Source organism: Spermophilus citellus (genome assembly GCF_964194105.1).
Source record: "Spermophilus citellus genome assembly, chromosome: 3".
Taxonomy (NCBI): Eukaryota; Metazoa; Chordata; class Mammalia; order Rodentia; family Sciuridae; genus Spermophilus; species Spermophilus citellus.
The window spans coordinates 68,668,007-68,740,095 of record NC_138184.1 but is presented as its reverse complement, the minus strand read 5'-3'; positions in this window follow the sequence as shown (position 1 = coordinate 68,740,095).

Sequence of the window (72,089 nt, the reverse complement as noted above, 5' to 3'; positions counted from 1 at the left end):
TATACTGATAGATGTATTTGGAACTCTAAATCAAACACGGTTTGTGCTAGCTTCTTGAAACTTGACACAATAAAGCAGTTTCACGTTCTATCTCTATGTTCTGTTTCCTCTTGATGTAGCCCTAAGCAGTGACTGGGGAGAAACACTTTCATTGAAAGGGGTTGCCAAGCTTCCAAAAATTACGAGTCTCCAGAAATCTCAGCAACTATTTTTTCACCCAAACTGGATGATACTTTCAGGTAATGATCAGTACACTAAGCCCACTTGGTTCCCCAAATTTCGTTCTTCTATGTTGAAGCGTTCGTTTCCAATAACAGTTTGAATTTTGGCGTTTCACTCTGTTTTCTCCTATACTGATAGATGTATTTGGAACTCTAAATCAAACACGGTTTGTGCTAGCTTTTTGAAACTTGACACAATAAAGCAGTTTCACGTTCTATCTCTATGTTCTGTTTCTTCTTGATGTATCCCTAAGCAGTGACTGGGGAGAAACACTTTCATTGAAAGGGGTTGCCAAGCTTCCAAAAATTACGAGTCTCCAGAAATCTCAGCAACTATTTTTTCACCCAAACTGGATGATACTTTCAGGTAATGATCAGTACACTAAGCCCACTTGGTTCCCCAAATTTCGTTCTTCTATGTTGAAGCGTTCGTTTCCAGTAACAGTTTGAATTTTGGCGTTTCACTCTGTTTTCTCCTATACTGATAGATGTATTTGGAACTCTAAATCAAACACGGTTTGTGCTAGCTTCTTGAAACTTGACACAATAAAGCAGTTTCATGTTCTATCTCTATGTTCTGTTTCCTCTTGATGTAACCCTCAACAGTGACTGGGGAGAAGCACTTTCATTGAAAGTGGTTGCCAAGCTTCCAAAAATTACGAGTCTCCAGAAATCTCAGCAACTATTTTTTCACCCAAACTGGATGATACTTTCAGGTAATGATCAGTACACTAAGCCCACTTGGTTCCCCAAATTTCGTTCTTCTATGTTGAAGCGTTCGTTTCCAGTAACAGTTTGAATTTTGGCGTTTCACTCTGTTTTCTCCTATACTGATAGATGTATTTGGAACTCTAAATCAAATACGGTTTGTGCTAGCTTCTTGAAACTTGACACAATAAAGCAGTTTCACGTTCTATCTCTATGTTCTGTTTCCTCTTGATGTAGCCCTAAGCAGTGACTGGGGAGAAACACTTTCATTGAAAGGGGTTGCCAAGCTTCCAAAAATTACGAGTCTCCAGAAATCTCAGCAACTATTTTTTCACCCAAACTGGATGACACTTTCAGGTAATGATCAGTACACTAAGCCCACTTGGTTCCCCAAATTTCGTTCTTCTATGCTGAAGCGTTCGTTTCCAGTAACAGTTATAATTTTGGCGTTTCACTCTGTTTTCTCCTATACTGATAGATGTATTTGGAACTCTAAATCAAACACGGTTTGTGCTAGCTTCTTGAAACTTGACACAATAAAGCAGTTTCACGTTCTTTCTCTATGTTCTGTTTCCTTTTGATGTAGCCCTAAGCAGTGACTGGGGAGAAACACTTTCATTGAAAGGGGTTGCCAAGCTTCCGAAAATTACGAGTCTCCAGAAATCTCAGCAACTATTTCTTCAGCCAAACTGGATGACACTTTCAGGTAATGATCAGTACACTAAGCCCACTTGGTTCCCCAAATTTCGAAATTTTATGTTGAAGCGTTCATTTCCAGTAACAGTTTGAATTTTGGCGTTTCACTCTCTTTTCTCCTATACTGATAGATGTATTTGGAACTCTAAATCAAACACGGTTTGTGCTAGCTTCTTGAAACTTGACACAATAAAGCAGTTTCACGTTCTTTCTCTATGTTCTGTTTCCTCTTGATGTAGCCCTAAGCAGTGACTGGGGAGAAACACTTTCATTGAAAGGGGTTGCCAAGCTTCCAAAAATTACGAGTCTCCAGGAATCTCAGCAACTATTTTTTCACCCAAACTGGATGATACTTTCAGGTAATGATCAGTACACTAAGCCCACTTGGTTCCCCAAATTTCGTTCTTCTATGTTGAAGCGTTCGTTTCCAGTAACAGTTTGAATTTTGGTGTTTCACTCTGTTTTCTCCTATACTGATAGATGTATTTGGAACTCTAAATCAAACACGGTTTGTGCTAGCTTCTTGAAACTTGACACAATAAAGCAGTTTCATGTTCTATCTCTATGTTCTGTTTCCTCTTGATGTAACCCTCAACAGTGACTGGGGAGAAGCACTTTCATTGAAAGTGGTTGCCAAGCTTCCAAAAATTACGAGTCTCCAGAAATCTCAGCAACTATTTTTTCACCCAAACTGGATGATACTTTCAGGTAAAGATCAGTACACTAAGCCCACTTGGTTCCCCAAATTTCGTTCTTCTATGTTGAAGCGTTCGTTTCCAGTAACAGTTTGAATTTTGGCGTTTCACTCTGTTTTCTCCTATACTGATAGATGTATTTGGAACTCTAAATCAAACACGGTTTGTGCTAGCTTCTTGAAACTTGACACAATAAAGCAGTTTCACGTTCTTTCTCTATGTTCTGTTTCCTTTTGATGTAGCCCTAAGCAGTGACTGGGGAGAAACACTTTCATTGAAAGGGGTTGCCAAGCTTCCAAAAATTACGAGTCTCCAGAAATCTCAGCAACTATTTCTTCAGCCAAACTGGATGACACTTTCAGGTAATGATCAGTACACTAAGCCCACTTGGTTCCCCAAATTTCGTTCTTCTATGTTGAAGCGTTCGTTTCCAGTAACAGTTATAATTTTGGCGTTTCACTCTGTTTTCTCCTATACTGATAGATGTATTTGGAACTCTAAATCAAACACGGTTTGTGCTAGCTTCTTGAAACTTGACACAATAAAGCAGTTTCACGTTCTTTCTCTATGTTCTGTTTCCTTTTGATGTAGCCCTAAGCAGTGACTGGGGAGAAACACTTTCATTGAAAGGGGTTGCCAAGCTTCCGAAAATTACGAGTCTCCAGAAATCTCAGCAACTATTTCTTCAGCCAAACTGGATGACACTTTCAGGTAATGATCAGTACACTAAGCCCACTTGGTTCCCCAAATTTCGAAATTTTATGTTGAAGCGTTCATTTCCAGTAACAGTTTGAATTTTGGCGTTTCACTCTCTTTTCTCCTATACTGATAGATGTATTTGGAACTCTAAATCAAACACGGTTTGTGCTAGCTTCTTGAAACTTGACACAATAAAGCAGTTTCACGTTCTATCTCTATGTTCTGTTTCCTCTTGATGTAGCCCTAAGCAGTGACTGGGGAGAAACACTTTCATTGAAAGGGGTTGCCAAGCTTCCAAAAATTACGAGTCTCCAGGAATCTCAGCAACTATTTTTTCACCCAAACTGGATGATACTTTCAGGTAATGATCAGTACACTAAGCCCACTTGGTTCCCCAAATTTCGTTCTTCTATGTTGAAGCGTTCGTTTCCAATAACAGTTTGAATTTTGGCGTTTCACTCTGTTTTCTCCTATACTGATAGATGTATTTGGAACTCTAAATCAAACACGGTTTGTGCTAGCTTCTTGAAACTTGACACAATAAAGCAGTTTCACGTTCTATCTCTATGTTCTGTTTCCTCTTGATGTAGCCCTAAGCAGTGACTGGGGAGAAACACTTTCATTGAAAGGGGTTGCCAAGCTTCCAAAAATTACGAGTCTCCAGAAATCTCAGCAACTATTTTTTCACCCAAACTGGATGACACTTTCAGGTAATGATCAGTACACTAAGCCCACTTGGTTCCCCAAATTTCGTTCTTCTATGCTGAAGCGTTCGTTTCCAGTAACAGTTATAATTTTGGCGTTTCACTCTGTTTTCTCCTATACTGATAGATGTATTTGGAACTCTAAATCAAACACGGTTTGTGCTAGCTTCTTGAAACTTGACACAATAAAGCAGTTTCACGTTCTTTCTCTATGTTCTGTTTCCTTTTGATGTAGCCCTAAGCAGTGACTGGGGAGAAACACTTTCATTGAAAGGGGTTGCCAAGCTTCCGAAAATTACGAGTCTCCAGAAATCTCAGCAACTATTTCTTCAGCCAAACTGGATGACACTTTCAGGTAATGATCAGTACACTAAGCCCACTTGGTTCCCCAAATTTCGAAATTTTATGTTGAAGCGTTCATTTCCAGTAACAGTTTGAATTTTGGCGTTTCACTCTCTTTTCTCCTATACTGATAGATGTATTTGGAACTCTAAATCAAACACGGTTTGTGCTAGCTTCTTGAAACTTGACACAATAAAGCAGTTTCACGTTCTATCTCTATGTTCTGTTTCCTCTTGATGTAGCCCTAAGCAGTGACTGGGGAGAAACACTTTCATTGAAAGGGGTTGCCAAGCTTCCAAAAATTACGAGTCTCCAGGAATCTCAGCAACTATTTTTTCACCCAAACTGGATGATACTTTCAGGTAATGATCAGTACACTAAGCCCACTTGGTTCCCCAAATTTCGTTCTTCTATGTTGAAGCGTTCGTTTCCAATAACAGTTTGAATTTTGGCGTTTCACTCTGTTTTCTCCTATACTGATAGATGTATTTGGAACTCTAAATCAAACACGGTTTGTGCTAGCTTTTTGAAACTTGACACAATAAAGCAGTTTCACGTTCTATCTCTATGTTCTGTTTCTTCTTGATGTATCCCTAAGCAGTGACTGGGGAGAAACACTTTCATTGAAAGGGGTTGCCAAGCTTCCAAAAATTACGAGTCTCCAGAAATCTCAGCAACTATTTTTTCACCCAAACTGGATGATACTTTCAGGTAATGATCAGTACACTAAGCCCACTTGGTTCCCCAAATTTCGTTCTTCTATGTTGAAGCGTTCGTTTCCAGTAACAGTTTGAATTTTGGCGTTTCACTCTGTTTTCTCCTATACTGATAGATGTATTTGGAACTCTAAATCAAACACGGTTTGTGCTAGCTTCTTGAAACTTGACACAATAAAGCAGTTTCACGTTCTATCTCTATGTTCTGTTTCCTCTTGATGTAGCCCTAAGCAGTGACTGGGGAGAAACACTTTCATTGAAAGGGGTTGCCAAGCTTCCAAAAATTACGAGTCTCCAGAAATCTCAGCAACTATTTTTTCACCCAAACTGGATGACACTTTCAGGTAATGATCAGTACACTAAGCCCACTTGGTTCCCCAAATTTCGTTCTTCTATGCTGAAGCGTTCGTTTCCAGTAACAGTTTGAATTTTGGCGTTTCACTCTGTTTTCTCCTATACTGATAGATGTATTTGGAACTCTAAATCAAACACGGTTTGTGCTAGCTTCTTGAAACTTGACACAATAAAGCAGTTTCACGTTCTTTCTCTATGTTCTGTTTCCTTTTGATGTAGCCCTAAGCAGTGACTGGGGAGAAACACTTTCATTGAAAGGGGTTGCCAAGCTTCCAAAAATTACGAGTCTCCAGAAATCTCAGCAAATATTTCTTCAGCCAAACTGGATGACACTTTCAGGTAATGATCAGTACACTAAGCCCACTTGGTTCCCCAAATTTCGAAATTTTATGTTGAAGCGTTCATTTCCAGTAAGAGTTTGAATTTTGGCGTTTCACTCTCTTTTCTCCTATACTGATAGATGTATTTGGAACTCTAAATCAAACACGGTTTGTGCTAGCTTCTTGAAACTTGACACAATAAAGCAGTTTCACGTTCTTTCTCTATGTTCTGTTTCCTCTTGATGTAGCCCTAAGCAGTGACTGGGGAGAAACACTTTCATTGAAAGGGGTTGCCAAGCTTCCAAAAATTACGAGTCTCCAGGAATCTCAGCAACTATTTTTTCACCCAAACTGGATGATACTTTCAGGTAATGATCAGTACACTAAGCCCACTTGGTTCCCCAAATTTCGTTCTTCTATGTTGAAGCGTTCGTTTCCAGTAACAGTTTGAATTTTGGCGTTTCACTCTGTTTTCTCCTATACTGATAGATGTATTTGGAACTCTAAATCAAACACGGTTTGTGCTAGCTTCTTGAAACTTGACACAATAAAGCAGTTTCATGTTCTATCTCTATGTTCTGTTTCCTCTTGATGTAACCCTCAACAGTGACTGGGGAGAAGCACTTTCATTGAAAGTGGTTGCCAAGCTTCCAAAAATTACGAGTCTCCAGAAATCTCAGCAACTATTTTTTCACCCAAACTGGATGATACTTTCAGGTAAAGATCAGTACACTAAGCCCACTTGGTTCCCCAAATTTCGTTCTTCTATGTTGAAGCGTTCGTTTCCAGTAACAGTTTGAATTTTGGCGTTTCACTCTGTTTTCTCCTATACTGATAGATGTATTTGGAACTCTAAATCAAACACGGTTTGTGCTAGCTTCTTGAAACTTGACACAATAAAGCAGTTTCACGTTCTTTCTCTATGTTCTGTTTCCTTTTGATGTAGCCCTAAGCAGTGACTGGGGAGAAACACTTTCATTGAAAGGGGTTGCCAAGCTTCCAAAAATTACGAGTCTCCAGAAATCTCAGCAACTATTTCTTCAGCCAAACTGGATGACACTTTCAGGTAATGATCAGTACACTAAGCCCACTTGGTTCCCCAAATTTCGTTCTTCTATGTTGAAGCGTTCGTTTCCAGTAACAGTTATAATTTTGGCGTTTCACTCTGTTTTCTCCTATACTGACAGATGTATTTGGAACTCTAAATCAAACACGGTTTGTGCTAGCTTCTTGAAACTTGACACAATAAAGCAGTTTCACGTTCTTTCTCTATGTTCTGTTTCCTTTTGATGTAGCCCTAAGCAGTGACTGGGGAGAAACACTTTCATTGAAAGGGGTTGCCAAGCTTCCGAAAATTACGAGTCTCCAGAAATCTCAGCAACTATTTCTTCAGCCAAACTGGATGACACTTTCAGGTAATGATCAGTACACTAAGCCCACTTGGTTCCCCAAATTTCGAAATTTTATGTTGAAGCGTTTATTTCCAGTAACAGTTTGAATTTTGGCGTTTCACTCTCTTTTCTCCTATACTGATAGATGTATTTGGAACTCTAAATCAAACACGGTTTGTGCTAGCTTCTTGAAACTTGACACAATAAAGCAGTTTCACGTTCTATCTCTATGTTCTGTTTCCTCTTGATGTAGCCCTAAGCAGTGACTGGGGAGAAACACTTTCATTGAAAGGGGTTGCCAAGCTTCCAAAAATTACGAGTCTCCAGGAATCTCAGCAACTATTTTTTCACCCAAACTGGATGATACTTTCAGGTAATGATCAGTACACTAAGCCCACTTGGTTCCCCAAATTTCGTTCTTCTATGTTGAAGCGTTCGTTTCCAATAACAGTTTGAATTTTGGCGTTTCACTCTGTTTTCTCCTATACTGATAGATGTATTTGGAACTCTAAATCAAACACGGTTTGTGCTAGCTTTTTGAAACTTGACACAATAAAGCAGTTTCACGTTCTATCTCTATGTTCTGTTTCTTCTTGATGTATCCCTAAGCAGTGACTGGGGAGAAACACTTTCATTGAAAGGGGTTGCCAAGCTTCCAAAAATTACGAGTCTCCAGAAATCTCAGCAACTATTTTTTCACCCAAACTGGATGATACTTTCAGGTAATGATCAGTACACTAAGCCCACTTGGTTCCCCAAATTTCGTTCTTCTATGTTGAAGCGTTCGTTTCCAGTAACAGTTTGAATTTTGGCGTTTCACTCTGTTTTCTCCTATACTGATAGATGTATTTGGAACTCTAAATCAAACACGGTTTGTGCTAGCTTCTTGAAACTTGACACAATAAAGCAGTTTCACGTTCTATCTCTATGTTCTGTTTCCTCTTGATGTAGCCCTAAGCAGTGACTGGGGAGAAACACTTTCATTGAAAGGGGTTGCCAAGCTTCCAAAAATTACGAGTCTCCAGAAATCTCAGCAACTATTTTTTCACCCAAACTGGATGACACTTTCAGGTAATGATCAGTACACTAAGCCCACTTGGTTCCCCAAATTTCGTTCTTCTATGCTGAAGCGTTCGTTTCCAGTAACAGTTTGAATTTTGGCGTTTCACTCTGTTTTCTCCTATACTGATAGATGTATTTGGAACTCTAAATCAAACACGGTTTGTGCTAGCTTCTTGAAACTTGACACAATAAAGCAGTTTCACGTTCTTTCTCTATGTTCTGTTTCCTTTTGATGTAGCCCTAAGCAGTGACTGGGGAGAAACACTTTCATTGAAAGGGGTTGCCAAGCTTCCAAAAATTACGAGTCTCCAGAAATCTCAGCAAATATTTCTTCAGCCAAACTGGATGACACTTTCAGGTAATGATCAGTACACTAAGCCCACTTGGTTCCCCAAATTTCGAAATTTTATGTTGAAGCGTTCATTTCCAGTAAGAGTTTGAATTTTGGCGTTTCACTCTCTTTTTTCCTATACTGATAGATGTATTTGGAACTCTAAATCAAACACGGTTTGTGCTAGCTTCTTGAAACTTGACACAATAAAGCAGTTTCACGTTCTTTCTCTATGTTCTGTTTCCTCTTGATGTAGCCCTAAGCAGTGACTGGGGAGAAACACTTTCATTGAAAGGGGTTGCCAAGCTTCCAAAAATTACGAGTCTCCAGGAATCTCAGCAACTATTTTTTCACCCAAACTGGATGATACTTTCAGGTAATGATCAGTACACTAAGCCCACTTGGTTCCCCAAATTTCGTTCTTCTATGTTGAAGCGTTCGTTTCCAGTAACAGTTTGAATTTTGGCGTTTCACTCTGTTTTCTCCTATACTGATAGATGTATTTGGAACTCTAAATCAAACACGGTTTGTGCTAGCTTCTTGAAACTTGACACAATAAAGCAGTTTCATGTTCTATCTCTATGTTCTGTTTCCTCTTGATGTAACCCTCAACAGTGACTGGGGAGAAGCACTTTCATTGAAAGTGGTTGCCAAGCTTCCAAAAATTACGAGTCTCCAGAAATCTCAGCAACTATTTTTTCACCCAAACTGGATGATACTTTCAGGTAAAGATCAGTACACTAAGCCCACTTGGTTCCCCAAATTTCGTTCTTCTATGTTGAAGCGTTCGTTTCCAGTAACAGTTTGAATTTTGGCGTTTCACTCTGTTTTCTCCTATACTGATAGATGTATTTGGAACTCTAAATCAAACACGGTTTGTGCTAGCTTCTTGAAACTTGACACAATAAAGCAGTTTCACGTTCTTTCTCTATGTTCTGTTTCCTTTTGATGTAGCCCTAAGCAGTGACTGGGGAGAAACACTTTCATTGAAAGGGGTTGCCAAGCTTCCAAAAATTACGAGTCTCCAGAAATCTCAGCAACTATTTCTTCAGCCAAACTGGATGACACTTTCAGGTAATGATCAGTACACTAAGCCCACTTGGTTCCCCAAATTTCGTTCTTCTATGTTGAAGCGTTCGTTTCCAGTAACAGTTTGAATTTTGGCGTTTCACTCTGTTTTCTCCTATACTGATAGATGTATTTGGAACTCTAAATCAAACACGGTTTGTGCTAGCTTCTTGAAACTTGACACAATAAAGCAGTTTCACGTTCTATCTCTATGTTCTGTTTCCTCTTGATGTAGCCCTAAGCAGTGACTGGGGAGAAACACTTTCATTGAAAGGGGTTGCCAAGCTTCCAAAAATTACGAGTCTCCAGGAATCTCAGCAACTATTTTTTCACCCAAACTGGATGATACTTTCAGGTAATGATCAGTACACTAAGCCCACTTGGTTCCCCAAATTTCGTTCTTCTATGTTGAAGCGTTCGTTTCCAATAACAGTTTGAATTTTGGCGTTTCACTCTGTTTTCTCCTATACTGATAGATGTATTTGGAACTCTAAATCAAACACGGTTTGTGCTAGCTTTTTGAAACTTGACACAATAAAGCAGTTTCACGTTCTATCTCTATGTTCTGTTTCTTCTTGATGTATCCCTAAGCAGTGACTGGGGAGAAACACTTTCATTGAAAGGGGTTGCCAAGCTTCCAAAAATTACGAGTCTCCAGAAATCTCAGCAACTATTTTTTCACCCAAACTGGATGATACTTTCAGGTAATGATCAGTACACTAAGCCCACTTGGTTCCCCAAATTTCGTTCTTCTATGTTGAAGCGTTCGTTTCCAGTAACAGTTTGAATTTTGGCGTTTCACTCTGTTTTCTCCTATACTGATAGATGTATTTGGAACTCTAAATCAAACACGGTTTGTGCTAGCTTCTTGAAACTTGACACAATAAAGCAGTTTCACGTTCTATCTCTATGTTCTGTTTCCTCTTGATGTAGCCCTAAGCAGTGACTGGGGAGAAACACTTTCATTGAAAGGGGTTGCCAAGCTTCCAAAAATTACGAGTCTCCAGAAATCTCAGCAACTATTTTTTCACCCAAACTGGATGACACTTTCAGGTAATGATCAGTACACTAAGCCCACTTGGTTCCCCAAATTTCGTTCTTCTATGCTGAAGCGTTCGTTTCCAGTAACAGTTTGAATTTTGGCGTTTCACTCTGTTTTCTCCTATACTGATAGATGTATTTGGAACTCTAAATCAAACACGGTTTGTGCTAGCTTCTTGAAACTTGACACAATAAAGCAGTTTCACGTTCTTTCTCTATGTTCTGTTTCCTTTTGATGTAGCCCTAAGCAGTGACTGGGGAGAAACACTTTCATTGAAAGGGGTTGCCAAGCTTCCAAAAATTACGAGTCTCCAGAAATCTCAGCAAATATTTCTTCAGCCAAACTGGATGACACTTTCAGGTAATGATCAGTACACTAAGCCCACTTGGTTCCCCAAATTTCGAAATTTTATGTTGAAGCGTTCATTTCCAGTAAGAGTTTGAATTTTGGCGTTTCACTCTCTTTTTTCCTATACTGATAGATGTATTTGGAACTCTAAATCAAACACGGTTTGTGCTAGCTTCTTGAAACTTGACACAATAAAGCAGTTTCACGTTCTTTCTCTATGTTCTGTTTCCTCTTGATGTAGCCCTAAGCAGTGACTGGGGAGAAACACTTTCATTGAAAGGGGTTGCCAAGCTTCCAAAAATTACGAGTCTCCAGGAATCTCAGCAACTATTTTTTCACCCAAACTGGATGATACTTTCAGGTAATGATCAGTACACTAAGCCCACTTGGTTCCCCAAATTTCGTTCTTCTATGTTGAAGCGTTCGTTTCCAGTAACAGTTTGAATTTTGGCGTTTCACTCTGTTTTCTCCTATACTGATAGATGTATTTGGAACTCTAAATCAAACACGGTTTGTGCTAGCTTCTTGAAACTTGACACAATAAAGCAGTTTCATGTTCTATCTCTATGTTCTGTTTCCTCTTGATGTAACCCTCAACAGTGACTGGGGAGAAGCACTTTCATTGAAAGTGGTTGCCAAGCTTCCAAAAATTACGAGTCTCCAGAAATCTCAGCAACTATTTTTTCACCCAAACTGGATGATACTTTCAGGTAAAGATCAGTACACTAAGCCCACTTGGTTCCCCAAATTTCGTTCTTCTATGTTGAAGCGTTCGTTTCCAGTAACAGTTTGAATTTTGGCGTTTCACTCTGTTTTCTCCTATACTGATAGATGTATTTGGAACTCTAAATCAAACACGGTTTGTGCTAGCTTCTTGAAACTTGACACAATAAAGCAGTTTCACGTTCTTTCTCTATGTTCTGTTTCCTTTTGATGTAGCCCTAAGCAGTGACTGGGGAGAAACACTTTCATTGAAAGGGGTTGCCAAGCTTCCAAAAATTACGAGTCTCCAGAAATCTCAGCAACTATTTCTTCAGCCAAACTGGATGACACTTTCAGGTAATGATCAGTACACTAAGCCCACTTGGTTCCCCAAATTTCGTTCTTCTATGTTGAAGCGTTCGTTTCCAGTAACAGTTATAATTTTGGCGTTTCACTCTGTTTTCTCCTATACTGATAGATGTATTTGGAACTCTAAATCAAACACGGTTTGTGCTAGCTTCTTGAAACTTGACACAATAAAGAAGTTTCACGTTCTTTCTCTATGTTCTGTTTCCTCTTGATGTAGGCCTAAGCAGTGACTGGGGAGAAACACTTTCATTGAAAGGGGTTGCCAAGCTTCCAAAAATTACGAGTCTCCAGAAATCTCAGCAACTATTTTTTCACCCAAACTGGATGAAACTTTCAGGTAATGATGAGTACACTAAGCCCACTTGGTTCCCCAAATTTCGTTCTTCTATGTTGAAGCGTTCGTTTCCAGTAACAGTTTGAATTTTGGCGTTTCACTCTGTTTTCTCCTATACTGATAGGTGTATTTGGAACTCTAAATCAAACACGGTTTGTGCTAGCTTTTTGAAACTTGACACAATAAAGCAGTTTCACGTTCTATCTCTATGTTCTGTTTCTTCTTGATGTATCCCTAAGCAGTGACTGGGGAGAAACACTTTCATTGAAAGGGGTTGCCAAGCTTCCAAAAATTACGAGTCTCCAGAAATCTCAGCAACTATTTTTTCACCCAAACTGGATGATACATTCAGGTAATGATCAGTACACTAAGCCCACTTGGTTCCCCAAATTTCCTTCTTCTATGTTGAAGCGTTCGTTTCCAGTAACAGTTTGAATTTTGGCGTTTCACTCTGTTTTCTCCTATACTGATAGATGTATTTGGAACTCTAAATCAAACACGGTTTGTGCTAGCTTCTTGAAACTTGACACAATAAAGCAGTTTCACGTTCTATCTCTATGTTCTGTTTCCTCTTGATGTAACCCTCCACAGTGACTGGGGAGAAGCACTTTCATTGAAAGTGGTTGCCAAGCTTCCAAAAATTACGAGTCTCCAGAAATCTCAGCAACTATTTTTTCACCCAAACTGGATGATACTTTCAGGTAAAGATCAGTACACTAAGCCCACTTGGTTCCCCAAATTTCGTTCTTCTATGTTGAAGCGTTCGTTTCCAGTAACAGTTTGAATTTTGGCGTTTCACTCTGTTTTCTCCTATACTGATAGATGTATTTGGAACTCTAAATCAAACACGGTTTGTGCTAGCTTCTTGAAACTTGACACAATAAAGCAGTTTCACGTTCTATCTCTATGTTCTGTTTCCTCTTGATGTAGCCCTAAGCAGTGACTGGGGAGAAACACTTTCATTGAAAGGGGTTGCCAAGCTTCCAAAAATTACGAGTCTCCAGAAATCTCAGCAACTATTTTTTCACCCAAACTGGATGATACTTTCAGGTAATGATCAGTACACTAAGCCCACTTGGTTCCCCAAATTTCGTTCTTCTATGTTGAAGCGTTCGTTTCCAGTAACAGTTTGAATTTGGCGTTTCACTCTGTTTTCTTTTATACTGATAGATGTATTTGGAACTCTAAATCAAACACGGTTTGTGCTAGCTTCTTGAAACTTGACACAATAAAGCAGTTTCACGTTCTTTCTCTAAGTACTGTTTCCTTTTGATGTAGCCCTAAGCAGTGACTGGGAGAAACAATTTCATTGAAAGTGGTTGCCAAGCTTCCAAAAATTACGAGTCTCCAGAAATATCAGCAACTATTTTTTCACCCAAACTGGATGATACTTTCAGGTAAAGATCAGTACACTAAGCCCACTTGGTTCCCCAAATTTCGTTCTTCTATGTTGAAGCGTTCGTTTGCAGTAACAGTTTGAATTTTGGCGTTTCACTCTGTTTTCTCCTATACTGATAGATGTATTTGGAACTCTAAATCAAACACGGTTTGTGCTAGCTTCTTGAAACTTGACACAATAAAGCAGTTTCACGTTCTATCTCTATGTTCTGTTTCCTCTTGATGTAGCCCTAAGCAGTGACTGGGGAGAAACACTTTCATTGAAAGTGGTTGCCAAGCTTCCAAAAATTACGAGTCTCCAGAAATCTCAACAACTATTTTTTCACCCAGACTGGATGATACTTTCAGGTAAAGATCAGTACACTAAGCCCACTTGGTTCCCCAAATTTCATTCTTCTATGTTGAAGCGTTCGTTTCCAGTAACAGTTTGAATTTTGGCGTTTCACTCTGTTTTCTCCTATACTGATAGATGTATTTGGAACTCTAAATCAAACACGGTTTGTGCTAGCTTCTTGAAACTTGACACAATAAAGCAGTTTCACGTTCTTTCTCTAAGTACTGTTTCCTTTTGATGTAGCCCTAAGCAGTGACTGGGAGAAACACTTTCATTGAAAGGGGTTGCCAAGCTTCCAAAAATTACGAGTCTCCAGAAATCTCAGCAACTATTTTTTCACCCAAACTGGATGAAACTTTCAGGTAATGATCAGTACACTAAGCCCACTTGGTTCCCCAAATTTCGTTCTTCTATGTTGAAGCGTTCGTTTCCAGTAACAGTTTGAATTTTGGCGTTTCACTCTGTTTTCTCCTATACTGATAGATGTATTTGGAACTCTAAATCAAACACGGTTTGTGCTAGCTTCTTGAAACTTGACACAATAAAGCAGTTTCACGTTCTATCTCTATGTTCTGTTTCCTCTTGATGTAGCCCTAAGCAGTGACTGGGGAGAAACACTTTCATTGAAAGGGGTTGCCAAGCTTCCAAAAATTACGAGTCTCCAGAAATCTCAGCAACTATTTTTTCACCCAAACTGGATGATACTTTCAGGTAAAGATCAGTACACTAAGCCCACTTGGTTCCCCAAATTTCCTTCTTCTATGTTGAAGCGTTCGTTTCCAGTATCAGTTTGAATTTGGCGTTTCACTCTGTTTTCTTTTATACTGATAGATGTATTTGGAACTCTAAATCAAACACGGTTTGTGCTAGCTTCTTGAAACTTGGCACAATAAAGCAGTTTCATGTTCTTTCTCTATGTTCTGTTTCCGCTTGATGTAGCCCTAAGCAGTGACTGGGGAGAAACACTTTCATTGAAAGGGGTTGCCAAGCTTCCAAAAATTACGAGTCTCCAGAAATCTCAGCAACTATTTTTTCACCCAAACTGGATGATACTTTCAGGTAATGATCAGTACACTAAGCCCACTTGGTTCCCCAAATTTCGTTCTTCTATGTTGAAGCGTTCGTTTCCAGTAATAGTTTGAATTTTGGCATTTCACTCTGTTTTCTCCTATACTGATAGATGTATTTGGAACTCTAAATCAAACACGGTTTGTGCTAGCTTCTTGAAACTTGACACAATAAAGTAGTTTCACGTTCTATCTCTATGTTCTGTTTCCTTTTGATGTAACCCTCAACAGTGACTGGGGAGAAGCACTTTCATTGAAAGTGGTTGCCAAGCTTCCAAAAATTACGAGTCTCCAGAAATCTCAACAACTATTTTTTCACCCAAACTGGATGATACTTTCAGGTAAAGATCAGTACACTAAGCCCACTTGGTTCCCCAAATTTCATTCTTCTATGTTGAAGCGTTCGTTTCCAGTAACAGTTTGAATTTTGGCGTTTCACTCTGTTTTCTCCTATACTGATAGATGTATTTGGAACTCTAAATCAAACACGGTTTGTGCTAGCTTCTTGAAACTTGACACAATAAAGCAGTTTCACGTTCTTTCTCTAAATACTGTTTCCTTTTGATGTAGCCCTAAGCAGTGACTGGGAGAAACACTTTCATTGAAAGGGGTTGCCATGCTTCCAAAAATTACGAGTCTCCAGAAATCTCAGCAACTATTTTTTCACCCAAACTGGATGAAACTTTCAGGTAATGATCAGTACACTAAGCCCACTTGGTTCCCCAAATTTCGTTCTTCTATGTTGAAGCGTTCGTTTCCAGTAACAGTTTGAATTTTGGCGTTTCACTCTGTTTTCTCCTATACTGATAGATGTATTTGGAACTCTAAATCAAACACGGTTTGTGCTAGCTTCTTGAAACTTGACACAATAAAGCAGTTTCACGTTCTATCTCTATGTTCTTTTTCCTCTTGATGTAGCCCGAAGCAGTGACTGGGGAGAAACACTTTCATTGAAAGGGGTTGCCAAGCTTCCAAAAATTACGAGTCTCCAGAAATCTCAGCAACTATTTTTTCACCCAAACTGGATGATACTTTCAGGTAATGATCAGTACCCTAAGCCCACTTGGTTCCCCAAATTTCGTTCTTCTATGTTGAAGCGTTCGTTTCCAGTAACAGTTTGAATTTTGGTGTTTCACTCTGTTTTCTCCTATACTGATAGATGTATTTGGAACTCTAAATCAAACACGGTTTGTGCTAGCTTCTTGAAACTTGACACAATAAAGCAGTTTCACGTTGTATCTCTATGTTCTGTTTCCTCTTGATGTAGCCCTAAGCAGTGACTGGGGAGAAACACTTTCATTGAAAGGGGTTGCCAAGCTTCCAAAAATTACGAGTCTCCAGAAATCTCAGCAACTATTTTTTCACCCAAACTGGATGACACTTTCAGGTAATGATCAGTACACTAAGCCCACTTGGTTCCCCAAATTTCGTTCTTCTATGCTGAAGCGTTCGTTTCCAGTAACAGTTTGAATTTTGGCGTTTCACTCTCTTTTCTCCTATACTGATAGATGTATTTGGAACTCTAAATCAAACACGGTTTGTGCTAGCTTCTTGAAACTTGACACAATAAAGCAGTTTCACGTTCTTTCTCTATGTTCTGTTTCCTCTTGATGTAGCCCTAAGCAGTGACTGGGGAGAAACACTTTCATTGAATGGGGTTGTCAAGCTTCCAAAAATTACGAGTCTCCAGAAATCTAAGCAACTATTTTTTCATCCAAACTGGATGATACTTTCAGGTAATGATCAGTACACTAAGCCCACTTGGTTCCCCAAATTTTGTTCTTCTATGTTGAAGCGTTCGTTTCCAGTAACAGTTTGAATTTTGGCATTTCACTCTGTTTTCTCCTATACTGATAGATGTATTTGGAACTCTAAATCAAACACGGTTTGTGCTAGCTTCTTGAAACTTGACACAATAAAGCAGTTTCACGTTCTATCTCTATGTTCTGTTTCCTCTTGATGTAGCCCTAAGCAGTGACTGGGGAGAAACACTTTCATTGAAAGGGGTTGCCAAGCTTCCAAAAATTACGAGTCTCCAGAAATCTCAGCAACTATTTTTTCACCCAAACTGGATGATACTTTCAGGTAATGATCAGTACACTAAGCCCACTTGGTTCCCCAAATTTCGTTCTTCTATGTTGAAGCGTTCGTTTCCAGTAACAGTTTGAATTTGGCGTTTCACTCTGTTTTCTTTTATACTGATAGATGTATTTGGAACTCTAAATCAAACACGGTTTGTGCTAGCTTCTTGAAACTTGACACAATAAAGCAGTTTCACGTTCTTTCTCTATGTTCTGTTTCCTCTTGATGTAGCCCTAAGCAGTGACTGGGGAGAAACACTTTCATTGAAAGGGGTTGCCAAGCTTCCAAAAATTACGACTCTCCAGAAATCTCAGCAACTATTTTTTCACCCAAACTGGATGATACTTTCAGGTAATGATCAGTACACTAAGCCCACTTGGTTCCCCAAATTTCGTTCTTCTATGTTGAAGCGTTCGTTTCCAGTAACAGTTTGAATTTTGGCGTTTCACTCTGTTTTCTCCTATACTGATAGATGTATTTGGAACTCTAAATCAAACACGGTTTGTGCTAGCTTCTTGAAACTTGACACAATAAAGCAGTTTCACGTTCTATCTCTATGTTCTGTTTCCTCTTGATGTAGCCCTAAGCAGTGACTGGGGAGAAACACTTTCATTGAAAGGGGTTGCCAAGCTTCCAAAAATTACGAGTCTCCAGAAATCTCAGCAACTATTTTTTCACCCAAACTGGATGATACTTTCAGGTAATGATCAGTACACTAAGCCCACTTGGTTCCCCAAATTTCCTTCTTCTATGTTGAAGCGTTCGTTTCCAGTAACAGTTTGAATTTTGGCGTTTCACTCTGTTTTCTCCTATACTGATAGATGTATTTGGAACTCTAAATCAAACACGGTTTGTGCTAGCTTCTTGAAACTTGACACAATAAAGCAGTTTCACGTTCTATCTCTATGTTCTGTTTCTTCTTGATGTAACCCTCAACAGTGACTGGGGAGAAGCACTTTCATTGAAAGTGGTTGCCAAGCTTCCAAAAATTACGAGTCTCCAGAAATCTCAGCAAATATTTTTTCACCCAAACTGGATGATACTTTCAGGTAAAGATCAGTACACTAAGCCCACTTGGTTCCCCAAATTTCGTTCTTCTATGTTGAAGCGTTCGTTTCCAGTAACAGTTTGAATTTTGGCGTTTCACTCTGTTTTCTCCTATACTGATAGATGTATTTGGAACTCTAAATCAAACACGGTTTGTGCTAGCTTCTTGAAACTTGACACAATAAAGCAGTTTCACGTTCTATCTCTATGTTCTGTTTCCTCTTGATGTAGCCCTAAGCAGTGACTGGGGAGAAACACTTTCATTGAAAGGGGTTGCCAAGCTTCCAAAAATTACGAGTCTCCAGAAATCTCAGCAACTATTTTTTCACCCAAACTGGATGACACTTTCAGGTAATGATCAGTACACTAAGCCCACTTGGTTCCCCAAATTTCGTTCTTCTATGCTGAAGCGTTCGTTTCCAGTAACAGTTTGAATTTTGGCGTTTCACTCTGTTTTCTCCTATACTGATAGATGTATTTGGAACTCTAAATCAAACACGGTTTGTGCTAGCTTCTTGAAACTTGACACAATAAAGCAGTTTCACGTTCTATCTCTATGTTCTGTTTCCTCTTGATGTAGCCCTAAGCAGTGATTGGGGAGAAACACCTTCATTGAATGGGGTTGTCAAGCTTCCAAAAATTACGAGTCTCCAGAAATCTAAGCAACTATTTTTTCATCCAAACTGGATGATACTGTCAGGTAATGATCAGTACACTAAGCCCACTTGGTTCCCCAAATTTTGTTCTTCTATGTTGAAGCGTTCGTTTCCAGTAACAGTTTGAATTTTGGCGTTTCACTCTGTTTTCTCCTATACTGATAGATGTATTTGGAACTCTAAATCAAACACAGTTTGTGCTAGCTTCTTGAAACTTGACACAATTAAGCAGTTTCACGTTCTATCTCTATGTTCTGTTTCCTCTTGATGTAGCCCTAAGCAGTGACTGGGGAGAAACACTTTCATTGAAAGGGGTTGCCAAGCTTCCAAAAATTACGAGTCTCCAGAAATCTCAGCAACTATTTTTTCACCCAAACTGGATGATACTTTCAGGTAATGATCAGTACACTAAGCCCACTTGGTTCCCCAAATTTCGTTCTTCTATGTTGAAGCGTTCGTTTCCAGTAACAGTTTGAATTTGGCGTTTCACTCTGTTTTCTTTTATACTGATAGATGTATTTGGAACTCTAAATCAAACACGGTTTTTGCTAGCTTCTTGAAACTTGACACAATAAAGCAGTTTCACGTTCTTTCTCTATGTTCTGTTTCCTCTTGATGTAGCCCTAAGCAGTGACTGGGGAGAAACACTTTCATTGAAAGGTGTTGCCAAGCTTCCAAAAATTACGAGTCTCCAGAAATCTCAGCAACTATTTTTTCACCCAAACTGGATGATACTTTCAGGTAATGATCAGTACACTAAGCCCACTTGGTTCCCCAAATTTCATTCTTATATGTTGAAGCGTTCGTTTCCAGTATCAGTTTGAATTTGGCGTTTCACTCTGTTTTCTTTTATACTGATAGATGTATTTGGAACTCTAAATCAAACACGGTTTGTGCTAGCTTCTTGAAACTTGGCACAATAAAGCAGTTTCATGTTCTTTCTCTATGTTCTGTTTCCGCTTGATGTAGCCCTAAGCAGTGACTGGGGAGAAACACTTTCATTGAAAGGGGTTGCCAAGCTTCCAAAAATTACGAGTCTCCAGAAATCTCAGCAACTATTTTTTCACCCAAACTGGATGATACTTTCAGGTAATGATCAGTACACTAAGCCCACTTGGTTCCCCAAATTTCGTTCTTCTATGTTGAAGCGTTCGTTTCCAGTAACAGTTTGAATTATGGCATTTCACTCTGTTTTCTCCTATACTGATAGATGTATTTGGAACTCTAAATCAAACACGGTTTGTGCTAGCTTCTTGAAACTTGACACAATAAAGCAGTTTCACGTTCTATCTCTATGTTCTGTTTCCTTTTGATGTAACCCTCAACAGTGACTGGGGAGAAGCACTTTCATTGAAAGTGGTTGCCAAGCTTCCAAAAATTACGAGTCTCCAGAAATCTCAACAACTATTTTTTCACCCAAACTGGATGATACTTTCAGGTAAAGATCAGTACACTAAGCCCACTTGGTTCCCCAAATTTCATTCTTCTATGTTGAAGCGTTCGTTTCCAGTAACAGTTTGAATTTTGGCGTTTCACTCTGTTTTCTCCTATACTGATAGATGTATTTGGAACTCTAAATCAAACACGGTTTGTGCTAGCTTCTTGAAACTTGACACAATAAAGCAGTTTCACGTTCTTTCTCTAAATACTGTTTCCTTTTGATGTAGCCCTAAGCAGTGACTGGGAGAAACACTTTCATTGAAAGGGGTTGCGATGCTTCCAAAAATTACGAGTCTCCAGAAATCTCAGCAACTATTTTTTCACCCAAACTGGATGAAACTTTCAGGTAATGATCAGTACACTAAGCCCACTTGGTTCCCCAAATTTCGTTCTTCTATGTTGAAGCGTTCGTTTCCAGTAACAGTTTGAATTTTGGCGTTTCACTCTGTTTTCTCCTATACTGATAGATGTATTTGGAACTCTAAATCAAACACGGTTTGTGCTAGCTTCTTGAAACTTGACACAATAAAGCAGTTTCACGTTCTATCTCTATGTTCTGTTTCCTCTTGATGTAGCCCGAAGCAGTGACTGGGGAGAAACACTTTCATTGAAAGGGGTTGCCAAGCTTCCAAAAATTACGAGTCTCCAGAAATCTCAGCAACTATTTTTTCACCCAAAGTGGATGATACTTTCAGGTAATGATCAGTACCCTAAGCCCACTTGGTTCCCCAAATTTCGTTCTTCTATGTTGAAGCGTTCGTTTCCAGTAACAGTTTGAATTTTGGTGTTTCACTCTGTTTTCTCCTATACTGATAGATGTATTTGGAACTCTAAATCAAACACGGTTTGTGCTAGCTTCTTGAAACTTGACACAATAAAGCAGTTTCACGTTCTATCTCTATGTTCTGTTTCCTCTTGATGTAGCCCTAAGCAGTGACTGGGGAGAAACACTTTCATTGAAAGGGGTTGCCAAGCTTCCAAAAATTACGAGTCTCCAGAAATCTCAGCAACTATTTTTTCACCCAAACTGGATGACACTTTCAGGTAATGATCAGTACACTAAGCCCACTTGGTTCCCCAAATTTCGTTCTTCTATGCTGAAGCGTTCGTTTCTAGTAACAGTTTGAATTTTGGCGTTTCACTCTCTTTTCTCCTATACTGATAGATGTATTTGGAACTCTAAATCAAACACGGTTTGTGCTAGCTTCTTGAAACTTGACACAATAAAGCAGTTTCACGTTCTTTCTCTAAGTACTGTTTCCTTTTGATGTAGCCCTAAGCAGTGACTGGGAGAAACAATTTCATTGAAAGTGGTTGCCAAGCTTCCAAAAATTACGAGTCTCCAGAAATCTCAGCAACTATTTTTTCACCCAAACTGGATGAAACTTTCAGGTAATGATCAGTACACTAAGCCCACTTGGTTCCCCAAATTTCGTTCTTCTATGTTGAAGCGTTCGTTTCCAGTAACAGTTTGAATTTTGGCGTTTCACTCTGTTTTCTCCTATACTGATAGATGTATTTGGAACTCTAAATCAAACACGGTTTGTGCTAGCTTCTTGAAACTTGACACAATAAAGCAGTTTCACGTTCTATCTCTATGTTCTGTTTCCTCTTGATGTAGCCCTAAGCAGTGACTGGGGAGAAACACTTTCATTGAAAGGGGTTGCCAAGCTTCCAAAAATTACGAGTCTCCAGAAATCTCAGCAACTATTTTTTCACCCAAACTGGATGATACTTTCAGGTAAAGATCAGTACACTAAGCCCACTTGGTTCCCCAAATTTCCTTCTTCTATGTTGAAGCGTTCGTTTCCAGTAACAGTTTGAATTTTGGCGTTTCACTCTGTTTTCTCCTATACTGATAGATGTATTTGGAACTCTAAATCAAACACGGTTTGTGCTAGCTTCTTGAAACTTGACACAATAAAGAAGTTTCACGTTCTATCTCTATGTTCTGTTTCCTCTTGATGTAGCCCTAAGCAGTGACTGGGGAGAAACACTTTCATTGAAAGGGGTTGCCAAGCTTCCAAAAATTACGAGTCTCCAGAAATCTCAGCAACTATTTTTTCACCCAAACTGGATGACACTTTCAGGTAATGATCAGTACACTAAGCCCACTTGGTTCCCCAAATTTCGTTCTTCTATGCTGAAGCGTTCGTTTCCAGTAACAGTTTGAATTTTGGCGTTTCACTCTGTTTTCTCCTATACTGATAGATGTATTTGGAACTCTAAATCAAACACGGTTTGTGCTAGCTTCTTGAAACTTGACACAATAAAGCAGTTTCACGTTCTATCTCTATGTTCTGTTTCCTCTTGATGTAGCCCTAAGCAGTGATTGGGGAGAAACACCTTCATTGAATGGGGTTGTCAAGCTTCCAAAAATTACGAGTCTCCAGAAATCTAAGCAACTATTTTTTCATCCAAACTGAATGATACTTTCAGGTAATGATCAGTACACTAAGCCCACTTGGTTCCCCAAATTTTGTTCTTCTATGTTGAAGCGTTCGTTTCCAGTAACAGTTTGAATTTTGGCGTTTCACTCTGTTTTCTCCTATACTGATAGATGTATTTGGAATTCTAAATCAAACACAGTTTGTGCTAGCTTCTTGAAACTTGACACAATTAAGCAGTTTCACGTTCTATCTCTATGTTCTGTTTCCTCTTGATGTAGCCCTAAGCAGTAACTGGGGAGAAACACTTTCATTGAAAGGGGTTGCCAAGCTTCCAAAAATTACGAGTCTCCAGAAATCTCAGCAACTATTTTTTCACCCAAACTGGATGATACTTTCAGGTAATGATCAGTACACTAAGCCCACTTGGTTCCCCAAATTTCGTTCTTCTATGTTGAAGCGTTCGTTTCCAGTAACAGTTTGAATTTGGCGTTTCACTCTGTTTTCTTTTATACTGATAGATGTATTTGGAACTCTAAATCAAACACGGTTTTTGCTAGCTTCTTGAAACTTGACACAATAAAGCAGTTTCACGTTCTTTCTCTATGTTCTGTTTCCTCTTGATGTAGCCCTAAGCAGTGACTGGGGAGAAACACTTTCATTGAAAGGTGTTGCCAAGCTTCCAAAAATTACGAGTCTCCAGAAATCTCAGCAACTATTTTTTCACCCAAACTGGATGATACTTTCAGGTAATGATCAGTACACTAAGCCCACTTGGTTCCCCAAATTTCATTCTTCTATGTTGAAGCGTTCGTTTCCAGTATCAGTTTGAATTTGGCGTTTCACTCTGTTTTCTTTTATACTGATAGATGTATTTGGAACTCTAAATCAAACACGGTTTGTGCTAGCTTCTTGAAACTTGGCACAATAAAGCAGTTTCATGTTCTTTCTCTATGTTCTGTTTCCGCTTGATGTAGCCCTAAGCAGTGACTGGGGAGAAACACTTTCATTGAAAGGGGTTGCCAAGCTTCCAAAAATTACGAGTCTCCAGAAATCTCAGCAACTATTTTTTCACCCAAACTGGATGATACTTTCAGGTAATGATCAGTACACTAAGCCCACTTGGTTCCCCAAATTTCGTTCTTCTATGTTGAAGCGTTCGTTTCCAGTAACAGTTTGAATTTTGGCATTTCACTCTGTTTTCTCCTATACTGATAGATGTATTTGGAACTCTAAATCAAACACGGTTTGTGCTAGCTTCTTGAAACTTGACACAATAAAGCAGTTTCACGTTCTATCTCTATGTTCTGTTTCCTTTTGATGTAACCCTCAACAGTGACTGGGGAGAAGCACTTTCATTGAAAGTGGTTGCCAAGCTTCCAAAAATTACGAGTCTCCAGAAATCTCAACAACTATTTTTTCACCCAAACTGGATGATACTTTCAGGTAAAGATCAGTACACTAAGCCCACTTGGTTCCCCAAATTTCATTCTTCTATGTTGAAGCGTTCGTTTCCAGTAACAGTTTGAATTTTGGCGTTTCACTCTGTTTTCTCCTATACTGATAGATGTATTTGGAACTCTAAATCAAACACGGTTTGTGCTAGCTTCTTGAAACTTGACACAATAAAGCAGTTTCACGTTCTTTCTCTAAATACTGTTTCCTTTTGATGTAGCCCTAAGCAGTGACTGGGAGAAACACTTTCATTGAAAGGGGTTGCCATGCTTCCAAAAATTACGAGTCTCCAGAAATCTCAGCAACTATTTTTTCACCCAAACTGGATGAAACTTTCAGGTAATGATGAGTACACTAAGCCCACTTGGTTCCCCAAATTTCGTTCTTCTATGTTGAAGCGTTCGTTTCCAGTAACAGTTTGAATTTTGGCGTTTCACTCTGTTTTCTCCTATACTGATAGATGTATTTGGAACTCTAAATCAAACACGGTTTGTGCTAGCTTCTTGAAACTTGACACAATAAAGCAGTTTCACGTTCTATCTCTATGTTCTGTTTCCTCTTGATGTAGCCCTAAGCAGTGACTGGGGAGAAACACTTTCATTGAAAGGGGTTGCCAAGCTTCCAAAAATTACGAGTCTCCAGAAATCTCAGCAACTATTTTTTCACCCAAACTGGATGATACTTTCAGGTAATGATCAGTACACTAAGCCCACTTGGTTCCCCAAATTTCCTTCTTCTATGTTGAAGCGTTCGTTTCCAGTAACAGTTTGAATTTTGGCGTTTCACTCTGTTTTCTCCTATACTGATAGATGTATTTGGAACTCTAAATCAAACACGGTTTGTGCTAGCTTCTTGAAACTTGACACAATAAAGCAGTTTCACGTTCTTTCTCTAAATACTGTTTCCTTTTGATGTAGCCCTAAGCAGTGACTGGGAGAAACACTTTCATTGAAAGGGGTTGCCATGCTTCCAAAAATTACGAGTCTCCAGAAATCTCAGCAACTATTTTTTCACCCAAACTGGATGAAACTTTCAGGTAATGATGAGTACACTAAGCCCACTTGGTTCCCCAAATTTCGTTCTTCTATGTTGAAGCGTTCGTTTCCAGTAACAGTTTGAATTTTGGCGTTTCACTCTGTTTTCTCCTATACTGATAGATGTATTTGGAACTCTAAATCAAACACGGTTTGTGCTAGCTTCTTGAAACTTGACACAATAAAGCAGTTTCACGTTCTATCTCTATGTTCTGTTTCCTCTTGATGTAGCCCTAAGCAGTGACTGGGGAGAAACACTTTCATTGAAAGGGGTTGCCAAGCTTCCAAAAATTACGAGTCTCCAGAAATCTCAGCAACTATTTTTTCACCCAAACTGGATGATACTTTCAGGTAATGATCAGTACACTAAGCCCACTTGGTTCCCCAAATTTCCTTCTTCTATGTTGAAGCGTTCGTTTCCAGTAACAGTTTGAATTTTGGCGTTTCACTCTGTTTTCTCCTATACTGATAGATGTATTTGGAACTCTAAATCAAACACGGTTTGTGCTAGCTTCTTGAAACTTGACACAATAAAGCAGTTTCACGTTCTATCTCTATGTTCTGTTTCTTCTTGATGTAACCCTCAACAGTGACTGGGGAGAAGCACTTTCATTGAAAGTGGTTGCCAAGCTTCCAAAAATTACGAGTCTCCAGAAATCTCAGCAAATATTTTTTCACCCAAACTGGATGATACTTTCAGGTAAAGATCAGTACACTAAGCCCACTTGGTTCCCCAAATTTCGTTCTTCTATGTTGAAGCGTTCGTTTCCAGTAACAGTTTGAATTTTGGCGTTTCACTCTGTTTTCTCCTATACTGATAGATGTATTTGGAACTCTAAATCAAACACGGTTTGTGCTAGCTTCTTGAAACTTGACACAATAAAGCAGTTTCACGTTCTATCTCTATGTTCTGTTTCCTCTTGATGTAGCCCTAAGCAGTGACTGGGGAGAAACACTTTCATTGAAAGGGGTTGCCAAGCTTCCAAAAATTACGAGTCTCCAGAAATCTCAGCAACTATTTTTTCACCCAAACTGGATGATACTTTCAGGTAATGATCAGTACACTAAGCCCACTTGGTTCCCCAAATTTCCTTCTTCTATGTTGAAGCGTTCGTTTCCAGTAACAGTTTGAATTTTGGCGTTTCACTCTGTTTTCTCCTATACTGATAGATGTATTTGGAACTCTAAATCAAACACGGTTTGTGCTAGCTTCTTGAAACTTGACACAATAAAGCAGTTTCACGTTCTATCTCTATGTTCTGTTTCTTCTTGATGTAACCCTCAACAGTGACTGGGGAGAAGCACTTTCATTGAAAGTGGTTGCCAAGCTTCCAAAAATTACGAGTCTCCAGAAATCTCAGCAAATATTTTTTCACCCAAACTGGATGATACTTTCAGGTAAAGATCAGTACACTAAGCCCACTTGGTTCCCCAAATTTCGTTCTTCTATGTTGAAGCGTTCGTTTCCAGTAACAGTTTGAATTTTGGCGTTTCACTCTGTTTTCTCCTATACTGATAGATGTATTTGGAACTCTAAATCAAACACGGTTTGTGCTAGCTTCTTGAAACTTGACACAATAAAGCAGTTTCACGTTCTATCTCTATGTTCTGTTTCCTCTTGATGTAGCCCTAAGCAGTGACTGGGGAGAAACACTTTCATTGAAAGGGGTTGCCAAGCTTCCAAAAATTACGAGTCTCCAGAAATCTCAGCAACTATTTTTTCACCCAAACTGGATGATACTTTCAGGTAAAGATCAGTACACTAAGCCCACTTGGTTCCCCAAATTTCCTTCTTCTATGTTGAAGCGTTCGTTTCCAGTATCAGTTTGAATTTGGCGTTTCACTCTGTTTTCTTTTATACTGATAGATGTATTTGGAACTCTAAATCAAACACGGTTTGTGCTAGCTTCTTGAAACTTGGCACAATAAAGCAGTTTCATGTTCTTTCTCTATGTTCTGTTTCCGCTTGATGTAGCCCTAAGCAGTGACTGGGGAGAAACACTTTCATTGAAAGTGGTTGCCAAGCTTCCAAAAATTACGAGTCTCCAGAAATCTCAGCAACTATTTTTTCACCCAAACTGGATGATACTTTCAGGTAATGATCAGTACCCTAAGCCCACTTGGTTCCCCAAATTTCGTTCTTCTATGTTGAAGCGTTCGTTTCCAGTAACAGTTTGAATTTTGGTGTTTCACTCTGTTTTCTCCTATACTGATAGATGTATTTGGAACTCTAAATCAAACACGGTTTGTGCTAGCTTCTTGAAACTTGACACAATAAAGCAGTTTCACGTTGTATCTCTATGTTCTGTTTCCTCTTGATGTAGCCCTAAGCAGTGACTGGGGAGAAACACTTTCATTGAAAGGGGTTGCCAAGCTTCCAAAAATTACGAGTCTCCAGAAATCTCAGCAACTATTTTTTCACCCAAACTGGATGACACTTTCAGGTAATGATCAGTACACTAAGCCCACTTGGTTCCCCAAATTTCGTTCTTCTATGCTGAAGCGTTCGTTTCCAGTAACAGTTTGAATTTTGGCGTTTCACTCTCTTTTCTCCTATACTGATAGATGTATTTGGAACTCTAAATCAAACACGGTTTGTGCTAGCTTCTTGAAACTTGACACAATAAAGCAGTTTCACGTTCTTTCTCTATGTTCTGTTTCCTCTTGATGTAGCCCTAAGCAGTGACTGGGGAGAAACACTTTCATTGAATGGGGTTGTCAAGCTTCCAAAAATTACGAGTCTCCAGAAATCTAAGCAACTATTTTTTCATCCAAACTGGATGATACTTTCAGGTAATGATCAGTACACTAAGCCCACTTGGTTCCCCAAATTTTGTTCTTCTATGTTGAAGCGTTCGTTTCCAGTAACAGTTTGAATTTTGGCATTTCACTCTGTTTTCTCCTATACTGATAGATGTATTTGGAACTCTAAATCAAACACGGTTTGTGCTAGCTTCTTGAAACTTGACACAATAAAGCAGTTTCACGTTCTATCTCTATGTTCTGTTTCCTCTTGATGTAGCCCTAAGCAGTGACTGGGGAGAAACACTTTCATTGAAAGGGGTTGCCAAGCTTCCAAAAATTACGAGTCTCCAGAAATCTCAGCAACTATTTTTTCACCCAAACTGGATGACACTTTCAGGTAATGATCAGTACACTAAGCCCACTTGGTTCCCCAAATTTCGTTCTTCTATGCTGAAGCGTTCGTTTCCAGTAACAGTTTGAATTTTGGCGTTTCACTCTGTTTTCTCCTATACTGATAGATGTATTTGGAACTCTAAATCAAACACGGTTTGTGCTAGCTTCTTGAAACTTGACACAATAAAGCAGTTTCACGTTCTTTCTCTATGTTCTGTTTCCTTTTGATGTAGCCCTAAGCAGTGACTGGGGAGAAACACTTTCATTGAAAGGGGTTGCCAAGCTTCCAAAAATTACGAGTCTCCAGAAATCTCAGCAAATATTTCTTCAGCCAAACTGGATGACACTTTCAGGTAATGATCAGTACACTAAGCCCACTTGGTTCCCCAAATTTCGAAATTTTATGTTGAAGCGTTCATTTCCAGTAAGAGTTTGAATTTTGGCGTTTCACTCTCTTTTTTCCTATACTGATAGATGTATTTGGAACTCTAAATCAAACACGGTTTGTGCTAGCTTCTTGAAACTTGACACAATAAAGCAGTTTCACGTTCTTTCTCTATGTTCTGTTTCCTCTTGATGTAGCCCTAAGCAGTGACTGGGGAGAAACACTTTCATTGAAAGGGGTTGCCAAGCTTCCAAAAATTACGAGTCTCCAGGAATCTCAGCAACTATTTTTTCACCCAAACTGGATGATACTTTCAGGTAATGATCAGTACACTAAGCCCACTTGGTTCCCCAAATTTCGTTCTTCTATGTTGAAGCGTTCGTTTCCAGTAACAGTTTGAATTTTGGCGTTTCACTCTGTTTTCTCCTATACTGATAGATGTATTTGGAACTCTAAATCAAACACGGTTTGTGCTAGCTTCTTGAAACTTGACACAATAAAGCAGTTTCATGTTCTATCTCTATGTTCTGTTTCCTCTTGATGTAACCCTCAACAGTGACTGGGGAGAAGCACTTTCATTGAAAGTGGTTGCCAAGCTTCCAAAAATTACGAGTCTCCAGAAATCTCAGCAACTATTTTTTCACCCAAACTGGATGATACTTTCAGGTAAAGATCAGTACACTAAGCCCACTTGGTTCCCCAAATTTCGTTCTTCTATGTTGAAGCGTTCGTTTCCAGTAACAGTTTGAATTTTGGCGTTTCACTCTGTTTTCTCCTATACTGATAGATGTATTTGGAACTCTAAATCAAACACGGTTTGTGCTAGCTTCTTGAAACTTGACACAATAAAGCAGTTTCACGTTCTTTCTCTATGTTCTGTTTCCTTTTGATGTAGCCCTAAGCAGTGACTGGGGAGAAACACTTTCATTGAAAGGGGTTGCCAAGCTTCCAAAAATTACGAGTCTCCAGAAATCTCAGCAACTATTTCTTCAGCCAAACTGGATGACACTTTCAGGTAATGATCAGTACACTAAGCCCACTTGGTTCCCCAAATTTCGTTCTTCTATGTTGAAGCGTTCGTTTCCAGTAACAGTTTGAATTTTGGCGTTTCACTCTGTTTTCTCCTATACTGATAGATGTATTTGGAACTCTAAATCAAACACGGTTTGTGCTAGCTTCTTGAAACTTGACACAATAAAGCAGTTTCACGTTCTATCTCTATGTTCTGTTTCCTCTTGATGTAGCCCTAAGCAGTGACTGGGGAGAAACACTTTCATTGAAAGGGGTTGCCAAGCTTCCAAAAATTACGAGTCTCCAGGAATCTCAGCAACTATTTTTTCACCCAAACTGGATGATACTTTCAGGTAATGATCAGTACACTAAGCCCACTTGGTTCCCCAAATTTCGTTCTTCTATGTTGAAGCGTTCGTTTCCAATAACAGTTTGAATTTTGGCGTTTCACTCTGTTTTCTCCTATACTGATAGATGTATTTGGAACTCTAAATCAAACACGGTTTGTGCTAGCTTTTTGAAACTTGACACAATAAAGCAGTTTCACGTTCTATCTCTATGTTCTGTTTCTTCTTGATGTATCCCTAAGCAGTGACTGGGGAGAAACACTTTCATTGAAAGGGGTTGCCAAGCTTCCAAAAATTACGAGTCTCCAGAAATCTCAGCAACTATTTTTTCACCCAAACTGGATGATACTTTCAGGTAATGATCAGTACACTAAGCCCACTTGGTTCCCCAAATTTCGTTCTTCTATGTTGAAGCGTTCGTTTCCAGTAACAGTTTGAATTTTGGCGTTTCACTCTGTTTTCTCCTATACTGATAGATGTATTTGGAACTCTAAATCAAACACGGTTTGTGCTAGCTTCTTGAAACTTGACACAATAAAGCAGTTTCACGTTCTATCTCTATGTTCTGTTTCCTCTTGATGTAGCCCTAAGCAGTGACTGGGGAGAAACACTTTCATTGAAAGGGGTTGCCAAGCTTCCAAAAATTACGAGTCTCCAGAAATCTCAGCAACTATTTTTTCACCCAAACTGGATGACACTTTCAGGTAATGATCAGTACACTAAGCCCACTTGGTTCCCCAAATTTCGTTCTTCTATGCTGAAGCGTTCGTTTCCAGTAACAGTTTGAATTTTGGCGTTTCACTCTGTTTTCTCCTATACTGATAGATGTATTTGGAACTCTAAATCAAACACGGTTTGTGCTAGCTTCTTGAAACTTGACACAATAAAGCAGTTTCACGTTCTTTCTCTATGTTCTGTTTCCTTTTGATGTAGCCCTAAGCAGTGACTGGGGAGAAACACTTTCATTGAAAGGGGTTGCCAAGCTTCCAAAAATTACGAGTCTCCAGAAATCTCAGCAACTATTTCTTCAGCCAAACTGGATGACACTTTCAGGTAATGATCAGTACACTAAGCCCACTTGGTTCCCCAAATTTCGTTCTTCTATGTTGAAGCGTTCGTTTCCAGTAACAGTTATAATTTTGGCGTTTCACTCTGTTTTCTCCTATACTGATAGATGTATTTGGAACTCTAAATCAAACACGGTTTGTGCTAGCTTCTTGAAACTTGACACAATAAAGAAGTTTCACGTTCTTTCTCTATGTTCTGTTTCCTCTTGATGTAGGCCTAAGCAGTGACTGGGGAGAAACACTTTCATTGAAAGGGGTTGCCAAGCTTCCAAAAATTACGAGTCTCCAGAAATCTCAGCAACTATTTTTTCACCCAAACTGGATGAAACTTTCAGGTAATGATGAGTACACTAAGCCCACTTGGTTCCCCAAATTTCGTTCTTCTATGTTGAAGCGTTCGTTTCCAGTAACAGTTTGAATTTTGGCGTTTCACTCTGTTTTCTCCTATACTGATAGGTGTATTTGGAACTCTAAATCAAACACGGTTTGTGCTAGCTTTTTGAAACTTGACACAATAAAGCAGTTTCACGTTCTATCTCTATGTTCTGTTTCTTCTTGATGTATCCCTAAGCAGTGACTGGGGAGAAACACTTTCATTGAAAGGGGTTGCCAAGCTTCCAAAAATTACGAGTCTCCAGAAATCTCAGCAACTATTTTTTCACCCAAACTGGATGATACATTCAGGTAATGATCAGTACACTAAGCCCACTTGGTTCCCCAAATTTCCTTCTTCTATGTTGAAGCGTTCGTTTCCAGTAACAGTTTGAATTTTGGCGTTTCACTCTGTTTTCTCCTATACTGATAGATGTATTTGGAACTCTAAATCAAACACGGTTTGTGCTAGCTTCTTGAAACTTGACACAATAAAGCAGTTTCACGTTCTATCTCTATGTTCTGTTTCCTCTTGATGTAACCCTCCACAGTGACTGGGGAGAAGCACTTTCATTGAAAGTGGTTGCCAAGCTTCCAAAAATTACGAGTCTCCAGAAATCTCAGCAACTATTTTTTCACCCAAACTGGATGATACTTTCAGGTAAAGATCAGTACACTAAGCCCACTTGGTTCCCCAAATTTCGTTCTTCTATGTTGAAGCGTTCGTTTCCAGTAACAGTTTGAATTTTGGCGTTTCACTCTGTTTTCTCCTATACTGATAGATGTATTTGGAACTCTAAATCAAACACGGTTTGTGCTAGCTTCTTGAAACTTGACACAATAAAGCAGTTTCACGTTCTATCTCTATGTTCTGTTTCCTCTTGATGTAGCCCTAAGCAGTGACTGGGGAGAAACACTTTCATTGAAAGGGGTTGCCAAGCTTCCAAAAATTACGAGTCTCCAGAAATCTCAGCAACTATTTTTTCACCCAAACTGGATGATACTTTCAGGTAATGATCAGTACACTAAGCCCACTTGGTTCCCCAAATTTCGTTCTTCTATGTTGAAGCGTTCGTTTCCAGTAACAGTTTGAATTTGGCGTTTCACTCTGTTTTCTTTTATACTGATAGATGTATTTGGAACTCTAAATCAAACACGGTTTGTGCTAGCTTCTTGAAACTTGACACAATAAAGCAGTTTCACGTTCTTTCTCTATGTTCTGTTTCCTCTTGATGTAGCCCTAAGCAGTGACTGGGGAGAAACACTTTCATTGAAAGGGGTTGCCAAGCTTCCAAAAATTACGAGTCTCCAGAAATCTCAGCAACTATTTTTTCACCCAAACTGGATGATACTTTCAGGTAATGATCAGTACACTAAGCCCACTTGGTTCCCCAAATTTCATTCTTCTATGTTGAAGCGTTCGTTTCCAGTAACAGTTTGAATTTTGGTGTTTCACTCTGTTTTCTCCTATACTGATAGATGTATTTGGAACTCCAAATCAAACACGGTTTGTGCTAGCTTCTTGAAACTTGACACAATAAAGCAGTTTCACGTTCTTTCTCTAAGTACTGTTTCCTTTTGATGTAGCCCTAAGCAGTGACTGGGAGAAACAATTTCATTGAAAGTGGTTGCCAAGCTTCCAAAAATTACGAGTCTCCAGAAATATCAGCAACTATTTTTTCACCCAAACTGGATGATACTTTCAGGTAAAGATCAGTACACTAAGCCCACTTGGTTCCCCAAATTTCGTTCTTCTATGTTGAAGCGTTCGTTTGCAGTAACAGTTTGAATTTTGGCGTTTCACTCTGTTTTCTCCTATACTGATAGATGTATTTGGAACTCTAAATCAAACACGGTTTGTGCTAGCTTCTTGAAACTTGACACAATAAAGCAGTTTCACGTTCTATCTCTATGTTCTGTTTCCTCTTGATGTAGCCCTAAGCAGTGACTGGGGAGAAACACTTTCATTGAAAGTGGTTGCCAAGCTTCCAAAAATTACGAGTCTCCAGAAATCTCAACAACTATTTTTTCACCCAGACTGGATGATACTTTCAGGTAAAGATCAGTACACTAAGCCCACTTGGTTCCCCAAATTTCATTCTTCTATGTTGAAGCGTTCGTTTCCAGTAACAGTTTGAATTTTGGCGTTTCACTCTGTTTTCTCCTATACTGATAGATGTATTTGGAACTCTAAATCAAACACGGTTTGTGCTAGCTTCTTGAAACTTGACACAATAAAGCAGTTTCACGTTCTTTCTCTAAGTACTGTTTCCTTTTGATGTAGCCCTAAGCAGTGACTGGGAGAAACACTTTCATTGAAAGGGGTTGCCAAGCTTCCAAAAATTACGAGTCTCCAGAAATCTCAGCAACTATTTTTTCACCCAAACTGGATGAAACTTTCAGGTAATGATCAGTACACTAAGCCCACTTGGTTCCCCAAATTTCGTTCTTCTATGTTGAAGCGTTCGTTTCCAGTAACAGTTTGAATTTTGGCGTTTCACTCTGTTTTCTCCTATACTGATAGATGTATTTGGAACTCTAAATCAAACACGGTTTGTGCTAGCTTCTTGAAACTTGACACAATAAAGCAGTTTCACGTTCTATCTCTATGTTCTGTTTCCTCTTGATGTAGCCCTAAGCAGTGACTGGGGAGAAACACTTTCATTGAAAGGGGTTGCCAAGCTTCCAAAAATTACGAGTCTCCAGAAATCTCAGCAACTATTTTTTCACCCAAACTGGATGATACTTTCAGGTAAAGATCAGTACACTAAGCCCACTTGGTTCCCCAAATTTCCTTCTTCTATGTTGAAGCGTTCGTTTCCAGTATCAGTTTGAATTTGGCGTTTCACTCTGTTTTCTTTTATACTGATAGATGTATTTGGAACTCTAAATCAAACACGGTTTGTGCTAGCTTCTTGAAACTTGGCACAATAAAGCAGTTTCATGTTCTTTCTCTATGTTCTGTTTCCGCTTGATGTAGCCCTAAGCAGTGACTGGGGAGAAACACTTTCATTGAAAGGGGTTGCCAAGCTTCCAAAAATTACGAGTCTCCAGAAATCTCAGCAACTATTTTTTCACCCAAACTGGATGATACTTTCAGGTAATGATCAGTACACTAAGCCCACTTGGTTCCCCAAATTTCGTTCTTCTATGTTGAAGCGTTCGTTTCCAGTAATAGTTTGAATTTTGGCATTTCACTCTGTTTTCTCCTATACTGATAGATGTATTTGGAACTCTAAATCAAACACGGTTTGTGCTAGCTTCTTGAAACTTGACACAATAAAGTAGTTTCACGTTCTATCTCTATGTTCTGTTTCCTTTTGATGTAACCCTCAACAGTGACTGGGGAGAAGCACTTTCATTGAAAGTGGTTGCCAAGCTTCCAAAAATTACGAGTCTCCAGAAATCTCAACAACTATTTTTTCACCCAAACTGGATGATACTTTCAGGTAAAGATCAGTACACTAAGCCCACTTGGTTCCCCAAATTTCATTCTTCTATGTTGAAGCGTTCGTTTCCAGTAACAGTTTGAATTTTGGCGTTTCACTCTGTTTTCTCCTATACTGATAGATGTATTTGGAACTCTAAATCAAACACGGTTTGTGCTAGCTTCTTGAAACTTGACACAATAAAGCAGTTTCACGTTCTTTCTCTAAATACTGTTTCCTTTTGATGTAGCCCTAAGCAGTGACTGGGAGAAACACTTTCATTGAAAGGGGTTGCCATGCTTCCAAAAATTACGAGTCTCCAGAAATCTCAGCAACTATTTTTTCACCCAAACTGGATGAAACTTTCAGGTAATGATCAGTACACTAAGCCCACTTGGTTCCCCAAATTTCGTTCTTCTATGTTGAAGCGTTCGTTTCCAGTAACAGTTTGAATTTTGGCGTTTCACTCTGTTTTCTCCTATACTGATAGATGTATTTGGAACTCTAAATCAAACACGGTTTGTGCTAGCTTCTTGAAACTTGACACAATAAAGCAGTTTCACGTTCTATCTCTATGTTCTTTTTCCTCTTGATGTAGCCCGAAGCAGTGACTGGGGAGAAACACTTTCATTGAAAGGGGTTGCCAAGCTTCCAAAAATTACGAGTCTCCAGAAATCTCAGCAACTATTTTTTCACCCAAACTGGATGATACTTTCAGGTAATGATCAGTACCCTAAGCCCACTTGGTTCCCCAAATTTCGTTCTTCTATGTTGAAGCGTTCGTTTCCAGTAACAGTTTGAATTTTGGTGTTTCACTCTGTTTTCTCCTATACTGATAGATGTATTTGGAACTCTAAATCAAACACGGTTTGTGCTAGCTTCTTGAAACTTGACACAATAAAGCAGTTTCACGTTGTATCTCTATGTTCTGTTTCCTCTTGATGTAGCCCTAAGCAGTGACTGGGGAGAAACACTTTCATTGAAAGGGGTTGCCAAGCTTCCAAAAATTACGAGTCTCCAGAAATCTCAGCAACTATTTTTTCACCCAAACTGGATGACACTTTCAGGTAATGATCAGTACACTAAGCCCACTTGGTTCCCCAAATTTCGTTCTTCTATGCTGAAGCGTTCGTTTCCAGTAACAGTTTGAATTTTGGCGTTTCACTCTCTTTTCTCCTATACTGATAGATGTATTTGGAACTCTAAATCAAACACGGTTTGTGCTAGCTTCTTGAAACTTGACACAATAAAGCAGTTTCACGTTCTTTCTCTATGTTCTGTTTCCTCTTGATGTAGCCCTAAGCAGTGACTGGGGAGAAACACTTTCATTGAATGGGGTTGTCAAGCTTCCAAAAATTACGAGTCTCCAGAAATCTAAGCAACTATTTTTTCATCCAAACTGGATGATACTTTCAGGTAATGATCAGTACACTAAGCCCACTTGGTTCCCCAAATTTTGTTCTTCTATGTTGAAGCGTTCGTTTCCAGTAACAGTTTGAATTTTGGCATTTCACTCTGTTTTCTCCTATACTGATAGATGTATTTGGAACTCTAAATCAAACACGGTTTGTGCTAGCTTCTTGAAACTTGACACAATAAAGCAGTTTCACGTTCTATCTCTATGTTCTGTTTCCTCTTGATGTAGCCCTAAGCAGTGACTGGGGAGAAACACTTTCATTGAAAGGGGTTGCCAAGCTTCCAAAAATTACGAGTCTCCAGAAATCTCAGCAACTATTTTTTCACCCAAACTGGATGATACTTTCAGGTAATGATCAGTACACTAAGCCCACTTGGTTCCCCAAATTTCGTTCTTCTATGTTGAAGCGTTCGTTTCCAGTAACAGTTTGAATTTGGCGTTTCACTCTGTTTTCTTTTATACTGATAGATGTATTTGGAACTCTAAATCAAACACGGTTTGTGCTAGCTTCTTGAAACTTGACACAATAAAGCAGTTTCACGTTCTTTCTCTATGTTCTGTTTCCTCTTGATGTAGCCCTAAGCAGTGACTGGGGAGAAACACTTTCATTGAAAGGGGTTGCCAAGCTTCCAAAAATTACGACTCTCCAGAAATCTCAGCAACTATTTTTTCACCCAAACTGGATGATACTTTCAGGTAATGATCAGTACACTAAGCCCACTTGGTTCCCCAAATTTCGTTCTTCTATGTTGAAGCGTTCGTTTCCAGTAACAGTTTGAATTTTGGCGTTTCACTCTGTTTTCTCCTATACTGATAGATGTATTTGGAACTCTAAATCAAACACGGTTTGTGCTAGCTTCTTGAAACTTGACACAATAAAGCAGTTTCACGTTCTATCTCTATGTTCTGTTTCCTCTTGATGTAGCCCTAAGCAGTGACTGGGGAGAAACACTTTCATTGAAAGGGGTTGCCAAGCTTCCAAAAATTACGAGTCTCCAGAAATCTCAGCAACTATTTTTTCACCCAAACTGGATGATACTTTCAGGTAATGATCAGTACACTAAGCCCACTTGGTTCCCCAAATTTCCTTCTTCTATGTTGAAGCGTTCGTTTCCAGTAACAGTTTGAATTTTGGCGTTTCACTCTGTTTTCTCCTATACTGATAGATGTATTTGGAACTCTAAATCAAACACGGTTTGTGCTAGCTTCTTGAAACTTGACACAATAAAGCAGTTTCACGTTCTATCTCTATGTTCTGTTTCTTCTTGATGTAACCCTCAACAGTGACTGGGGAGAAGCACTTTCATTGAAAGTGGTTGCCAAGCTTCCAAAAATTACGAGTCTCCAGAAATCTCAGCAAATATTTTTTCACCCAAACTGGATGATACTTTCAGGTAAAGATCAGTACACTAAGCCCACTTGGTTCCCCAAATTTCGTTCTTCTATGTTGAAGCGTTCGTTTCCAGTAACAGTTTGAATTTTGGCGTTTCACTCTGTTTTCTCCTATACTGATAGATGTATTTGGAACTCTAAATCAAACACGGTTTGTGCTAGCTTCTTGAAACTTGACACAATAAAGCAGTTTCACGTTCTATCTCTATGTTCTGTTTCCTCTTGATGTAGCCCTAAGCAGTGACTGGGGAGAAACACTTTCATTGAAAGGGGTTGCCAAGCTTCCAAAAATTACGAGTCTCCAGAAATCTCAGCAACTATTTTTTCACCCAAACTGGATGACACTTTCAGGTAATGATCAGTACACTAAGCCCACTTGGTTCCCCAAATTTCGTTCTTCTATGCTGAAGCGTTCGTTTCCAGTAACAGTTTGAATTTTGGCGTTTCACTCTGTTTTCTCCTATACTGATAGATGTATTTGGAACTCTAAATCAAACACGGTTTGTGCTAGCTTCTTGAAACTTGACACAATAAAGCAGTTTCACGTTCTATCTCTATGTTCTGTTTCCTCTTGATGTAGCCCTAAGCAGTGATTGGGGAGAAACACCTTCATTGAATGGGGTTGTCAAGCTTCCAAAAATTACGAGTCTCCAGAAATCTAAGCAACTATTTTTTCATCCAAACTGGATGATACTGTCAGGTAATGATCAGTACACTAAGCCCACTTGGTTCCCCAAATTTTGTTCTTCTATGTTGAAGCGTTCGTTTCCAGTAACAGTTTGAATTTTGGCGTTTCACTCTGTTTTCTCCTATACTGATAGATGTATTTGGAACTCTAAATCAAACACAGTTTGTGCTAGCTTCTTGAAACTTGACACAATTAAGCAGTTTCACGTTCTATCTCTATGTTCTGTTTCCTCTTGATGTAGCCCTAAGCAGTGACTGGGGAGAAACACTTTCATTGAAAGGGGTTGCCAAGCTTCCAAAAATTACGAGTCTCCAGAAATCTCAGCAACTATTTTTTCACCCAAACTGGATGATACTTTCAGGTAATGATCAGTACACTAAGCCCACTTGGTTCCCCAAATTTCGTTCTTCTATGTTGAAGCGTTCGTTTCCAGTAACAGTTTGAATTTGGCGTTTCACTCTGTTTTCTTTTATACTGATAGATGTATTTGGAACTCTAAATCAAACACGGTTTTTGCTAGCTTCTTGAAACTTGACACAATAAAGCAGTTTCACGTTCTTTCTCTATGTTCTGTTTCCTCTTGATGTAGCCCTAAGCAGTGACTGGGGAGAAACACTTTCATTGAAAGGTGTTGCCAAGCTTCCAAAAATTACGAGTCTCCAGAAATCTCAGCAACTATTTTTTCACCCAAACTGGATGATACTTTCAGGTAATGATCAGTACACTAAGCCCACTTGGTTCCCCAAATTTCATTCTTATATGTTGAAGCGTTCGTTTCCAGTATCAGTTTGAATTTGGCGTTTCACTCTGTTTTCTTTTATACTGATAGATGTATTTGGAACTCTAAATCAAACACGGTTTGTGCTAGCTTCTTGAAACTTGGCACAATAAAGCAGTTTCATGTTCTTTCTCTATGTTCTGTTTCCGCTTGATGTAGCCCTAAGCAGTGACTGGGGAGAAACACTTTCATTGAAAGGGGTTGCCAAGCTTCCAAAAATTACGAGTCTCCAGAAATCTCAGCAACTATTTTTTCACCCAAACTGGATGATACTTTCAGGTAATGATCAGTACACTAAGCCCACTTGGTTCCCCAAATTTCGTTCTTCTATGTTGAAGCGTTCGTTTCCAGTAACAGTTTGAATTATGGCATTTCACTCTGTTTTCTCCTATACTGATAGATGTATTTGGAACTCTAAATCAAACACGGTTTGTGCTAGCTTCTTGAAACTTGACACAATAAAGCAGTTTCACGTTCTATCTCTATGTTCTGTTTCCTTTTGATGTAACCCTCAACAGTGACTGGGGAGAAGCACTTTCATTGAAAGTGGTTGCCAAGCTTCCAAAAATTACGAGTCTCCAGAAATCTCAACAACTATTTTTTCACCCAAACTGGATGATACTTTCAGGTAAAGATCAGTACACTAAGCCCACTTGGTTCCCCAAATTTCATTCTTCTATGTTGAAGCGTTCGTTTCCAGTAACAGTTTGAATTTTGGCGTTTCACTCTGTTTTCTCCTATACTGATAGATGTATTTGGAACTCTAAATCAAACACGGTTTGTGCTAGCTTCTTGAAACTTGACACAATAAAGCAGTTTCACGTTCTTTCTCTAAATACTGTTTCCTTTTGATGTAGCCCTAAGCAGTGACTGGGAGAAACACTTTCATTGAAAGGGGTTGCGATGCTTCCAAAAATTACGAGTCTCCAGAAATCTCAGCAACTATTTTTTCACCCAAACTGGATGAAACTTTCAGGTAATGATCAGTACACTAAGCCCACTTGGTTCCCCAAATTTCGTTCTTCTATGTTGAAGCGTTCGTTTCCAGTAACAGTTTGAATTTTGGCGTTTCACTCTGTTTTCTCCTATACTGATAGATGTATTTGGAACTCTAAATCAAACACGGTTTGTGCTAGCTTCTTGAAACTTGACACAATAAAGCAGTTTCACGTTCTATCTCTATGTTCTGTTTCCTCTTGATGTAGCCCGAAGCAGTGACTGGGGAGAAACACTTTCATTGAAAGGGGTTGCCAAGCTTCCAAAAATTACGAGTCTCCAGAAATCTCAGCAACTATTTTTTCACCCAAAGTGGATGATACTTTCAGGTAATGATCAGTACCCTAAGCCCACTTGGTTCCCCAAATTTCGTTCTTCTATGTTGAAGCGTTCGTTTCCAGTAACAGTTTGAATTTTGGTGTTTCACTCTGTTTTCTCCTATACTGATAGATGTATTTGGAACTCTAAATCAAACACGGTTTGTGCTAGCTTCTTGAAACTTGACACAATAAAGCAGTTTCACGTTCTATCTCTATGTTCTGTTTCCTCTTGATGTAGCCCTAAGCAGTGACTGGGGAGAAACACTTTCATTGAAAGGGGTTGCCAAGCTTCCAAAAATTACGAGTCTCCAGAAATCTCAGCAACTATTTTTTCACCCAAACTGGATGACACTTTCAGGTAATGATCAGTACACTAAGCCCACTTGGTTCCCCAAATTTCGTTCTTCTATGCTGAAGCGTTCGTTTCTAGTAACAGTTTGAATTTTGGCGTTTCACTCTCTTTTCTCCTATACTGATAGATGTATTTGGAACTCTAAATCAAACACGGTTTGTGCTAGCTTCTTGAAACTTGACACAATAAAGCAGTTTCACGTTCTTTCTCTAAGTACTGTTTCCTTTTGATGTAGCCCTAAGCAGTGACTGGGAGAAACAATTTCATTGAAAGTGGTTGCCAAGCTTCCAAAAATTACGAGTCTCCAGAAATCTCAGCAACTATTTTTTCACCCAAACTGGATGAAACTTTCAGGTAATGATCAGTACACTAAGCCCACTTGGTTCCCCAAATTTCGTTCTTCTATGTTGAAGCGTTCGTTTCCAGTAACAGTTTGAATTTTGGCGTTTCACTCTGTTTTCTCCTATACTGATAGATGTATTTGGAACTCTAAATCAAACACGGTTTGTGCTAGCTTCTTGAAACTTGACACAATAAAGCAGTTTCACGTTCTATCTCTATGTTCTGTTTCCTCTTGATGTAGCCCTAAGCAGTGACTGGGGAGAAACACTTTCATTGAAAGGGGTTGCCAAGCTTCCAAAAATTACGAGTCTCCAGAAATCTCAGCAACTATTTTTTCACCCAAACTGGATGATACTTTCAGGTAAAGATCAGTACACTAAGCCCACTTGGTTCCCCAAATTTCCTTCTTCTATGTTGAAGCGTTCGTTTCCAGTAACAGTTTGAATTTTGGCGTTTCACTCTGTTTTCTCCTATACTGATAGATGTATTTGGAACTCTAAATCAAACACGGTTTGTGCTAGCTTCTTGAAACTTGACACAATAAAGAAGTTTCACGTTCTATCTCTATGTTCTGTTTCCTCTTGATGTAGCCCTAAGCAGTGACTGGGGAGAAACACTTTCATTGAAAGGGGTTGCCAAGCTTCCAAAAATTACGAGTCTCCAGAAATCTCAGCAACTATTTTTTCACCCAAACTGGATGACACTTTCAGGTAATGATCAGTACACTAAGCCCACTTGGTTCCCCAAATTTCGTTCTTCTATGCTGAAGCGTTCGTTTCCAGTAACAGTTTGAATTTTGGCGTTTCACTCTGTTTTCTCCTATACTGATAGATGTATTTGGAACTCTAAATCAAACACGGTTTGTGCTAGCTTCTTGAAACTTGACACAATAAAGCAGTTTCACGTTCTATCTCTATGTTCTGTTTCCTCTTGATGTAGCCCTAAGCAGTGATTGGGGAGAAACACCTTCATTGAATGGGGTTGTCAAGCTTCCAAAAATTACGAGTCTCCAGAAATCTAAGCAACTATTTTTTCATCCAAACTGAATGATACTTTCAGGTAATGATCAGTACACTAAGCCCACTTGGTTCCCCAAATTTTGTTCTTCTATGTTGAAGCGTTCGTTTCCAGTAACAGTTTGAATTTTGGCGTTTCACTCTGTTTTCTCCTATACTGATAGATGTATTTGGAATTCTAAATCAAACACAGTTTGTGCTAGCTTCTTGAAACTTGACACAATTAAGCAGTTTCACGTTCTATCTCTATGTTCTGTTTCCTCTTGATGTAGCCCTAAGCAGTAACTGGGGAGAAACACTTTCATTGAAAGGGGTTGCCAAGCTTCCAAAAATTACGAGTCTCCAGAAATCTCAGCAACTATTTTTTCACCCAAACTGGATGATACTTTCAGGTAATGATCAGTACACTAAGCCCACTTGGTTCCCCAAATTTCGTTCTTCTATGTTGAAGCGTTCGTTTCCAGTAACAGTTTGAATTTGGCGTTTCACTCTGTTTTCTTTTATACTGATAGATGTATTTGGAACTCTAAATCAAACACGGTTTTTGCTAGCTTCTTGAAACTTGACACAATAAAGCAGTTTCACGTTCTTTCTCTATGTTCTGTTTCCTCTTGATGTAGCCCTAAGCAGTGACTGGGGAGAAACACTTTCATTGAAAGGTGTTGCCAAGCTTCCAAAAATTACGAGTCTCCAGAAATCTCAGCAACTATTTTTTCACCCAAACTGGATGATACTTTCAGGTAATGATCAGTACACTAAGCCCACTTGGTTCCCCAAATTTCATTCTTCTATGTTGAAGCGTTCGTTTCCAGTATCAGTTTGAATTTGGCGTTTCACTCTGTTTTCTTTTATACTGATAGATGTATTTGGAACTCTAAATCAAACACGGTTTGTGCTAGCTTCTTGAAACTTGGCACAATAAAGCAGTTTCATGTTCTTTCTCTATGTTCTGTTTCCGCTTGATGTAGCCCTAAGCAGTGACTGGGGAGAAACACTTTCATTGAAAGGGGTTGCCAAGCTTCCAAAAATTACGAGTCTCCAGAAATCTCAGCAACTATTTTTTCACCCAAACTGGATGATACTTTCAGGTAATGATCAGTACACTAAGCCCACTTGGTTCCCCAAATTTCGTTCTTCTATGTTGAAGCGTTCGTTTCCAGTAACAGTTTGAATTTTGGCATTTCACTCTGTTTTCTCCTATACTGATAGATGTATTTGGAACTCTAAATCAAACACGGTTTGTGCTAGCTTCTTGAAACTTGACACAATAAAGCAGTTTCACGTTCTATCTCTATGTTCTGTTTCCTTTTGATGTAACCCTCAACAGTGACTGGGGAGAAGCACTTTCATTGAAAGTGGTTGCCAAGCTTCCAAAAATTACGAGTCTCCAGAAATCTCAACAACTATTTTTTCACCCAAACTGGATGATACTTTCAGGTAAAGATCAGTACACTAAGCCCACTTGGTTCCCCAAATTTCATTCTTCTATGTTGAAGCGTTCGTTTCCAGTAACAGTTTGAATTTTGGCGTTTCACTCTGTTTTCTCCTATACTGATAGATGTATTTGGAACTCTAAATCAAACACGGTTTGTGCTAGCTTCTTGAAACTTGACACAATAAAGCAGTTTCACGTTCTTTCTCTAAATACTGTTTCCTTTTGATGTAGCCCTAAGCAGTGACTGGGAGAAACACTTTCATTGAAAGGGGTTGCCATGCTTCCAAAAATTACGAGTCTCCAGAAATCTCAGCAACTATTTTTTCACCCAAACTGGATGAAACTTTCAGGTAATGATGAGTACACTAAGCCCACTTGGTTCCCCAAATTTCGTTCTTCTATGTTGAAGCGTTCGTTTCCAGTAACAGTTTGAATTTTGGCGTTTCACTCTGTTTTCTCCTATACTGATAGATGTATTTGGAACTCTAAATCAAACACGGTTTGTGCTAGCTTCTTGAAACTTGACACAATAAAGCAGTTTCACGTTCTATCTCTATGTTCTGTTTCCTCTTGATGTAGCCCTAAGCAGTGACTGGGGAGAAACACTTTCATTGAAAGGGGTTGCCAAGCTTCCAAAAATTACGAGTCTCCAGAAATCTCAGCAACTATTTTTTCACCCAAACTGGATGATACTTTCAGGTAATGATCAGTACACTAAGCCCACTTGGTTCCCCAAATTTCCTTCTTCTATGTTGAAGCGTTCGTTTCCAGTAACAGTTTGAATTTTGGCGTTTCACTCTGTTTTCTCCTATACTGATAGATGTATTTGGAACTCTAAATCAAACACGGTTTGTGCTAGCTTCTTGAAACTTGACACAATAAAGCAGTTTCACGTTCTATCTCTATGTTCTGTTTCTTCTTGATGTAACCCTCAACAGTGACTGGGGAGAAGCACTTTCATTGAAAGTGGTTGCCAAGCTTCCAAAAATTACGAGTCTCCAGAAATCTCAGCAAATATTTTTTCACCCAAACTGGATGATACTTTCAGGTAAAGATCAGTACACTAAGCCCACTTGGTTCCCCAAATTTCGTTCTTCTATGTTGAAGCGTTCGTTTCCAGTAACAGTTTGAATTTTGGCGTTTCACTCTGTTTTCTCCTATACTGATAGATGTATTTGGAACTCTAAATCAAACACGGTTTGTGCTAGCTTCTTGAAACTTGACACAATAAAGCAGTTTCACGTTCTATCTCTATGTTCTGTTTCCTCTTGATGTAGCCCTAAGCAGTGACTGGGGAGAAACACTTTCATTGAAAGGGGTTGCCAAGCTTCCAAAAATTACGAGTCTCCAGAAATCTCAGCAACTATTTTTTCACCCAAACTGGATGATACTTTCAGGTAAAGATCAGTACACTAAGCCCACTTGGTTCCCCAAATTTCCTTCTTCTATGTTGAAGCGTTCGTTTCCAGTATCAGTTTGAATTTGGCGTTTCACTCTGTTTTCTTTTATACTGATAGATGTATTTGGAACTCTAAATCAAACACGGTTTGTGCTAGCTTCTTGAAACTTGGCACAATAAAGCAGTTTCATGTTCTTTCTCTATGTTCTGTTTCCGCTTGATGTAGCCCTAAGCAGTGACTGGGGAGAAACACTTTCATTGAAAGTGGTTGCCAAGCTTCCAAAAATTACGAGTCTCCAGAAATCTCAGCAACTATTTTTTCACCCAAACTGGATGATACTTTCAGGTAATGATCAGTACCCTAAGCCCACTTGGTTCCCCAAATTTCGTTCTTCTATGTTGAAGCGTTCGTTTCCAGTAACAGTTTGAATTTTGGTGTTTCACTCTGTTTTCTCCTATACTGATAGATGTATTTGGAACTCTAAATCAAACACGGTTTGTGCTAGCTTCTTGAAACTTGACACAATAAAGCAGTTTCACGTTGTATCTCTATGTTCTGTTTCCTCTTGATGTAGCCCTAAGCAGTGACTGGGGAGAAACACTTTCATTGAAAGGGGTTGCCAAGCTTCCAAAAATTACGAGTCTCCAGAAATCTCAGCAACTATTTTTTCACCCAAACTGGATGACACTTTCAGGTAATGATCAGTACACTAAGCCCACTTGGTTCCCCAAATTTCGTTCTTCTATGCTGAAGCGTTCGTTTCCAGTAACAGTTTGAATTTTGGCGTTTCACTCTCTTTTCTCCTATACTGATAGATGTATTTGGAACTCTAAATCAAACACGGTTTGTGCTAGCTTCTTGAAACTTGACACAATAAAGCAGTTTCACGTTCTTTCTCTATGTTCTGTTTCCTCTTGATGTAGCCCTAAGCAGTGACTGGGGAGAAACACTTTCATTGAATGGGGTTGTCAAGCTTCCAAAAATTACGAGTCTCCAGAAATCTAAGCAACTATTTTTTCATCCAAACTGGATGATACTTTCAGGTAATGATCAGTACACTAAGCCCACTTGGTTCCCCAAATTTTGTTCTTCTATGTTGAAGCGTTCGTTTCCAGTAACAGTTTGAATTTTGGCATTTCACTCTGTTTTCTCCTATACTGATAGATGTATTTGGAACTCTAAATCAAACACGGTTTGTGCTAGCTTCTTGAAACTTGACACAATAAAGCAGTTTCACGTTCTATCTCTATGTTCTGTTTCCTCTTGATGTAGCCCTAAGCAGTGACTGGGGAGAAACACTTTCATTGAAAGGGGTTGCCAAGCTTCCAAAAATTACGAGTCTCCAGAAATCTCAGCAACTATTTTTTCACCCAAACTGGATGATACTTTCAGGTAATGATCAGTACACTAAGCCCACTTGGTTCCCCAAATTTCGTTCTTCTATGTTGAAGCGTTCGTTTCCAGTAACAGTTTGAATTTGGCGTTTCACTCTGTTTTCTTTTATACTGATAGATGTATTTGGAACTCTAAATCAAACACGGTTTGTGCTAGCTTCTTGAAACTTGACACAATAAAGCAGTTTCACGTTCTTTCTCTATGTTCTGTTTCCTCTTGATGTAGCCCTAAGCAGTGACTGGGGAGAAACACTTTCATTGAAAGGGGTTGCCAAGCTTCCAAAAATTACGAGTCTCCAGAAATCACAGCAACTATTTTTTCACCCAAACTGGATGATACTTTCAGGTAATGATCAGTACACTAAGCCCACTTGGTTCCCCAAATTTCGTTCTTCTATGTTGAAGCGTTCGTTTCCAGTAACAGTTTGAATTTTGGCGTTTCACTCTGTTTTCTCCTATACTGATAGATGTATTTGGAACTCTAAATCAAACACGGTTTGTGCTAGCTTCTTGAAACTTGACACAATAAAGCAGTTTCACGTTCTATCTCTATGTTCTGTTTCCTCTTGATGTAGCCCTAAGCAGTGACTGGGGAGAAACACTTTCATTGAAAGGGGTTGCCAAGCTTCCAAAAATTACGAGTCTCCAGAAATCTCAGCAACTATTTTTTCACCCAAACTGGATGATACTTTCAGGTAATGATCAGTACACTAAGCCCACTTGGTTCCCCAAATTTCCTTCTTCTATGTTGAAGCGTTCGTTTCCAGTAACAGTTTGAATTTTGGCGTTTCACTCTGTTTTCTCCTATACTGATAGATGTATTTGGAACTCTAAATCAAACACGGTTTGTGCTAGCTTCTTGAAACTTGACACAATAAAGCAGTTTCACGTTCTATCTCTATGTTCTGTTTCTTCTTGATGTAACCCTCAACAGTGACTGGGGAGAAGCACTTTCATTGAAAGTGGTTGCCAAGCTTCCAAAAATTACGAGTCTCCAGAAATCTCAGCAAATATTTTTTCACCCAAACTGGATGATACTTTCAGGTAAAGATCAGTACACTAAGCCCACTTGGTTCCCCAAATTTCGTTCTTCTATGTTGAAGCGTTCGTTTCCAGTAACAGTTTGAATTTTGGCGTTTCACTCTGTTTTCTCCTATACTGATAGATGTATTTGGAACTCTAAATCAAACACGGTTTGTGCTAGCTTCTTGAAACTTGACACAATAAAGCAGTTTCACGTTCTATCTCTATGTTCTGTTTCCTCTTGATGTAGCCCTAAGCAGTGACTGGGGAGAAACACTTTCATTGAAAGGGGTTGCCAAGCTTCCAAAAATTACGAGTCTCCAGAAATCTCAGCAACTATTTTTTCACCCAAACTGGATGACACTTTCAGGTAATGATCAGTACACTAAGCCCACTTGGTTCCCCAAATTTCGTTCTTCTATGTTGAAGCGTTCGTTTCCAGTAACAGTTTGAATTTGGCGTTTCACTCTGTTTTCTTTTATACTGATAGATGTATTTGGAACTCTAAATCAAACACGGTTTGTGCTAGCTTCTTGAAACTTGACACAATAAAGCAGTTTCACGTTCTTTCTCTATGTTCTGTTTCCTCTTGATGTAGCCCTAAGCAGTGACTGGGGAGAAACACTTTCATTGAAAGGGGTTGCCAAGCTTCCAAAAATTACGAGTCTCCAGAAATCTCAGCAACTATTTTTTCACCCAAACTGGATGATACTTTCAGGTAATGATCAGTACACTAAGCCCACTTGGTTCCCCAAATTTCGTTCTTCTATGTTGAAGCGTTCGTTTCCAGTAACAGTTTGAATTTTGGCGTTTCACTCTGTTTTCTCCTATACTGATAGATGTATTTGGAACTCTAAATCAAACACGGTTTGTGCTAGCTTCTTGAAACTTGACACAATAAAGCAGTTTCACGTTCTATCTCTATGTTCTGTTTCCTCTTGATGTAGCCCTAAGCAGTGACTGGGGAGAAACACTTTCATTGAAAGGGGTTGCCAAGCTTCCAAAAATTACGAGTCTCCAGAAATCTCAGCAACTATTTTTTCACCCAAACTGGATGATACTTTCAGGTAATGATCAGTACACTAAGCCCACTTGGTTCCCCAAATTTCCTTCTTCTATGTTGAAGCGTTCGTTTCCAGTAACAGTTTGAATTTTGGCGTTTCACTCTGTTTTCTCCTATACTGATAGATGTATTTGGAACTCTAAATCAAACACGGTTTGTGCTAGCTTCTTGAAACTTGACACAATAAAGCAGTTTCACGTTCTATCTCTATGTTCTTTTTCCTCTTGATGTAGCCCGAAGCAGTGACTGGGGAGAAACACTTTCATTGAAAGGGGTTGCCAAGCTTCCAAAAATTACGAGTCTCCAGAAATCTCAGCAACTATTTTTTCACCCAAACTGGATGATACTTTCAGGTAATGATCAGTACCCTAAGCCCACTTGGTTCCCCAAATTTCGTTCTTCTATGTTGAAGCGTTCGTTTCCAGTAACAGTTTGAATTTTGGTGTTTCACTCTGTTTTCTCCTATACTGATAGATGTATTTGGAACTCTAAATCAAACACGGTTTGTGCTAGCTTCTTGAAACTTGACACAATAAAGCAGTTTCACGTTGTATCTCTATGTTCTGTTTCCTCTTGATGTAGCCCTAAGCAGTGACTGGGGAGAAACACTTTCATTGAAAGGGGTTGCCAAGCTTCCAAAAATTACGAGTCTCCAGAAATCTCAGCAACTATTTTTTCACCCAAACTGGATGACACTTTCAGGTAATGATCAGTACACTAAGCCCACTTGGTTCCCCAAATTTCGTTCTTCTATGCTGAAGCGTTCGTTTCCAGTAACAGTTTGAATTTTGGCGTTTCACTCTCTTTTCTCCTATACTGATAGATGTATTTGGAACTCTAAATCAAACACGGTTTGTGCTAGCTTCTTGAAACTTGACACAATAAAGCAGTTTCACGTTCTTTCTCTATGTTCTGTTTCCTCTTGATGTAGCCCTAAGCAGTGACTGGGGAGAAACACTTTCATTGAATGGGGTTGTCAAGCTTCCAAAAATTACGAGTCTCCAGAAATCTAAGCAACTATTTTTTCATCCAAACTGGATGATACTTTCAGGTAATGATCAGTACACTAAGCCCACTTGGTTCCCCAAATTTTGTTCTTCTATGTTGAAGCGTTCGTTTCCAGTAACAGTTTGAATTTTGGCATTTCACTCTGTTTTCTCCTATACTGATAGATGTATTTGGAACTCTAAATCAAACACGGTTTGTGCTAGCTTCTTGAAACTTGACACAATAAAGCAGTTTCACGTTCTATCTCTATGTTCTGTTTCCTCTTGATGTAGCCCTAAGCAGTGACTGGGGAGAAACACTTTCATTGAAAGGGGTTGCCAAGCTTCCAAAAATTACGAGTCTCCAGAAATCTCAGCAACTATTTTTTCACCCAAACTGGATGATACTTTCAGGTAATGATCAGTACACTAAGCCCACTTGGTTCCCCAAATTTCGTTCTTCTATGTTGAAGCGTTCGTTTCCAGTAACAGTTTGAATTTGGCGTTTCACTCTGTTTTCTTTTATACTGATAGATGTATTTGGAACTCTAAATCAAACACGGTTTGTGCTAGCTTCTTGAAACTTGACACAATAAAGCAGTTTCACGTTCTTTCTCTATGTTCTGTTTCCTCTTGATGTAGCCCTAAGCAGTGACTGGGGAGAAACACTTTCATTGAAAGGGGTTGCCAAGCTTCCAAAAATTACGACTCTCCAGAAATCTCAGCAACTATTTTTTCACCCAAACTGGATGATACTTTCAGGTAATGATCAGTACACTAAGCCCACTTGGTTCCCCAAATTTCGTTCTTCTATGTTGAAGCGTTCGTTTCCAGTAACAGTTTGAATTTTGGCGTTTCACTCTGTTTTCTCCTATACTGATAGATGTATTTGGAACTCTAAATCAAACACGGTTTGTGCTAGCTTCTTGAAACTTGACACAATAAAGCAGTTTCACGTTCTATCTCTATGTTCTGTTTCCTCTTGATGTAGCCCTAAGCAGTGACTGGGGAGAAACACTTTCATTGAAAGGGGTTGCCAAGCTTCCAAAAATTACGAGTCTCCAGAAATCTCAGCAACTATTTTTTCACCCAAACTGGATGATACTTTCAGGTAATGATCAGTACACTAAGCCCACTTGGTTCCCCAAATTTCCTTCTTCTATGTTGAAGCGTTCGTTTCCAGTAACAGTTTGAATTTTGGCGTTTCACTCTGTTTTCTCCTATACTGATAGATGTATTTGGAACTCTAAATCAAACACGGTTTGTGCTAGCTTCTTGAAACTTGACACAATAAAGCAGTTTCACGTTCTATCTCTATGTTCTGTTTCTTCTTGATGTAACCCTCAACAGTGACTGGGGAGAAGCACTTTCATTGAAAGTGGTTGCCAAGCTTCCAAAAATTACGAGTCTCCAGAAATCTCAGCAAATATTTTTTCACCCAAACTGGATGATACTTTCAGGTAAAGATCAGTACACTAAGCCCACTTGGTTCCCCAAATTTCGTTCTTCTATGTTGAAGCGTTCGTTTCCAGTAACAGTTTGAATTTTGGCGTTTCACTCTGTTTTCTCCTATACTGATAGATGTATTTGGAACTCTAAATCAAACACGGTTTGTGCTAGCTTCTTGAAACTTGACACAATAAAGCAGTTTCACGTTCTATCTCTATGTTCTGTTTCCTCTTGATGTAGCCCTAAGCAGTGACTGGGGAGAAACACTTTCATTGAAAGGGGTTGCCAAGCTTCCAAAAATTACGAGTCTCCAGAAATCTCAGCAACTATTTTTTCACCCAAACTGGATGACACTTTCAGGTAATGATCAGTACACTAAGCCCACTTGGTTCCCCAAATTTCGTTCTTCTATGCTGAAGCGTTCGTTTCCAGTAACAGTTTGAATTTTGGCGTTTCACTCTGTTTTCTCCTATACTGATAGATGTATTTGGAACTCTAAATCAAACACGGTTTGTGCTAGCTTCTTGAAACTTGACACAATAAAGCAGTTTCACGTTCTATCTCTATGTTCTGTTTCCTCTTGATGTAGCCCTAAGCAGTGATTGGGGAGAAACACCTTCATTGAATGGGGTTGTCAAGCTTCCAAAAATTACGAGTCTCCAGAAATCTAAGCAACTATTTTTTCATCCAAACTGGATGATACTGTCAGGTAATGATCAGTACACTAAGCCCACTTGGTTCCCCAAATTTTGTTCTTCTATGTTGAAGCGTTCGTTTCCAGTAACAGTTTGAATTTTGGCGTTTCACTCTGTTTTCTCCTATACTGATAGATGTATTTGGAACTCTAAATCAAACACAGTTTGTGCTAGCTTCTTGAAACTTGACACAATTAAGCAGTTTCACGTTCTATCTCTATGTTCTGTTTCCTCTTGATGTAGCCCTAAGCAGTGACTGGGGAGAAACACTTTCATTGAAAGGGGTTGCCAAGCTTCCAAAAATTACGAGTCTCCAGAAATCTCAGCAACTATTTTTTCACCCAAACTGGATGATACTTTCAGGTAATGATCAGTACACTAAGCCCACTTGGTTCCCCAAATTTCGTTCTTCTATGTTGAAGCGTTCGTTTCCAGTAACAGTTTGAATTTGGCGTTTCACTCTGTTTTCTTTTATACTGATAGATGTATTTGGAACTCTAAATCAAACACGGTTTTTGCTAGCTTCTTGAAACTTGACACAATAAAGCAGTTTCACGTTCTTTCTCTATGTTCTGTTTCCTCTTGATGTAGCCCTAAGCAGTGACTGGGGAGAAACACTTTCATTGAAAGGTGTTGCCAAGCTTCCAAAAATTACGAGTCTCCAGAAATCTCAGCAACTATTTTTTCACCCAAACTGGATGATACTTTCAGGTAATGATCAGTACACTAAGCCCACTTGGTTCCCCAAATTTCATTCTTATATGTTGAAGCGTTCGTTTCCAGTATCAGTTTGAATTTGGCGTTTCACTCTGTTTTCTTTTATACTGATAGATGTATTTGGAACTCTAAATCAAACACGGTTTGTGCTAGCTTCTTGAAACTTGGCACAATAAAGCAGTTTCATGTTCTTTCTCTATGTTCTGTTTCCGCTTGATGTAGCCCTAAGCAGTGACTGGGGAGAAACACTTTCATTGAAAGGGGTTGCCAAGCTTCCAAAAATTACGAGTCTCCAGAAATCTCAGCAACTATTTTTTCACCCAAACTGGATGATACTTTCAGGTAATGATCAGTACACTAAGCCCACTTGGTTCCCCAAATTTCGTTCTTCTATGTTGAAGCGTTCGTTTCCAGTAACAGTTTGAATTATGGCATTTCACTCTGTTTTCTCCTATACTGATAGATGTATTTGGAACTCTAAATCAAACACGGTTTGTGCTAGCTTCTTGAAACTTGACACAATAAAGCAGTTTCACGTTCTATCTCTATGTTCTGTTTCCTTTTGATGTAACCCTCAACAGTGACTGGGGAGAAGCACTTTCATTGAAAGTGGTTGCCAAGCTTCCAAAAATTACGAGTCTCCAGAAATCTCAACAACTATTTTTTCACCCAAACTGGATGATACTTTCAGGTAAAGATCAGTACACTAAGCCCACTTGGTTCCCCAAATTTCATTCTTCTATGTTGAAGCGTTCGTTTCCAGTAACAGTTTGAATTTTGGCGTTTCACTCTGTTTTCTCCTATACTGATAGATGTATTTGGAACTCTAAATCAAACACGGTTTGTGCTAGCTTCTTGAAACTTGACACAATAAAGCAGTTTCACGTTCTTTCTCTAAATACTGTTTCCTTTTGATGTAGCCCTAAGCAGTGACTGGGAGAAACACTTTCATTGAAAGGGGTTGCGATGCTTCCAAAAATTACGAGTCTCCAGAAATCTCAGCAACTATTTTTTCACCCAAACTGGATGAAACTTTCAGGTAATGATCAGTACACTAAGCCCACTTGGTTCCCCAAATTTCGTTCTTCTATGTTGAAGCGTTCGTTTCCAGTAACAGTTTGAATTTTGGCGTTTCACTCTGTTTTCTCCTATACTGATAGATGTATTTGGAACTCTAAATCAAACACGGTTTGTGCTAGCTTCTTGAAACTTGACACAATAAAGCAGTTTCACGTTCTATCTCTATGTTCTGTTTCCTCTTGATGTAGCCCGAAGCAGTGACTGGGGAGAAACACTTTCATTGAAAGGGGTTGCCAAGCTTCCAAAAATTACGAGTCTCCAGAAATCTCAGCAACTATTTTTTCACCCAAAGTGGATGATACTTTCAGGTAATGATCAGTACCCTAAGCCCACTTGGTTCCCCAAATTTCGTTCTTCTATGTTGAAGCGTTCGTTTCCAGTAACAGTTTGAATTTTGGTGTTTCACTCTGTTTTCTCCTATACTGATAGATGTATTTGGAACTCTAAATCAAACACGGTTTGTGCTAGCTTCTTGAAACTTGACACAATAAAGCAGTTTCACGTTCTATCTCTATGTTCTGTTTCCTCTTGATGTAGCCCTAAGCAGTGACTGGGGAGAAACACTTTCATTGAAAGGGGTTGCCAAGCTTCCAAAAATTACGAGTCTCCAGAAATCTCAGCAACTATTTTTTCACCCAAACTGGATGACACTTTCAGGTAATGATCAGTACACTAAGCCCACTTGGTTCCCCAAATTTCGTTCTTCTATGCTGAAGCGTTCGTTTCTAGTAACAGTTTGAATTTTGGCGTTTCACTCTCTTTTCTCCTATACTGATAGATGTATTTGGAACTCTAAATCAAACACGGTTTGTGCTAGCTTCTTGAAACTTGACACAATAAAGCAGTTTCACGTTCTTTCTCTAAGTACTGTTTCCTTTTGATGTAGCCCTAAGCAGTGACTGGGAGAAACAATTTCATTGAAAGTGGTTGCCAAGCTTCCAAAAATTACGAGTCTCCAGAAATCTCAGCAACTATTTTTTCACCCAAACTGGATGAAACTTTCAGGTAATGATCAGTACACTAAGCCCACTTGGTTCCCCAAATTTCGTTCTTCTATGTTGAAGCGTTCGTTTCCAGTAACAGTTTGAATTTTGGCGTTTCACTCTGTTTTCTCCTATACTGATAGATGTATTTGGAACTCTAAATCAAACACGGTTTGTGCTAGCTTCTTGAAACTTGACACAATAAAGCAGTTTCACGTTCTATCTCTATGTTCTGTTTCCTCTTGATGTAGCCCTAAGCAGTGACTGGGGAGAAACACTTTCATTGAAAGGGGTTGCCAAGCTTCCAAAAATTACGAGTCTCCAGAAATCTCAGCAACTATTTTTTCACCCAAACTGGATGACACTTTCAGGTAATGATCAGTACACTAAGCCCACTTGGTTCCCCAAATTTCGTTCTTCTATGCTGAAGCGTTCGTTTCCAGTAACAGTTTGAATTTTGGCGTTTCACTCTGTTTTCTCCTATACTGATAGATGTATTTGGAACTCTAAATCAAACACGGTTTGTGCTAGCTTCTTGAAACTTGACACAATAAAGCAGTTTCACGTTCTATCTCTATGTTCTTTTTCCTCTTGATGTAGCCCGAAGCAGTGACTGGGGAGAAACACTTTCATTGAAAGGGGTTGCCAAGCTTCCAAAAATTACGAGTCTCCAGAAATCTCAGCAACTATTTTTTCACCCAAACTGGATGATACTTTCAGGTAATGATCAGTACCCTAAGCCCACTTGGTTCCCCAAATTTCGTTCTTCTATGTTGAAGCGTTCGTTTCCAGTAACAGTTTGAATTTTGGTGTTTCACTCTGTTTTCTCCTATACTGATAGATGTATTTGGAACTCTAAATCAAACACGGTTTGTGCTAGCTTCTTGAAACTTGACACAATAAAGCAGTTTCACGTTGTATCTCTATGTTCTGTTTCCTCTTGATGTAGCCCTAAGCAGTGACTGGGGAGAAACACTTTCATTGAAAGGGGTTGCCAAGCTTCCAAAAATTACGAGTCTCCAGAAATCTCAGCAACTATTTTTTCACCCAAACTGGATGACACTTTCAGGTAATGATCAGTACACTAAGCCCACTTGGTTCCCCAAATTTCGTTCTTCTATGCTGAAGCGTTCGTTTCCAGTAACAGTTTGAATTTTGGCGTTTCACTCTCTTTTCTCCTATACTGATAGATGTATTTGGAACTCTAAATCAAACACGGTTTGTGCTAGCTTCTTGAAACTTGACACAATAAAGCAGTTTCACGTTCTTTCTCTATGTTCTGTTTCCTCTTGATGTAGCCCTAAGCAGTGACTGGGGAGAAACACTTTCATTGAATGGGGTTGTCAAGCTTCCAAAAATTACGAGTCTCCAGAAATCTAAGCAACTATTTTTTCATCCAAACTGGATGATACTTTCAGGTAATGATCAGTACACTAAGCCCACTTGGTTCCCCAAATTTTGTTCTTCTATGTTGAAGCGTTCGTTTCCAGTAACAGTTTGAATTTTGGCATTTCACTCTGTTTTCTCCTATACTGATAGATGTATTTGGAACTCTAAATCAAACACGGTTTGTGCTAGCTTCTTGAAACTTGACACAATAAAGCAGTTTCACGTTCTATCTCTATGTTCTGTTTCCTCTTGATGTAGCCCTAAGCAGTGACTGGGGAGAAACACTTTCATTGAAAGGGGTTGCCAAGCTTCCAAAAATTACGAGTCTCCAGAAATCTCAGCAACTATTTTTTCACCCAAACTGGATGATACTTTCAGGTAATGATCAGTACACTAAGCCCACTTGGTTCCCCAAATTTCGTTCTTCTATGTTGAAGCGTTCGTTTCCAGTAACAGTTTGAATTTGGCGTTTCACTCTGTTTTCTTTTATACTGATAGATGTATTTGGAACTCTAAATCAAACACGGTTTGTGCTAGCTTCTTGAAACTTGACACAATAAAGCAGTTTCACGTTCTTTCTCTATGTTCTGTTTCCTCTTGATGTAGCCCTAAGCAGTGACTGGGGAGAAACACTTTCATTGAAAGGGGTTGCCAAGCTTCCAAAAATTACGAGTCTCCAGAAATCTCAGCAACTATTTTTTCACCCAAACTGGATGATACTTTCAGGTAATGATCAGTACACTAAGCCCACTTGGTTCCCCAAATTTCGTTCTTCTATGTTGAAGCGTTCGTTTCCAGTAACAGTTTGAATTTTGGCGTTTCACTCTGTTTTCTCCTATACTGATAGATGTATTTGGAACTCTAAATCAAACACGGTTTGTGCTAGCTTCTTGAAACTTGACACAATAAAGCAGTTTCACGTTCTATCTCTATGTTCTGTTTCCTCTTGATGTAGCCCTAAGCAGTGACTGGGGAGAAACACTTTCATTGAAAGGGGTTGCCAAGCTTCCAAAAATTACGAGTCTCCAGAAATCTCAGCAACTATTTTTTCACCCAAACTGGATGATACTTTCAGGTAATGATCAGTACACTAAGCCCACTTGGTTCCCCAAATTTCCTTCTTCTATGTTGAAGCGTTCGTTTCCAGTAACAGTTTGAATTTTGGCGTTTCACTCTGTTTTCTCCTATACTGATAGATGTATTTGGAACTCTAAATCAAACACGGTTTGTGCTAGCTTCTTGAAACTTGACACAATAAAGCAGTTTCACGTTCTATCTCTATGTTCTGTTTCTTCTTGATGTAACCCTCAACAGTGACTGGGGAGAAGCACTTTCATTGAAAGTGGTTGCCAAGCTTCCAAAAATTACGAGTCTCCAGAAATCTCAGCAAATATTTTTTCACCCAAACTGGATGATACTTTCAGGTAAAGATCAGTACACTAAGCCCACTTGGTTCCCCAAATTTCGTTCTTCTATGTTGAAGCGTTCGTTTCCAGTAACAGTTTGAATTTTGGCGTTTCACTCTGTTTTCTCCTATACTGATAGATGAATTTGGAACTCTAAATCAAACACGGTTTGTGCTAGCTTCTTGAAACTTGACACAATAAAGCAGTTTCACGTTCTATCTCTATGTTCTGTTTCCTCTTGATGTAGCCCTAAGCAGTGACTGGGGAGAAACACTTTCATTGAAAGGGGTTGCCAAGCTTCCAAAAATTACGAGTCTCCAGAAATCTCAGCAACTATTTTTTCACCCAAACTGGATGACACTTTCAGGTAATGATCAGTACACTAAGCCCACTTGGTTCCCCAAATTTCGTTCTTCTATGTTGAAGCGTTCGTTTCCAGTAACAGTTTGAATTTGGCGTTTCACTCTGTTTTCTTTTATACTGATAGATGTATTTGGAACTCTAAATCAAACACGGTTTGTGCTAGCTTCTTGAAACTTGACACAATAAAGCAGTTTCACGTTCTTTCTCTATGTTCTGTTTCCTCTTGATGTAGCCCTAAGCAGTGACTGGGGAGAAACACTTTCATTGAAAGGGGTTGCCAAGCTTCCAAAAATTACGAGTCTCCAGAAATCTCAGCAACTATTTTTTCACCCAAACTGGATGATACTTTCAGGTAATGATCAGTACACTAAGCCCACTTGGTTCCCCAAATTTCGTTCTTCTATGTTGAAGCGTTCGTTTCCAGTAACAGTTTGAATTTTGGCGTTTCACTCTGTTTTCTCCTATACTGATAGATGTATTTGGAACTCTAAATCAAACACGGTTTGTGCTAGCTTCTTGAAACTTGACACAATAAAGCAGTTTCACGTTCTATCTCTATGTTCTGTTTCCTCTTGATGTAGCCCTAAGCAGTGACTGGGGAGAAACACTTTCATTGAAAGGGGTTGCCAAGCTTCCAAAAATTACGAGTCTCCAGAAATCTCAGCAACTATTTTTTCACCCAAACTGGATGATACTTTCAGGTAATGATCAGTACACTAAGCCCACTTGGTTCCCCAAATTTCCTTCTTCTATGTTGAAGCGTTCGTTTCCAGTAACAGTTTGAATTTTGGCGTTTCACTCTGTTTTCTCCTATACTGATAGATGTATTTGGAACTCTAAATCAAACACGGTTTGTGCTAGCTTCTTGAAACTTGACACAATAAAGCAGTTTCACGTTCTATCTCTATGTTCTGTTTCTTCTTGATGTAACCCTCAACAGTGACTGGGGAGAAGCACTTTCATTGAAAGTGGTTGCCAAGCTTCCAAAAATTACGAGTCTCCAGAAATCTCAGCAAATATTTTTTCACCCAAACTGGATGATACTTTCAGGTAAAGATCAGTACACTAAGCCCACTTGGTTCCCCAAATTTCGTTCTTCTATGTTGAAGCGTTCGTTTCCAGTAACAGTTTGAATTTTGGCGTTTCACTCTGTTTTCTCCTATACTGATAGATGTATTTGGAACTCTAAATCAAACACGGTTTGTGCTAGCTTCTTGAAACTTGACACAATAAAGCAGTTTCACGTTCTATCTCTATGTTCTGTTTCCTCTTGATGTAGCCCTAAGCAGTGACTGGGGAGAAACACTTTCATTGAAAGGGGTTGCCAAGCTTCCAAAAATTACGAGTCTCCAGAAATCTCAGCAACTATTTTTTCACCCAAACTGGATGACACTTTCAGGTAATGATCAGTACACTAAGCCCACTTGGTTCCCCAAATTTCGTTCTTCTATGTTGAAGCGTTCGTTTCCAGTAACAGTTTGAATTTGGCGTTTCACTCTGTTTTCTTTTATACTGATAGATGTATTTGGAACTCTAAATCAAACACGGTTTGTGCTAGCTTCTTGAAACTTGACACAATAAAGCAGTTTCACGTTCTTTCTCTATGTTCTGTTTCCTCTTGATGTAGCCCTAAGCAGTGACTGGGGAGAAACACTTTCATTGAAAGGGGTTGCCAAGCTTCCAAAAATTACGAGTCTCCAGAAATCTCAGCAACTATTTTTTCACCCAAACTGGATGATACTTTCAGGTAATGATCAGTACACTAAGCCCACTTGGTTCCCCAAATTTCGTTCTTCTATGTTGAAGCGTTCGTTTCCAGTAACAGTTTGAATTTTGGCGTTTCACTCTGTTTTCTCCTATACTGATAGATGTATTTGGAACTCTAAATCAAACACGGTTTGTGCTAGCTTCTTGAAACTTGACACAATAAAGCAGTTTCACGTTCTATCTCTATGTTCTGTTTCCTCTTGATGTAGCCCTAAGCAGTGACTGGGGAGAAACACTTTCATTGAAAGGGGTTGCCAAGCTTCCAAAAATTACGAGTCTCCAGAAATCTCAGCAACTATTTTTTCACCCAAACTGGATGATACTTTCAGGTAATGATCAGTACACTAAGCCCACTTGGTTCCCCAAATTTCCTTCTTCTATGTTGAAGCGTTCGTTTCCAGTAACAGTTTGAATTTTGGCGTTTCACTCTGTTTTCTCCTATACTGATAGATGTATTTGGAACTCTAAATCAAACACGGTTTGTGCTAGCTTCTTGAAACTTGACACAATAAAGCAGTTTCACGTTCTATCTCTATGTTCTGTTTCTTCTTGATGTAACCCTCAACAGTGACTGGGGAGAAGCACTTTCATTGAAAGTGGTTGCCAAGCTTCCAAAAATTACGAGTCTCCAGAAATCTCAGCAAATATTTTTTCACCCAAACTGGATGATACTTTCAGGTAAAGATCAGTACACTAAGCCCACTTGGTTCCCCAAATTTCGTTCTTCTATGTTGAAGCGTTCGTTTCCAGTAACAGTTTGAATTTTGGCGTTTCACTCTGTTTTCTCCTATACTGATAGATGTATTTGGAACTCTAAATCAAACACGGTTTGTGCTAGCTTCTTGAAACTTGACACAATAAAGCAGTTTCACGTTCTATCTCTATGTTCTGTTTCCTCTTGATGTAGCCCTAAGCAGTGACTGGGGAGAAACACTTTCATTGAAAGGGGTTGCCAAGCTTCCAAAAATTACGAGTCTCCAGAAATCTCAGCAACTATTTTTTCACCCAAACTGGATGATACTTTCAGGTAAAGATCAGTACACTAAGCCCACTTGGTTCCCCAAATTTCCTTCTTCTATGTTGAAGCGTTCGTTTCCAGTATCAGTTTGAATTTGGCGTTTCACTCTGTTTTCTTTTATACTGATAGATGTATTTGGAACTCTAAATCAAACACGGTTTGTGCTAGCTTCTTGAAACTTGGCACAATAAAGCAGTTTCATGTTCTTTCTCTATGTTCTGTTTCCGCTTGATGTAGCCCTAAGCAGTGACTGGGGAGAAACACTTTCATTGAAAGTGGTTGCCAAGCTTCCAAAAATTACGAGTCTCCAGAAATCTCAGCAACTATTTTTTCACCCAAACTGGATGATACTTTCAGGTAATGATCAGTACACTAAGCCCACTTGGTTCCCCAAATTTCGTTCTTCTATGTTGAAGCGTTCGTTTCCAGTAACAGTTTGAATTTTGGCATTTCACTCTGTTTTCTCCTATACTGATAGATGTATTTGGAACTCTAAATCAAACACGGTTTGTGCTAGCTTCTTGAAACTTGACACAATAAAGTAGTTTCACGTTCTATCTCTATGTTCTGTTTCCTTTTGATGTAACCCTCAACAGTGACTGGGGAGAAGCACTTTCATTGAAAGTGGTTGCCAAGCTTCCAAAAATTACGAGTCTCCAGAAATCTCAACAACTATTTTTTCACCCAAACTGGATGATACTTTCAGGTAAAGATCAGTACACTAAGCCCACTTGGTTCCCCAAATTTCATTCTTCTATGTTGAAGCGTTCGTTTCCAGTAACAGTTTGAATTTTGGCGTTTCACTCTGTTTTCTCCTATACTGATAGATGTATTTGGAACTCTAAATCAAACACGGTTTGTGCTAGCTTCTTGAAACTTGACACAATAAAGCAGTTTCACGTTCTATCTCTATGTTCTTTTTCCTCTTGATGTAGCCCGAAGCAGTGACTGGGGAGAAACACTTTCATTGAAAGGGGTTGCCAAGCTTCCAAAAATTACGAGTCTCCAGAAATCTCAGCAACTATTTTTTCACCCAAACTGGATGATACTTTCAGGTAATGATCAGTACCCTAAGCCCACTTGGTTCCCCAAATTTCGTTCTTCTATGTTGAAGCGTTCGTTTCCAGTAACAGTTTGAATTTTGGTGTTTCACTCTGTTTTCTCCTATACTGATAGATGTATTTGGAACTCTAAATCAAACACGGTTTGTGCTAGCTTCTTGAAACTTGACACAATAAAGCAGTTTCACGTTGTATCTCTATGTTCTGTTTCCTCTTGATGTAGCCCTAAGCAGTGACTGGGGAGAAACACTTTCATTGAAAGGGGTTGCCAAGCTTCCAAAAATTACGAGTCTCCAGAAATCTCAGCAACTATTTTTTCACCCAAACTGGATGACACTTTCAGGTAATGATCAGTACACTAAGCCCACTTGGTTCCCCAAATTTCGTTCTTCTATGCTGAAGCGTTCGTTTCCAGTAACAGTTTGAATTTTGGCGTTTCACTCTCTTTTCTCCTATACTGATAGATGTATTTGGAACTCTAAATCAAACACGGTTTGTGCTAGCTTCTTGAAACTTGACACAATAAAGCAGTTTCACGTTCTTTCTCTATGTTCTGTTTCCTCTTGATGTAGCCCTAAGCAGTGACTGGGGAGAAACACTTTCATTGAATGGGGTTGTCAAGCTTCCAAAAATTACGAGTCTCCAGAAATCTAAGCAACTATTTTTTCATCCAAACTGGATGATACTTTCAGGTAATGATCAGTACACTAAGCCCACTTGGTTCCCCAAATTTTGTTCTTCTATGTTGAAGCGTTCGTTTCCAGTAACAGTTTGAATTTTGGCATTTCACTCTGTTTTCTCCTATACTGATAGATGTATTTGGAACTCTAAATCAAACACGGTTTGTGCTAGCTTCTTGAAACTTGACACAATAAAGCAGTTTCACGTTCTATCTCTATGTTCTGTTTCCTCTTGATGTAGCCCTAAGCAGTGACTGGGGAGAAACACTTTCATTGAAAGGGGTTGCCAAGCTTCCAAAAATTACGAGTCTCCAGAAATCTCAGCAACTATTTTTTCACCCAAACTGGATGATACTTTCAGGTAATGATCAGTACACTAAGCCCACTTGGTTCCCCAAATTTCGTTCTTCTATGTTGAAGCGTTCGTTTCCAGTAACAGTTTGAATTTGGCGTTTCACTCTGTTTTCTTTTATACTGATAGATGTATTTGGAACTCTAAATCAAACACGGTTTGTGCTAGCTTCTTGAAACTTGACACAATAAAGCAGTTTCACGTTCTTTCTCTATGTTCTGTTTCCTCTTGATGTAGCCCTAAGCAGTGACTGGGGAGAAACACTTTCATTGAAAGGGGTTGCCAAGCTTCCAAAAATTACGACTCTCCAGAAATCTCAGCAACTATTTTTTCACCCAAACTGGATGATACTTTCAGGTAATGATCAGTACACTAAGCCCACTTGGTTCCCCAAATTTCGTTCTTCTATGTTGAAGCGTTCGTTTCCAGTAACAGTTTGAATTTTGGCGTTTCACTCTGTTTTCTCCTATACTGATAGATGTATTTGGAACTCTAAATCAAACACGGTTTGTGCTAGCTTCTTGAAACTTGACACAATAAAGCAGTTTCACGTTCTATCTCTATGTTCTGTTTCCTCTTGATGTAGCCCTAAGCAGTGACTGGGGAGAAACACTTTCATTGAAAGGGGTTGCCAAGCTTCCAAAAATTACGAGTCTCCAGAAATCTCAGCAACTATTTTTTCACCCAAACTGGATGATACTTTCAGGTAATGATCAGTACACTAAGCCCACTTGGTTCCCCAAATTTCCTTCTTCTATGTTGAAGCGTTCGTTTCCAGTAACAGTTTGAATTTTGGCGTTTCACTCTGTTTTCTCCTATACTGATAGATGTATTTGGAACTCTAAATCAAACACGGTTTGTGCTAGCTTCTTGAAACTTGACACAATAAAGCAGTTTCACGTTCTATCTCTATGTTCTGTTTCTTCTTGATGTAACCCTCAACAGTGACTGGGGAGAAGCACTTTCATTGAAAGTGGTTGCCAAGCTTCCAAAAATTACGAGTCTCCAGAAATCTCAGCAAATATTTTTTCACCCAAACTGGATGATACTTTCAGGTAAAGATCAGTACACTAAGCCCACTTGGTTCCCCAAATTTCGTTCTTCTATGTTGAAGCGTTCGTTTCCAGTAACAGTTTGAATTTTGGCGTTTCACTCTGTTTTCTCCTATACTGATAGATGTATTTGGAACTCTAAATCAAACACGGTTTGTGCTAGCTTCTTGAAACTTGACACAATAAAGCAGTTTCACGTTCTATCTCTATGTTCTGTTTCCTCTTGATGTAGCCCTAAGCAGTGACTGGGGAGAAACACTTTCATTGAAAGGGGTTGCCAAGCTTCCAAAAATTACGAGTCTCCAGAAATCTCAGCAACTATTTTTTCACCCAAACTGGATGACACTTTCAGGTAATGATCAGTACACTAAGCCCACTTGGTTCCCCAAATTTCGTTCTTCTATGCTGAAGCGTTCGTTTCCAGTAACAGTTTGAATTTTGGCGTTTCACTCTGTTTTCTCCTATACTGATAGATGTATTTGGAACTCTAAATCAAACACGGTTTGTGCTAGCTTCTTGAAACTTGACACAATAAAGCAGTTTCACGTTCTATCTCTATGTTCTGTTTCCTCTTGATGTAGCCCTAAGCAGTGATTGGGGAGAAACACCTTCATTGAATGGGGTTGTCAAGCTTCCAAAAATTACGAGTCTCCAGAAATCTAAGCAACTATTTTTTCATCCAAACTGGATGATACTGTCAGGTAATGATCAGTACACTAAGCCCACTTGGTTCCCCAAATTTTGTTCTTCTATGTTGAAGCGTTCGTTTCCAGTAACAGTTTGAATTTTGGCGTTTCACTCTGTTTTCTCCTATACTGATAGATGTATTTGGAACTCTAAATCAAACACAGTTTGTGCTAGCTTCTTGAAACTTGACACAATTAAGCAGTTTCACGTTCTATCTCTATGTTCTGTTTCCTCTTGATGTAGCCCTAAGCAGTGACTGGGGAGAAACACTTTCATTGAAAGGGGTTGCCAAGCTTCCAAAAATTACGAGTCTCCAGAAATCTCAGCAACTATTTTTTCACCCAAACTGGATGATACTTTCAGGTAATGATCAGTACACTAAGCCCACTTGGTTCCCCAAATTTCGTTCTTCTATGTTGAAGCGTTCGTTTCCAGTAACAGTTTGAATTTGGCGTTTCACTCTGTTTTCTTTTATACTGATAGATGTATTTGGAACTCTAAATCAAACACGGTTTTTGCTAGCTTCTTGAAACTTGACACAATAAAGCAGTTTCACGTTCTTTCTCTATGTTCTGTTTCCTCTTGATGTAGCCCTAAGCAGTGACTGGGGAGAAACACTTTCATTGAAAGGTGTTGCCAAGCTTCCAAAAATTACGAGTCTCCAGAAATCTCAGCAACTATTTTTTCACCCAAACTGGATGATACTTTCAGGTAATGATCAGTACACTAAGCCCACTTGGTTCCCCAAATTTCATTCTTATATGTTGAAGCGTTCGTTTCCAGTATCAGTTTGAATTTGGCGTTTCACTCTGTTTTCTTTTATACTGATAGATGTATTTGGAACTCTAAATCAAACACGGTTTGTGCTAGCTTCTTGAAACTTGGCACAATAAAGCAGTTTCATGTTCTTTCTCTATGTTCTGTTTCCGCTTGATGTAGCCCTAAGCAGTGACTGGGGAGAAACACTTTCATTGAAAGGGGTTGCCAAGCTTCCAAAAATTACGAGTCTCCAGAAATCTCAGCAACTATTTTTTCACCCAAACTGGATGATACTTTCAGGTAATGATCAGTACACTAAGCCCACTTGGTTCCCCAAATTTCGTTCTTCTATGTTGAAGCGTTCGTTTCCAGTAACAGTTTGAATTATGGCATTTCACTCTGTTTTCTCCTATACTGATAGATGTATTTGGAACTCTAAATCAAACACGGTTTGTGCTAGCTTCTTGAAACTTGACACAATAAAGCAGTTTCACGTTCTATCTCTATGTTCTGTTTCCTTTTGATGTAACCCTCAACAGTGACTGGGGAGAAGCACTTTCATTGAAAGTGGTTGCCAAGCTTCCAAAAATTACGAGTCTCCAGAAATCTCAACAACTATTTTTTCACCCAAACTGGATGATACTTTCAGGTAAAGATCAGTACACTAAGCCCACTTGGTTCCCCAAATTTCATTCTTCTATGTTGAAGCGTTCGTTTCCAGTAACAGTTTGAATTTTGGCGTTTCACTCTGTTTTCTCCTATACTGATAGATGTATTTGGAACTCTAAATCAAACACGGTTTGTGCTAGCTTCTTGAAACTTGACACAATAAAGCAGTTTCACGTTCTTTCTCTAAATACTGTTTCCTTTTGATGTAGCCCTAAGCAGTGACTGGGAGAAACACTTTCATTGAAAGGGGTTGCGATGCTTCCAAAAATTACGAGTCTCCAGAAATCTCAGCAACTATTTTTTCACCCAAACTGGATGAAACTTTCAGGTAATGATCAGTACACTAAGCCCACTTGGTTCCCCAAATTTCGTTCTTCTATGTTGAAGCGTTCGTTTCCAGTAACAGTTTGAATTTTGGCGTTTCACTCTGTTTTCTCCTATACTGATAGATGTATTTGGAACTCTAAATCAAACACGGTTTGTGCTAGCTTCTTGAAACTTGACACAATAAAGCAGTTTCACGTTCTATCTCTATGTTCTGTTTCCTCTTGATGTAGCCCGAAGCAGTGACTGGGGAGAAACACTTTCATTGAAAGGGGTTGCCAAGCTTCCAAAAATTACGAGTCTCCAGAAATCTCAGCAACTATTTTTTCACCCAAAGTGGATGATACTTTCAGGTAATGATCAGTACCCTAAGCCCACTTGGTTCCCCAAATTTCGTTCTTCTATGTTGAAGCGTTCGTTTCCAGTAACAGTTTGAATTTTGGTGTTTCACTCTGTTTTCTCCTATACTGATAGATGTATTTGGAACTCTAAATCAAACACGGTTTGTGCTAGCTTCTTGAAACTTGACACAATAAAGCAGTTTCACGTTCTATCTCTATGTTCTGTTTCCTCTTGATGTAGCCCTAAGCAGTGACTGGGGAGAAACACTTTCATTGAAAGGGGTTGCCAAGCTTCCAAAAATTACGAGTCTCCAGAAATCTCAGCAACTATTTTTTCACCCAAACTGGATGACACTTTCAGGTAATGATCAGTACACTAAGCCCACTTGGTTCCCCAAATTTCGTTCTTCTATGCTGAAGCGTTCGTTTCTAGTAACAGTTTGAATTTTGGCGTTTCACTCTCTTTTCTCCTATACTGATAGATGTATTTGGAACTCTAAATCAAACACGGTTTGTGCTAGCTTCTTGAAACTTGACACAATAAAGCAGTTTCACGTTCTTTCTCTAAGTACTGTTTCCTTTTGATGTAGCCCTAAGCAGTGACTGGGAGAAACAATTTCATTGAAAGTGGTTGCCAAGCTTCCAAAAATTACGAGTCTCCAGAAATCTCAGCAACTATTTTTTCACCCAAACTGGATGAAACTTTCAGGTAATGATCAGTACACTAAGCCCACTTGGTTCCCCAAATTTCGTTCTTCTATGTTGAAGCGTTCGTTTCCAGTAACAGTTTGAATTTTGGCGTTTCACTCTGTTTTCTCCTATACTGATAGATGTATTTGGAACTCTAAATCAAACACGGTTTGTGCTAGCTTCTTGAAACTTGACACAATAAAGCAGTTTCACGTTCTATCTCTATGTTCTGTTTCCTCTTGATGTAGCCCTAAGCAGTGACTGGGGAGAAACACTTTCATTGAAAGGGGTTGCCAAGCTTCCAAAAATTACGAGTCTCCAGAAATCTCAGCAACTATTTTTTCACCCAAACTGGATGATACTTTCAGGTAAAGATCAGTACACTAAGCCCACTTGGTTCCCCAAATTTCCTTCTTCTATGTTGAAGCGTTCGTTTCCAGTAACAGTTTGAATTTTGGCGTTTCACTCTGTTTTCTCCTATACTGATAGATGTATTTGGAACTCTAAATCAAACACGGTTTGTGCTAGCTTCTTGAAACTTGACACAATAAAGAAGTTTCACGTTCTATCTCTATGTTCTGTTTCCTCTTGATGTAGCCCTAAGCAGTGACTGGGGAGAAACACTTTCATTGAAAGGGGTTGCCAAGCTTCCAAAAATTACGAGTCTCCAGAAATCTCAGCAACTATTTTTTCACCCAAACTGGATGACACTTTCAGGTAATGATCAGTACACTAAGCCCACTTGGTTCCCCAAATTTCGTTCTTCTATGCTGAAGCGTTCGTTTCCAGTAACAGTTTGAATTTTGGCGTTTCACTCTGTTTTCTCCTATACTGATAGATGTATTTGGAACTCTAAATCAAACACGGTTTGTGCTAGCTTCTTGAAACTTGACACAATAAAGCAGTTTCACGTTCTATCTCTATGTTCTGTTTCCTCTTGATGTAGCCCTAAGCAGTGATTGGGGAGAAACACCTTCATTGAATGGGGTTGTCAAGCTTCCAAAAATTACGAGTCTCCAGAAATCTAAGCAACTATTTTTTCATCCAAACTGAATGATACTTTCAGGTAATGATCAGTACACTAAGCCCACTTGGTTCCCCAAATTTTGTTCTTCTATGTTGAAGCGTTCGTTTCCAGTAACAGTTTGAATTTTGGCGTTTCACTCTGTTTTCTCCTATACTGATAGATGTATTTGGAATTCTAAATCAAACACAGTTTGTGCTAGCTTCTTGAAACTTGACACAATTAAGCAGTTTCACGTTCTATCTCTATGTTCTGTTTCCTCTTGATGTAGCCCTAAGCAGTAACTGGGGAGAAACACTTTCATTGAAAGGGGTTGCCAAGCTTCCAAAAATTACGAGTCTCCAGAAATCTCAGCAACTATTTTTTCACCCAAACTGGATGATACTTTCAGGTAATGATCAGTACACTAAGCCCACTTGGTTCCCCAAATTTCGTTCTTCTATGTTGAAGCGTTCGTTTCCAGTAACAGTTTGAATTTGGCGTTTCACTCTGTTTTCTTTTATACTGATAGATGTATTTGGAACTCTAAATCAAACACGGTTTTTGCTAGCTTCTTGAAACTTGACACAATAAAGCAGTTTCACGTTCTTTCTCTATGTTCTGTTTCCTCTTGATGTAGCCCTAAGCAGTGACTGGGGAGAAACACTTTCATTGAAAGGTGTTGCCAAGCTTCCAAAAATTACGAGTCTCCAGAAATCTCAGCAACTATTTTTTCACCCAAACTGGATGATACTTTCAGGTAATGATCAGTACACTAAGCCCACTTGGTTCCCCAAATTTCATTCTTCTATGTTGAAGCGTTCGTTTCCAGTATCAGTTTGAATTTGGCGTTTCACTCTGTTTTCTTTTATACTGATAGATGTATTTGGAACTCTAAATCAAACACGGTTTGTGCTAGCTTCTTGAAACTTGGCACAATAAAGCAGTTTCATGTTCTTTCTCTATGTTCTGTTTCCGCTTGATGTAGCCCTAAGCAGTGACTGGGGAGAAACACTTTCATTGAAAGGGGTTGCCAAGCTTCCAAAAATTACGAGTCTCCAGAAATCTCAGCAACTATTTTTTCACCCAAACTGGATGATACTTTCAGGTAATGATCAGTACACTAAGCCCACTTGGTTCCCCAAATTTCGTTCTTCTATGTTGAAGCGTTCGTTTCCAGTAACAGTTTGAATTTTGGCATTTCACTCTGTTTTCTCCTATACTGATAGATGTATTTGGAACTCTAAATCAAACACGGTTTGTGCTAGCTTCTTGAAACTTGACACAATAAAGCAGTTTCACGTTCTATCTCTATGTTCTGTTTCCTTTTGATGTAACCCTCAACAGTGACTGGGGAGAAGCACTTTCATTGAAAGTGGTTGCCAAGCTTCCAAAAATTACGAGTCTCCAGAAATCTCAACAACTATTTTTTCACCCAAACTGGATGATACTTTCAGGTAAAGATCAGTACACTAAGCCCACTTGGTTCCCCAAATTTCATTCTTCTATGTTGAAGCGTTCGTTTCCAGTAACAGTTTGAATTTTGGCGTTTCACTCTGTTTTCTCCTATACTGATAGATGTATTTGGAACTCTAAATCAAACACGGTTTGTGCTAGCTTCTTGAAACTTGACACAATAAAGCAGTTTCACGTTCTTTCTCTAAATACTGTTTCCTTTTGATGTAGCCCTAAGCAGTGACTGGGAGAAACACTTTCATTGAAAGGGGTTGCCATGCTTCCAAAAAGTACGAGTCTCCAGAAATCTCAGCAACTATTTTTTCACCCAAACTGGATGAAACTTTCAGGTAATGATGAGTACACTAAGCCCACTTGGTTCCCCAAATTTCGTTCTTCTATGTTGAAGCGTTCGTTTCCAGTAACAGTTTGAATTTTGGCGTTTCACTCTGTTTTCTCCTATACTGTTAGATGTATTTGGAACTCTAAATCAAACACGGTTTGTGCTAGCTTCTTGAAACTTGACACAATAAAGCAGTTTCACGTTCTATCTCTATGTTCTGTTTCCTCTTGATGTAGCCCTAAGCAGTGATTGGGGAGAAACACCTTCATTGAATGGGGTTGTCAAGCTTCCAAAAATTACGAGTCTCCAGAAATCTAAGCAACTATTTTTTCATCCAAACTGGATGATACTTTCAGGTAATGATCAGTACACTAAGCCCACTTGGTTCCCCAAATTTTGTTCTTCTATGTTGAAGCGTTCGTTTCCAGTAACAGTTTGAATTTTGGCGTTTCACTCTGTTTTCTCCTATACTGATAGATGTATTTGGAATTCTAAATCAAACACAGTTTGTGCTAGCTTCTTGAAACTTGACACAATTAAGCAGTTTCACGTTCTATCTCTATGTTCTGTTTCCTCTTGATGTAGCCCTAAGCAGTGACTGGGGAGAAACACTTTCATTGAAAGGGGTTGCCAAGCTTCCAAAAATTACGAGTCTCCAGAAATCTCAGCAACTATTTTTTCACCCAAACTGGATGATACTTTCAGGTAATGATCAGTACACTAAGCCCACTTGGTTCCCCAAATTTAGTTCTTCTATGTTGAAGCGTTCGTTTCCAGTAACAGTTTGAATTTGGCGTTTCACTCTGTTTTCTTTTATACTGATAGATGTATTTGGAACTCTAAATCAAACACGGTTTTTGCTAGCTTCTTGAAACTTGACACAATAAAGCAGTTTCACGTTCTTTCTCTATGTTCTTTTTCCTCTTGATGTAGCCCGAAGCAGTGACTGGGGAGAAACACTTTCATTGAAAGGGGTTGCCAAGCTTCCAAAAATTACGCGTCTAAAGAAATCTCAGCAACTATTTTTTCACCCAAACTGGATGATACTTTCAGGTAATGATCAGTACCCTAAGCCCACTTGGTTCCCCAAATTTCGGTCTTCTATGTTGAAGCGTTCGTTTCCAGTAACAGTTTGAATTTTGGTGTTTCACTCTGTTTTCTCCTATACTGATAGATGTATTTGGAACTCTAAATCAAACACGGTTTGTGCTAGCTTCTTGAAACTTGACACAATAAAGCAGTTTCACGTTGTATCTCTATGTTCTGTTTCCTCTTGATGTAGCCCTAAGCAGTGACTGGGGAGAAACACTTTCATTGAAAGGGGTTGCCAAGCTTCCAAAAATTACGAGTCTCCAGAAATCTCAGCAACTATTTTTTCACCCAAACTGGATGACACTTTCAGGTAATGATCAGTACACTAAGCCCACTTGGTTCCCCAAATTTCGTTCTTCTATGCTGAAGCGTTCGTTTCCAGTAACAGTTTGAATTTTGGCGTTTCACTCTCTTTTCTCCTATACTGATAGATGTATTTGGAACTCTAAATCAAACACGGTTTGTGCTAGCTTCTTGAAACTTGACACAATAAAGCAGTTTCACGTTCTTTCTCTATGTTCTGTTTCCTCTTGATGTAGCCCTAAGCAGTGACTGGGGAGAAACACTTTCATTGAATGGGGTTGTCAAGCTTCCAAAAATTACGAGTCTCCAGAAATCTAAGCAACTATTTTTTCATCCAAACTGGATGATACTTTCAGGTAATGATCAGTACACTAAGCCCACTTGGTTCCCCAAATTTTGTTCTTCTATGTTGAAGCGTTCGTTTCCAGTAACAGTTTGAATTTTGGCATTTCACTCTGTTTTCTCCTATACTGATAGATGTATTTGGAACTCTAAATCAAACACGGTTTGTGCTAGCTTCTTGAAACTTGACACAATAAAGCAGTTTCACGTTCTATCTCTATGTTCTGTTTCCTCTTGATGTAGCCCTAAGCAGTGACTGGGGAGAAACACTTTCATTGAAAGGGGTTGCCAAGCTTCCAAAAATTACGAGTCTCCAGAAATCTCAGCAACTATTTTTTCACCCAAACTGGATGATACTTTCAGGTAATGATCAGTACACTAAGCCCACTTGGTTCCCCAAATTTCGTTCTTCTATGTTGAAGCGTTCGTTTCCAGTAACAGTTTGAATTTGGCGTTTCACTCTGTTTTCTTTTATACTGATAGATGTATTTGGAACTCTAAATCAAACACGGTTTGTGCTAGCTTCTTGAAACTTGACACAATAAAGCAGTTTCACGTTCTTTCTCTATGTTCTGTTTCCTCTTGATGTAGCCCTAAGCAGTGACTGGGGAGAAACACTTTCATTGAAAGGGGTTGCCAAGCTTCCAAAAATTACGAGTCTCCAGAAATCTCAGCAACTATTTTTTCACCCAAACTGGATGATACTTTCAGGTAATG